The sequence below is a fragment of the Pelophylax lessonae genome, assembly GCF_965119305.1.
Source record: "Pelophylax lessonae genome assembly, chromosome: 9".
NCBI lineage: Eukaryota > Metazoa > Chordata > Amphibia > Anura > Ranidae > Pelophylax > Pelophylax lessonae.
The window spans coordinates 58,174,548-58,246,636 of NC_138776.1; the positions used below are offsets into that span (position 1 = coordinate 58,174,548).

Sequence of the window (72,089 nt, forward strand, 5' to 3'; positions counted from 1 at the left end):
AAAAGCTACTGGCTTTAAAGAGACAGTGGTCTCAAAATTTTTTGCTGGACTGTGAAAAATTTATTGTGGAGTTATTGAAGATGGAGCGATCAAAACGCCTGAAAGATGCAAAGATAGCTGAAATGAGAGACCGGATTCTATGGATGGAGGGGATGCTACCGCCTGAACGAGCCCCATCCATGCCTGAACAGAATCTGCTAAAGAAAAAGGTTGTTGTCCCTAGCAACACTGGTGCAAATGGACCTGCTATGGAGACGCAGTGTTCTCAGATGGAAAGTAAGCCCAAAATGGAGGAGATGCTGAAACAACGGAGCTTTGCAGTTAAACAGCAGACAATGGCAGGCTGGAAACAGAGACACCAGCAGCCAATGGAGGCCATCGGTTTGGAGGAAACCGTGTATGTGTGCAGGGCTGAGATGGATGCCTTGCAACGGAAAATGGAAGAAAAGGAACAAGCCCTGGAGTTGCTTAGAATGGAGCATAGAAACTTGCAGGCTCAGGTGTTACAGTGGGAAGAATCCACTGCTCTTTTTTTTCCGAGTTACAAAAACGTAGAGAGGCTATAATGGAGAAAGATACCATCCTCATGGAAAAGGAAATTGAAATTCAGACTTTGCAGGAGCAAAGTAAGGGTGATATGTAAGGGTTGCGTAATCAGCTGACAAAAAGTCTTCAGTCTTTGGAAGCTACAAAATTAGACCTGCAGGATGTGCAGGAACAGAATGTCGCTCTGAAAACGACATTGTCTCTCAGCTACAAGGAGAAAAATGAGAGAGAGGCTAAATTACTGAGTACTGTGTATGAGCTCACCACTTTGAGCAATGTGGTAGAGGAATTGCGTACGGACTGTGAAAGTTAGAAAGATAAAACCCAACGTGTCCAGCAGCAGTTAAAGGAGAAAGAAGCCTGTGTGGCAGAATTACAGTCTCATTCCCAGAAGCTAGCCAATGAGGTGAAAGCTCTTATGCATGGAAAAGGAGATTCTGAACACAAGAGAAAAAAAGTAGAGGCACAGCTTCTGGAATCGCAAGTCAAGGTGTCAGAAGGTGACCGATTGTGTGCTAAGCTGTCAGAGAAGGCAAACCAACTGCAGATTGAGTTGGACAATGTCACAAATCAGCTTTCTCAAGCAGACAGCAAATCTAGAGAAATTGCCAAAGATTTCTCTATCTTGGAATCGCAGCTGCAAGACACGCAGGAACTCTTACAGGAAGAGAGGTGTCAAAGGCTGAGTTTTAGCACAAAGCTCAAACAAATGGAAGATGAGAAAAATGGCTTCCTGGAACAATTAAAAGAGGAGGAGAAAGCAAAGAAAAACCTATCAGAGCAAGTCGCAACACTGCAAGCTCAGATAGCGGATATGAAAAAACGCATGGAAGAAAGCGTTGGTTCATTAGAGAATGTTGAAAATGTGAAAAAGAAGTTTGATCAGATGCTTGGTGAGGAGAAGATTGTGTCTGCAAAATATGCAGAAGAACGCGACCGTGCAGCGGAGGCGCGTGATAAAGAGAGCAAAGCCCTGTTCTTGGCTCGCTCCTTGGAGGAAGCTCTAGAGTGTAAGGCTGAACTAGAAAGAGTTAACAAACGGCTGCGTACAGAAATGGAAGATTTGGTCAGCTCCAAGGATGATGATGGGAAAAGCGTTCAGGAGCTAGAAAAGTCTAAGCGAGCCTTAGAACAGCAAGTAGAAGAGATGAAGATTCAGTTGGAAGAACTTGAAGAGGAATTACAGGCAACCGAGGATCTGTCCCAAAGAGGGGATAGTGTGCCTGATGCAGTTTATAAAAGGATCTGTGTTTTGGGGTCTGTCCTGAGTGAGCATCAGAAATTTGATGACATGTTGTTTGAAGCACCCCTCTGGATTAGACAGTTCCTTCGGAGACGTCAAGCACTGGAGGGTGTATCATTGGAACTTCAGCAGGCAAAGGAGCTGTGTGAGAGATCATGTGATGATTTCTCAGTTCAGGCTGAAAACCTAGTGGAGAAAACTAAAGCAAGTGATATAAGGCTTGGAGAAAAAAGCAAACACCACCTAGTGGAGAAAATTAAGGCTGTTGGTGAAAACGTGAAGCAAATGAATAAGTGCCTTTCAGGGAATATTTCCAAAATGGAACTGGTGAAAGACAGGTGGCGGAAGTTTGATCGTGATCTTGAGATACATTCCATGTGGAGTTCAGATAAAGAAAAGGAGCTACAAGGGAAAAGTAATGCAATAGTTGAAAGTGCATTGAAGAAACATGTAATAGACTGTGTTGCAGTTCCATGCTTCTTCACTGATGCAGAGAGGAGGTCTGTAATGGATACCACCCAGATCGCAGGGTTCAACTGTCTACGGCTAATTAATGAAGCTACTGCCTTTGACCCATATGATGGTGGAAGGAAAGTTGATAAAGTACAGACATTTCTTGGAACAAGGCCAAGTGAAGCAGAGGTTCTCAAAGTTTTGTGGAAATCATTTATTGATTGCAGAGAGAGGCGGCTCAAGAATGTTTAAAGAAGACTTTAAGACTAGCACAATTGAGTTGCCTATGGATCACGGTCCTCCATGGCGGATAGGACAGACGGTTATGCAGGACAAACTTGAGAAGGAGCGAAATGGCAAAAATGCAGTTGAAGAAGATGTATATGAGATAAGAGACAAACTGTGTGGCATTTATGAGAAATCTGTCAATGAAGATGACAGAAACAGTTTCATCCTGAAGCTTGAAGATACTAAGAGGCTTATCAGTGAGAGTCAAGAGCAGTGCCTGACACATGTGTGCCTGGAAAACTGTGTCCCAACCCTAGGGTTGAAACAAGAGGGGGGGTATGTGACAGGAAGTCAGGTAAATCTGTGGATGTAGTCACAGACAGGAGATACATTTCCACCTGGTTTAGAAAATTCACCAATTACTATAGGGTGTCGGCTGCAGAGGTAGCCAGATCTGTCTAAGGACGTTGAACAGACGTCAGCTATTCAGAATAAGGCAATTAAGGCCTCTATAATTTGTCCAGAGGAAGTCTAAGGATTGCTGCCTCCTGACGCTGTGTGAGTAGAGGAGGACAGTCAGATGGGTGCCCCCTGAAGCTGTGTGAGCATGGGGAAGACCTCCTGGAGCGATGTGCGCTGAGGAGGGTAAAAAGTGTGAAGACTTCTCAAGGTGAGAAAATGAACTATTTCTATGTGAAGAGTGTGAAGAGAAAAAACAATGGATGTTTTCTATGTGAAAGGAAAGTCCAATGAACATGTGCTGTGTGAAGAGAAAAGGGACATTCTTTATGTGAAGAGATAATAAATGGACTATTGATAGTCTGCTGTATGATCAGCCAAGTCTGCCCAACAGTAGGTTGGGGACAGACTTCCTTAGATAAGTTCCTGTGTGTGAGAAGGTAGCCACCCACAGTGGCAAGGATTTATTTTGTGTTTTATTTTATTTTGGATGTTTTTGACGCTTGCAGTCTGGTGAAGAAAATTGCATGAATAAACCAAACTGTTTTTTGCAACCACTTCTCGGCTATCTCCCTGTGTAACGAATCCCCCCAAGGGGTCATCCACGCCCGCCACCGAGCTAATCAACCTCACAATATATATATATATATATATATATATATATATATATATATATATATCTGTATGTACTGTATACTCCTTTCATAATGGTTGGAGATGTATTAGCCAGTACCGTTAATATATTTGTGTACAAAGCATTTCCTGGATCTCCCGTTCACAGATAATGTATTACTGAAGATGAGATAAGATATGGCTCCTCTCCAGACTGCGCTCTACAACGCCCCCCCACCGCACTACGGGGCCCAGCACTGACGCAGTACGACACACCCTCTTTATAGGTACTGACAGCACTTTCTCTATACCAGGTATGGACATTTTTGCATATTTACATTGTTCCTGGTTGGACCAATATAAGTATCTATGTGTCATAGTCATGGGAACTCCAGGTAAGCTGGAAATGACTCCTACTGCTGTGATCAACGCTGGCTGTGCTGAGCGGCTGCCCTGATGGTTACTGAACACAGGAGGTTGCTCACTCAGTGCGGGAGCCATTTGGGGAACATTTTCTCAAATAATGCAGTGTTCCCTGATTGGACGAGGGGGAGAATGTCATATCACTGTCTCTCCACCCCATCCAATCAGAAATTGCTTTGCATTCATTGACAAATACAAAATCTTCTCCAAATGGTGGATGTGTCAAGCAAGCAACTTCCTGGGCACGAGACCCGGAAGCTAGTGGAGATCTCTGTAGTAGTGGTTTCTACTGAAGAGATTTCCAGCTTCTGGAGGAATCCCACACGTATGGAAATTACACTAAGGCTGCCCATACATTAACCCCTTGGCGCCAGCCATATGTGCCCTCTCAGCACCTGATCCTTAGCACTGAGGGGCTGCATATTAGCATGACTTGCTATATACACCTGTGCAGAGAGCACACGCGCTGCATGCTCCTAGTATAGTTACCATTCCCTAATTGAAAGCTCCCAATCCCTTGTTTTTAGACCACGTGACCACCATGAAAGCCAATCACAGCAGTAACATGATCTTAAGCCGCCTCCCGGCTTCAGAAACCTTTTAAAGGGCTGGAAGGGGCCGGCGCTAAGAGGTTATTGATTTTCTTTTCTTCAACCACAGGTTAATGCAGAGCTCCACCCAAAAGGGGAAGCTTCGTTTGTCTGCCTTCTCCCCCTCTCTGCTGCCACATTTGGCACCTTTTGAGGGGGAAGCAACCAGGATTTGAAAAGGAACGGGTCCCACTTCCGGCTCAGTTTGCTACAGTGAAGTGAGCTAAAAGTTTGGCCCCTCCTTCTTCCCCCCCGAAGCTGGCCTATCGAGACAGCGCAGTAGAAAAATCCCTTAGCCAAGATGGCGGCAACAGCACCCGGGAGCTGATTCAAGAATCGGCTCAGGTGAGGACACCGCTGGATGCCTGAACAGGTAGGTTTCCTAATAGTAAAAATCAGCAGTTCCAGTATTTGTAGCTGCTGACTGTTACTTTTTTTTGTTTTTTTTTTGATGGGGAACTCCTTTTTAAAAGGAAAGAAAATGGCTGGATTGCCCCATTAACACAGTCAGTGTGGATGGGGGAATCTCTTCCGTGGAGCTTTTGTATTCTGACAGTGGGAGGTTTCCCAGCTGTCAGAACACAATGATCATTGCGGTCGGCTATAGCCTCCTCAGCACCTGTGTAATGCTCTCTGAGGAGCAATCCTAATGTGGATCACTCATCAGAGAGAAAAGCAAGGGTAAATGAGGCCTCAGTTGTTTTTTAACAGAACAAGCTTCCGTGCAGATGTAGCAATTTGTGGGTTGACACAAGCCATTTACCACTGACAGGGGTGCTTATAATTATCAGCTTTCATTTATTTATATAAAACCTTTATCCCAAATAAAAAAAAAAAAACTGTTGCTATAACTGCTTATAATGTTTGGCTTCAAACAGTGCCATCTTAAGAGCATTATAGGCCCCCGAGTAATGCAGTGCACTGGGGCCCCGCCTACACAATCACCCACGAGAATACAAATGCAAATTATCGATATGGCGATATTTATTGGTACAGCAGTGCCAGGCTAATGACAGCTTCCAAGTTCGGCGGCTGGGTACGGTGAACACACACATGGACGGGAGTCAGACTTGACTGTCCTGTGTGTGCCTGTTACCGCAGAGCCGGACAGGCATTCCTGCAGATGTGGGCTTCCCCTCCACAGCCCAAGTGGCCTGACAGCAGCACAGGGCTGACAGGCGCTTGCCACCTGCTAAGTTCGGCTGCGGGATGCACACAGGACTAATGCTTGGCTGGGGCTGGGTGACTGGGCAGGTAGGGCCCCCCGGGCAAGTGGAGCCCCTGGGCAACTGCTTAGCGCGCCCATTCGGTAAGATGGCCCTGGCTTCAATGTGTTAGTCTATCTAATTCTGCTAGTACATCTAACACTTCACTCCCCCTAGACCAGGGTTTCTCAACCAGGGTTCCGCAGAACCCTAGGGTTCCTGCTGAGGTTGCTAGGGGTTCCTTGAGCAATGGGCAATTTCTGCCTCTCAGATACGGTCCCTATGACACCATTGTTTCTTTTAGCTATCTGTAAGGGAATAATTCTTCCCAATGATGACAAGAGTAAGGAGCATTCTTCCCACTGACTGTCACACTAATGCAAGGGTTCCCCGAGACCAGAAATGTATTTCAAGGGTTTCTCTGTGTTGAAAAGGTTGAGAAAGGCTGCCCTAAACTGACAATGCCGCTGTCCAAAAGTGCTCCCTGTGCTTCTTCATCCAGAGTAGAGGCGCTCTAATACAGGAGGTGTGTTACTGGCCAGATCACCAGGTGAAAACAGAGGGGAAAAAAGCCTAAAATAAAAAAAAACTAATGCAGCCACCACATCTTATGATAGGTAAGCTGAAATATATTACATTCTTGGTTTTTGGTTTAATACCGCTTTAAAGCAGAACTAAAGGGATTCTTACTTACCTTTCCTCCAACTGGCCCCATCCATCGCTGTTGACGGCACCTTCTTCTGTGTGCCCGTCTTTGGCTATCTATATTGGCTGATAGAGGAGGACATCACTACTGTGCATGTGCTGGAGCCAGTCTTCCTGGCACACAGGGATCAGCCCTCCACTGTAAGCTGAGCTGCACATGCACAGCTTAGGTTACATGCTGGTGATTGCCGCAAGCAGGCAGGAAGGTGCATATCATTTCAAAAGAGACATTGCATATATCTTCTGCAATAACTGCCTGCCTGCTTAACTGCTTACCCACCGTATACTGTACATATATGGCGGCAACTGGATCATGTACCTAGTACTCGATCTAGCACTTCCGGGTTGGGGGCGCGCATGTGTGCTGCCGCTATCCTGATGTGATTATTCACAGCAGGAGCCGATCAGCGGGTACCGTAGACTTGATGCCTGCTGGCACCTATCGATTGTTCGTTACACAGGCAGAACTGCAGTCTGCCTATGAAAACAAGGCAGAGTGCCATTTTGTCAGTCAGTGGGGAAGGCACTGATCCTGTGTTACTGCAAAGCAGGAACACGAATCTATGCATTCCCGTAGTAAAAGCACCTCCCACAATTTAGTAAAACACCATCTAGGAACACATTTAACCCTTTGATCGCCCCTGATGTTAACCCTTTCCCAAGTCAGTGTCATTAGTACAGTGATAGTGCATATTTTTAACACTGATCACTGTATTAGTGTCACTGGTCCCCAAAAAGTGTCAAAAGTGTCAGTAAGTGTCCAGATTATCCGCCACAATATCGCAGTCAATGATCGCCGCCATTGCTTTTTAAAAAAAAAATAAACATAAAAGTTCCATAAAAATATCCCATAGTTTGTAGACGCTATAACTTTTGCTTTTTTCAATATACAGTAATCCCCCGCTACATCGCAGTTCAGTTTTTGCGGTCCCGGTAATTCGCGGTTTTTTTTGTAATGTTATTTTACTATATAAATCATTAAAAATGAAAGATTTTTGTGTTTTTCATAGCTCTTGCTCTGTCTCTAAGTATCTTTTATGTGTTTAAATGAGTTTCTATTGTTTTAAAAGTGTGTTTAAAGACCTTAAAATGCTTCTACACGTACAGTGACAGTAAAAAAATCATGCCTACAATGCATTTTAATAGGGTTTTTCTATTTCGCGGAATTTCACTTTTCGCGGCTGGGTCCGGAACGTAACCCCCGCAATGGAGGGGGGTTTACTGTATGCCTATTGGGATTTTTTATTTTTACCAAAACTATGTAGCAGAATACATATTGACCTAAATTGATGAAGAAATTTGATTTTTAAATTTTTTTTATTTGATGTATTTTATAGCAGAAAGTACAAAATATATATATATATTTTTTAAATTGTAGGTCTTTTTTTTTTTTTATATAGCGCAAAAAATAAAAACTGCAGATGTAATCAAATACCACCAAAAGAAAGCTCTATTTGTGGGGAAAAAAGGACACAATGTTTATTTGGGTATATCGTCGCACGACCACTCAATTGTCAGTTAAAGTAAAGCAGTGCCGTATCGCAAAAAAATGGCCCGGTCATGAAGGGGGGTAAATCTCTCGGAGGTCAAATGGTTAAAGAAGACTTCAGTTCTACTTTAATAAAGTGGAACTACATTGCATCTAAGCACCACAAACCAAAAACACTTTTTAATTTTAATATTTTAGCAAACTCCTCACCCAATCACAGTAAAAAACACCCCCAAGCATTTCTAGCTGCAGCCAGATGCAGATGAGTCTTGTTGCATTTACTCCCTGGAATCCATCTGCCCTTATCTTAGGCATGCAAGTGTGCTTAGCTGAGAAAATCCCTCCTCCTGTCCTGAAGACCCCTAGGATTATGGCATCATTTTGGCATAGGCCTGGAAACCAGCAAATAACTGAAGAAATGCATGCGTGTGGAGGAATGGGGCTCATGTATATTCCAGTGACCAGGTCTGGGGGGTTGGGAGGGAGACCAAGATATCTGCAGAGCTGCAAGTTTTTAATAGTGATGTCTTCTCTCTGGCTATGTAGTGCTATAGTGCTGTGTCAAGTACATTGGCAAAGGGCACAACCCAAGTTACGCAGATCATAAAGACTCAATACGCTAAAGAAGATTAATTGGACCTATAAGCACTTTTTGCACCACTCCTTTTCCCTTATACTGTTTTTTTTTAAATTACAAACACAGTCATTTAGAGTCTATTCGGGACATAGTGCTGCGGTGACGTGAATGTGACCTCAGTGCACTATAATGTGCGTTATGCAGGTTAGAGTGATGCAGAATGAACAGCACCCAAACGCACCTTGCTGATGGACATTATGGTGTGTTACAAAAATGCTTACAAGCCAACTTTTACAGCCCATTCACACCAGAATGCGGTACGTGAAAGCACATTTCCTGCATTGCCCTTGCTAGATGTGCACGGGTGCCATTGTTACTGGCACCACACAAATGCAGCACGTTGCAACCACCAAGCCACATGGTGCATGGTTTGGTGTGGTGGGATTTGCAAAAGTACTTTTTGTGCCTTCCTGTGTGTTTAGCAGCTCATTGAATTTATTGGGCTGCCAAAAACCGGAATGCACAGGAACACGCAAAAACAAACTGGCCTTTTGTTGCTGCGATTTTTTCTTATGCAACTGTAGCACCCTCCTAGGTAGGTGCTAGGAAAAAGCATATAGGTGGCCCTGTCTGCATATCAGGGGGGGCCTGATCATTTATTTGGGCTGTCACATGTTTCCAGGTGTGACCTATTGAGCCTGGGGAGTCTCCCCACTGTGTCCAATGAGGGCTCTTATTGGACAGTGGAGGAAACCTAGCCAATAGAACACCAGGGCTTATGGCTATGTCAGTGGACAGAGTTTGCCATAATGCGCCCTGGGATGAGTTATAAGTCTGAGGGAACATGCGACAGAGGGTCTTTGGCGGGAAGCAGAGTCCCAGGAGGAGGGTGATGGCTGTCTCTCCTTCTGTCAGAGCAAGCGAGGGTGTCCTGGGCAATCAGCCTATAGGACGAAGGTTGAGCTGGGCTGCAGAGAGGGATCCAGAGTGCTGTGGACCGAGTGAAGCTGCTGGGCAGAAGTTTTGGGGAAAAACAATGTCGTGAGTACTTGAAACCGCCCAGGGGTCTGGTTAGGAGAGAGGACCACTCCAGAAGGTCAGAGGGATCCGGGAGCCAGCTAACCAGTAGAGGAAGGCTTAGTAAAGGAGGTGCCAGTGTCCAAGCCCTGAAGATAAGTGAGTGAAAGGGGGCGCTGGTGTGGGCACTGAAGTGTTGAGGTGCCAGTGTCCAAGCCCTGAAGATAAGTGAGTGAAAGGGGGCGCTGGTGTGGGCACTGAAGTGTTGAGCAGCTCAGCACTAGTACAAGTAGCTACATCAGCAAGGAGTGCTTAAGGGAGCTCAAAGAGGACTTCTTTATGCAAGGAAGCAGTCCAAAGTCAGTTTGGAGTTAACAGGCAGCATGACAGCGTTAACCAGCGTCAACCGCCGTTGACCGGAATCTAGCCAGTGTCAAGTCAGCGCCACTCTGCATTTTTCATTTGTCCCTAGCAATTTGTGCATAGTTAAGCAAAAGGAGTATCCCACTTATTCCCTTCTCCCATCCAATATTTCTCAATAAATACAAAAACCCTACCTCCCTGCGTGCGGTGTTTAATATCCTCGATACTTTAGCCAAATTCTCTAGCCTTAGGGTTAATTGGGATAAATCTACCTTGCTACCAATGGATCCGGGTGCTATTGCTGCTGCTGATAGTTCCTTGCCGTTAAAAGGGGTTACTGAGTTCTCCTATTTGGGAGTCAGGGTGTCGGCTAGGGTGGCGGATTACCTTGCTCTTAATCTTCTGCCGTTGCTAGATGTCTTTAAGCGCAAGGAGGAAGTGTGGAGAGACCTACCCTTGTCAGTTTTGGGGCGCATTAATCTAGTGAAGATGAAACTTCTCCCTGTCTTTCTGTATTTTCTCAGGAACTCCCCGGTGTGGGTCCCCCGCTCGTTTTTCCGCCGGGTCCATGGCCTGATAGGTTCCTTTATCTGGGGTAACTCCCTTCCTAGGATTGGTCTTCAGGTGTTACAGGAACCCTGGGGTCAAGGGGGTCTTGCCTTGCCTGACCTTTACAAATATTTTCTGGCTGGGCAGGGAGTGGTTGCGCGTCGCTGGCTTCGTGGGGACAATGGGGATTCTGCCACAGTGCTGGAGGCGGCTGTTTTGGGTTCCTATGAGAGTCTTCGTCTTCTTTTACATCGGGGCTCCAAGGCTAACTTTCCACTGACGGGTACGATGCGCTCCACCATCAAAGCCTGGGAACATATGCGGGCTCTGATGGAGCCTGGAGTGACTAGTGTGTCCCCGGCCTCCCCCCCTGTGGTGGAGTCCTAAGTTCCCTCATTTTGCCTCGATTCCTGATCCTGCTATCTGGGAGTCTAGAGGGGTCAAGACGCTGGGGGATGTTACCTCCGGTGGTGAACTTTGCCCCTTTAATGCCCTGAAGGCACTATATCATCTACTGAATCAATATCTATTCCACTATCTTCAGCTCCGTGACCGGTGACCTGTAGTCAATATATATATATATATATATATATATATATATATTTACATTAAAAAGTACAGTAAAACTGCAGGAAAGGGCACTGGGGGCAAACTAATGTGATTTTTTTTTTATTTTGAATTTTATCAGTGTGTTTAGTGTGTTTTTACATTTGAATTTGCCGCCGGTTCCACCCCCCTGCGAACGTCACGCTGCACGAGACGGAAGCCGGGGCACAGAGACGATCGGGAGAAAGATCCGCCGCAAGACACCGCCGAGACACATCGCTGGATCCCGGTGACAAGGTAAGAAACCTCTTTTACAGGATCCAGCGATGCTTCTGGCGGTACCCCGAGTGTGGCTCGGGGTTACCGCTTTTGACTCTGAAATGTAACCCCCGAGCCATGCTCGGGAATACCGCTAAGAGGGTTAAGCGACAAGCTTCACGCAATTTTGAAAAAATCGGTTTGGCGTGCAATAATAGCAGCAGAATTGTTACACGTTTAGGTTGCCATTAAGGGATAATGGCATCCAAATGCGTATTATGTGTTGTCCAACAACCGGCATGCGATTTGGAATTGGGTCGATACTGCCCCGCAATTCCAAATCGCAAAGTGTGAATGAAGCCTGAGAGATTGGATAAAACGTTTGATTTGCAAAGTGCGGTAACCCATAGCAACTATTTGATTTAGTGACACAACACAGGAGAAAGTGAACTTTCTGCGATACACTAAAGTTGTCCCCCCCCCCCCCCACCTCTTCCTCCGCCGCTGCTCTTTCCACTCTACAGATCAATAGACAGTAATGGAGCTGTTAACTCTGGTGTGTCCCTACTGGGAGCTGCACTGTACAGAGTGGATGAGCGGCAAGGGGGGGGGGGGGGGGGCTCTGGCTGATAATCTCCTCTTATACTCAACCATCATTCCTCTCTGGATCCTCTCCGCTGCATCATGTCCCAGAAGTGCCAGCGGAGATGTGACCACCTCTTCTGGACCCTCTTCCCTCACCTCTGCCTGATCACCTGCCTGGTGCTGTACAGCTTTGCTGGGGCCCCCTTATTCCAATGGCTGGAGCGCTCTACTGGAAGCGACCAATCCGAAACGGACGTCCTGCTAGAGAAACTCTGGAATGTCTCACGGGCCGTGAACAAAAATGCCAGTGTCGGTGAGCCCCCTATATATTTATATTTGGATATTTTATACAACTACGGACTTATATGTTCTGACTTCACTTGCAGCATACTTGCTCTGGAAAAGTGACTGGGAAAGTATTGAAACCAGAGACAGCCAAGAACCTGTATTTTTACCATTGGTGGCCCCTGTGTGTCTCTTATATCCCACCTGTGAGATCTCTATCCTATTAGTAACATGGCCAACATTTCCCATATTTACTGGCCAGACCAGTACAATACCAGCTAGGTGGCTGCCATGATCACAGTACAAGTCCTCTTTATCCTCTTTGGGGGAGCCGACGGAGGTGGGGGCCCTTATTAGGTTGGTGTTATAGGTCACACCACCAGGTTGATTTATTTACTAGAACTGGAGAGTGCAAAATCTGGTGCAGCTCTGCATAGAAACCAATCAGCTTCCAGGTTTCATTGTCAAAGCTTAATTTATCAAGCTGAAATTAGAAGCAGATTGGCTAACATGCACAGCTGCACCAGAATATGCACTTTTCAGTTTAGTAAATCAACCCCAAAGTTTCAATAGTATCCATAGCAACGTGTGTCACGGTCTCCCTTTTATGCAGATGAAAGATGCCTGGTAGCTGTCAGTGACAACACCACTTCCTGTACTGATACCATGGTGATAAGGGGTCACCCATAGCAACCAGATTGCACAATACCAGAGTCAGAGGAGAGGAAAATTATTCCTGATTGGTTGTTATGGGATACCGCTCTCTTCATAATATTGTCTGCCTGCCAAAGCACTGCACAGTGCACCGTAACCCGTAGCAACCAGATTACTGAATCCCAGAGTCAGAAAAGGGGGAAGATGATTCCTGATTGGTTGTTATGGGATACTGCCTTCTACATATTATTGTCTGCCTGCCAGAGCACTGCACAGTGCACCGTAACCCGTAGCAACCAGATTTCAGTTTTGTGGGGGGGGGGGGGATTGTAATTTAGACAGACAGATGTCTTCTGGACAGGGAGCCACCAGCCAATGGACATGTGTGGGTAGGATTGAGTGGAGTGATTTGGACGATATTGATTTCATCATCAAATTTTTCATCTTCTCTCCTTACCCCACATAGGATTCGATTTGAAAAATTGACGAATCTTGGGTGAAAGTTACGTTAATCTTGGATGAAAACATTTATTTTCCCTATTTATTTACCTTCTGTGAAAAAAACGTAAATAAGGGCTCATTTACAATTGTGTTCAGGGGAAAGCTGTGTTTTTACCCCCCCCCCCAACTGCTCCCCTTAAAGAAATAGTTCACCCTTACAAAAAAAAACTGCCTATGCAGGTGTAGGCCACTTAGACAGTGGCGGCTGGTGCTCAAAATTTTTTTTTGGGGGGGGGGGGGGGGGGGCGCAAACAGAAAAATGTAATAGGCATTGCTTTGTGACAAAAAACGCTGTAAAAAATTGCGTGACTTTGAGGTCACAAAAGTGTGAAAGGGGCCTTCAGTAATCAAGGTATAGTGTGCCCCCTTCAATGCAGAGTGACCACAGCGTGCCCCCTTTCAATGCAGAGTGACCACAGCGTGCCCCCTTTCAATGCAGAGAGACCACAGCATGCCCCCATCAATGCAGAAAGACCACAGCGTGACCCTTTTCAATGCAGAAAGACCACAGTGTGCCCCCTTTCAATGCAGAGAGACCACAGCGTGCCCCCTTTCAATGCAGAGAGACCACAGCGTGCCCCCTTTCAATGCAGAGAGACCACAGTGTGCCCCCTTTCAATGCAGAGAGACTACAGTGTGCCCCCCTTTCAATGCACAGTGACCCGTGTGCCCTCCTTTCAATGCACAGTGACCAGCATGCCCCCCTTTCAATGCACAGAGACCAGCGTGCCCCCCGTTCAATGCAGAATGACCAGCGTGCCCCCTTTCAATGCACAGTGACCAGCGTGCCCCCTTTCAATGCGCAGTGACCAGCGTGCCCCCTTCAGCCGAATCACCAATTAAAACTGCGTACCTGACAGATGCCCAGGAAGAGGAAGTCCCAGAGTGTCCAGTGCACTGGCTGAAATAACCCACTTTTTTGCAGAAGTGCTACCTCTGCACCATCCCACATTCATCCATCTGAACTAAAACTGTGATAACCTCATGAGCTATGCAAGCTTCCTAGGTTGAACTTTTATTGCACTGACATCAGCCCTTTTTTTCTCAGGTTCGACACTCTGCTTTCCCTAGACTGTCTTAAACTTATCCGGTGGCCTGTTAATGATTGCTCTTGAAGTCAAGGGTAGTCAGAATTGCCAGGACATTTATTCAGTTGATGCTACACAAGCAAGTCTTACCTGATCTCCAGCTTTCTTCGGGAAGTCAGCTAAACCTCTCATATCCAGCGGCAGCTTGCGGCTTCAGTTCCCCGGCGTGGCGGCATCTCCTGGAGTCCTCAGTCCTCCCGGCTCCCGCCTCCTCCCCAGCCAATGGCATGGGGTTTGCCTTTTGGCCAATCAGGAAGCGCGTATCTGACCCGCTTCCTGATTGGCCAGGAGGAGGATCCGTGTGACAATAGCGAATTTTCATTCGCTATTGTCACACAATGGGCGGGCTCGGGGCGCACTGCCTCTGGCTCTAATCAGGTGATGCAAAAAAAAAAAGCCCATTGAACTCCATGCGTCCGGCGCCCCGCATGTAGATTAGGGGGCCGGACGCCTGGATAGGGGGGGGCGGCGCCCCTGCGCCCCAACACACCGGCCGCCACTGCATTTAGATACCTTCTGAAGCCTGACTGAATAATTCTCAGAGATGACATTCCCCTGTCCTGCCTTGTTGCTAGGACGTTGCTAAGGGTCACTCACAGCTATTACCTTTAACCCCCACCATATGACAGGATTGAGCTACCAAACGGTGAGCTCAGTGCTACTGCGTCAGGGGAAGGAAATGGCATGTGAGTGGGTTTGAATCAGAGAAGCAGCTCACTCCAGTGATGATGATGGTGAACATTAACAGAGGGGAATACCCTTAGCAACGCCCTAGCAACAAGACAGGATGGGAAAATGCAAACTCTGGGAACATATACAGCCTACACCTATAACAAGGGTATTATTCAACCTTGGTCAAAGCTACACAGTTTGTTTTGATCTACAGGCACCACTTACCTGCATAGGCAGTTTTTGGTAAAGGTGAACTAACCCTTTATGTTTAAAAGGTAGCAGCCAGGGGTGTACATATGTTGCAGCAGGAAATAAACCGTGTCATGTTTAGAGGACACTGTAACTCATCTAATGCGACCCAAGTGAGAGAATGGGGCTGTGCTGCAACCACCCCAAAACAGAGTGTGATGCTTAGGGGTTAAAAAAAGGCAGAGAGGAGTCAACATACACTATATTACCAAAAGAATTGGGATTAACTTTTTTTTTTTGGTGAGAATGACAGCAAGCATGGTGTAAACCAACATCCCAAAATTTGTCAGCAAACCATAGCACCATAGCACAAAACTAAAAAACTAGTCAAGATACAGGATTAAATAAACAATAGGGATATCTAGAGCAGAGGACAAAGGGGGGGCATACAAACTTTAATGGCATCCCAGTCTTAGTCCGTAGGGTTCAATATTGAGTTGGCTCACCTTTTGCAGCTATAAAAGCTTCTACTTTTCTGGGAAGGCTGTACACAAGGTTTAGGAGTGTGTCTAGGGAATGTTTGACCATTCTTCCACAAGCGCATTTGTGAGGTCAGGCACTGATGTTGGATGAGAAGGCCTGTCTCGCAGTCTCTGCTCTAATTAATCCCAAAGGTGTTCTATCAGGTTGAGGTCAGGACTTTGTGCAGGCCAGCAGGGCCAGATTGGGAATAAAAAACAGGTCCAAGATAGGTGAATAGAGTTTCCTTAACTCCCAGGAAGCATTTAAAACTCATTGTACCATTTTCAAAAACGGTCTCTGTGTTTTTTTAACTGTTTGACCCTTTTTTTGGTTATTAGGTAGGGGTACTATGTACCTTATACTCATTCACATGAGGGGGGGGCAGGATCTCGGGGACCCCTTGTTAAAGGGGGCTTCCAGATTTGGATAAGCCCCTCGCCCGCATGCCCCCACAATCACCGACCATGGTTTTGGGGAAGAGACCCTTGTCCCCATCAACATGGGGACAAGGTTCTTTGGGGTGGCAGGCTGCATGCTCGGATATAGGTCTGGTATGGATTTTGGGGGGGGCCCATGACATTTTTTTTTTACATTTTGGCGTGGGGTTCCTCTTAAAATCCATACCAGACCCACTTTTTTTTTTTTCAAATATTTATTTTACCGGCAATTTTTTTTTTCTATTCAGCTGTACGCGGGAAAGCCTATTGACAGCTGATGACTCATCAGTTGTTAAGGACACAGCGGCCGTATTTTCGGCCCCACTACTTAACAACCAGCTTTTACTGTGCCCTGATTGGGCAAAACTTTACCCAATCAGAGCGCAGAAAGCACTGTGCAGCACTCCTACCGAACACCCTGCAAATTCGGGTGTTCCCCAAATGGGGCGAACAGCCAATATTCAGCCCAAGCATCAGTTTGCCCAACTTTTTTCATCTTTAATGGTAAAATCACATTTGAAATCTCTGTGCAAAAGTTATAGCACAAATGTTATATTATATACAAACTATGGAACATTTTAATTTTTTTTTTTTGTATTTTTTTTTTCTACTAGTAATGGCAGCAGTCAGGTGACCACCTTGCAAACCTGCGTCACTGACGCCTGATGACGAAAGGCCCAGGAAGCACTGAATGCCCAAGTCGAGTGCACCTTGACAGGGAAAGGAGGAACCTGACCTTTGATTGAAAAGGCCTGAGTCACTGTCTGTCTGATCTATCTGGAAATGGTCACAGAAGAAGCGGCCTGTCCTTTTCAAGGCCCATCCGTAAGCACAAATAGTGAGTCTGACTTCCTAAAAGACTCCATAGCTGCTAGGTACAACCGAATAGCCTGAACCACATCCAGGGCATGCAACGCAATTTCCCTAGGATGTTTCGGCCTGGGTCACAGGGAAGGCAACACAATGTCCTCATTCAAATGGAAATCAGACAACTTTTGGAAGGAACGATGGACAGGGGCTGAAAGAAGACCACCAAGGCCGACACCTGGCCCCTGATGGTACTCAAAGCCAATTTCTGCTTAACTCACTCCGTTGAAGGAAGGCCAAGATCCGAGCCACCAAGAAAGAGCGAGGATGAAAAAAAGCGACTCCCACCATGAAATGTAAGCTTTCCACGTACAATGGTAGATCTTACTAGAGGTAGACTTCCTAGCTTTTAACAGAGTTGGAATCACTGAAATCTCAATCCTTCAGTACCTGGCTTTCAACAGCCAAGCCGTCAAAGCCAGTGACTGTAAAGCAGGATGGAAGATTGACCCTTGGGGACAGCAGATCCTCCCTGAAAGGTAGTCTCCAAGGTACGTTGGCGACCAGCCGTACTAGGTCAGCGTACCAAGACCAAAGAGGCCAATCCGGAGCAACTAGAATGACCGAAATTCCTTCTGCCTTGATCCTGCGCAAGAGTCTCGACAGAAGCTGGAGAGGAGGGAAGGCGTAAATTAGATAATACTGGCCCCATGGGGCTACCAGCATGTCTGTGGCGTCTGCCAGATGCTCCCGTGACTGTGCCACAAACCTATGCACCTTTCCGTTGACCTGAGATGCCAACAGATCCACCTTGGGGGTGCCTCACCGGAGACACAACTGATGAAACATTTCTGGATGAAGGGAACACTCCCCTTAGTCCAACACCTGCCGACTTAGATAATCCACCTGCCAGTTTTCCCCCCCTGGAATTTGTACGGCAGAGAGGGCCAGAACGAAGCATTCTGCCCACCGTAGAATGCCGGCTACCTCCAAAGCTGCCAAAATACTTCTTGCGCCCCCCTGGTCATTGACATGAGCCATGGCATGCTGGACAGCAGGAGATGAATTGCAGCATGCAATTTCTGGAGTTTGTCCAGAGGAAGGAATATTCTGGCTAGAGCCAAGTCCAGAGTCAGACCCAGATAGTCCAACTTTGTGGAACGAACCAGAGCAGACTTCTGATAATTCAGAAGCCTGTCAAACTCCCTCCGTACAGTGATTTCCACATTGTCCACCAGCGCAGTAAGGGAATCCGCTTGCAGGTCATCCTCCGCTGACATAACAATGCCAGCACCGGGGCCAACACTTTTGTGAAGGCCCGAGGAGCGGAGGCGAGACCAAAGGGTAACGCCACAAACTGGAAATGCTCCTTTCCCACGGCAAAGCGGAGGAAGCCCTGGTGACAGACACATATTGGAATATGTAAGTATGCATCCTTGATATCGATAGAGCCAAGGAAATCCCCCTGATGCAGGGATGCTACCACCGTGAGAATGGACTCTATTCTAAACTTCTGTACCCGCACAAAGTAGTTCAGTGCCTTGAGAACCCGAATTGGACGCACCATGCTCTCTTTCCTTGGGACCATGAACAGGTTCAAATAGGACCCCTGGAAGCGTTCCGAGGTCGGAACCAAGACAATCGCCCCCTGAAGTAACAGGACTTCACCTCCCCAAAGAGCCTATAGTCGGTCCAGGGACAGATGCATTTTGGGAAGAAAGAATCTTTCCGGAGGGTAAGAACGAAATTCGATCTTGTAGCCGGACTGTATCACTTCGTGGACCCTCTTGTCTTGCACAAGGGAAATCCATGGGTCTGGGAACCAGCAAAGACATCCCCCCACCCCAGGCGCATCTTCATGCTGAAGGAGCCTTGTCCGCGTGTTTGGAGAATCCCGCTCTCGGCTCGCCAGACCAAGGTCACTTGGATCCAGTGGCGGCTGGTGCTCAAAATTTTTGGGGGGGGCGCAAAAAGAAAAATGTAATAGGTATTGCTTCGCGTCAAAAAACGCAGTAAAAAATTGCGTGACTTTGAAGTCATGGTATAGGCATGGCACAGGTGATGGTATAGGCATGGCATAGGTGATGGTACAGGCATGGCACAAGTGATGGTACAGGAGATGGTATAGGCATGGCACAGATATGGTATAGGCATGTCACGGGTCATGGTACAGGAGATGGTATATGCCCCCTTTCAATGCAGTGACCAGCGTACATGCCCCCTTTCAATGCAGAGACCAGTGTACATGCCCCCTTTCAATGCAGAGACCAGTGTACATGCCCCCTTTCAATGCAGAGACCAGCGTACATGCCCCCTTTCAATGCAGAGACCAGTGTACATGCCCCCTTTCAATGCAGAGACCAGCGTACATGCCCCCTTTCAATGCAGAGACCAGTGTACATGCCCCCTTTCAATGCAGAGACCAGTGTACATGCCCCCTTCAATGCAGAGTTCAGCGCGCGTGCCCCCTTCAATGCAATGAACATTGTGCTGTGCCCCCTTCAATGCAATGAACACTGTGCTATGCCCCCTTCAATGCAATAAACACTGTGCTGTGCCCCCCCAATGCAGAGTTCAGCGTGCATGCCCCCTTCAATGCAACTGTGCTGTGCCCCCTTCAATGCAATGAACAATGTGCTGTGCCCCCTTCAATGCAATGAACAATGTGCTGTGCCCCCTTCAATGCAATGAACAATGTGCTGTGCCCCCTTCAATGCAATAAACACTGTGCTGTGCCCCCTTCAATGCAATAAACACTGTGCTGTGCCCCCTTCAATGCAATAAACACTGTGCTGTGCCCCCTTCAATGCAATGAACACTGTGCTGTGCCCCCACAATGCAGAGTTAGCGTGCATGCCCCCTTCAATGCAACTGTGCTGTGCCCCCTTCAATGCAATGAACAATGTGCTGTGCCCCCTTCAATGCAACTGTGCTGTGCCCCCTTCAATGCAATGAACAATGTGCTGTGCCCCCTTCAATGCAATAAACACTGTGATGTGCCCCCTTCAATGCAATGAACACTGTGCTGTGCCCCCACAATGCAGAGTTCAGCGTGTGTGCCCCCTTCAATGCAACTGTGCTGTGCCCCCTTCAATGCAATAAACACTGTGCTGTGCCCCCTTCAATGCAATAAACACTGTGCTGTGCCCCCTTCAATGCAATAAACACTGTTCTGTGCCCCCTTCAATGCAATAAACACTGTTCTGTGCCCCCTTCAATGCAATGAACACTGTGCTGTGCCCCAACAATGCAGAGTTCAGCGTGCATGCCCCCTTCAATGCAATAAACACTGTGCTGTGCCCCCTTCAATGCAATAAACACTGTGCTGTGCCCCCTTCAATGCAATAAACACTGTTCTGTGCCCCCTTCAATGCAATTAACACTGTGATATGCCCCCTTCAATGCAATAAACACTGTGCTGTGCCCCCTTCAATGCAATAAACACTGTGCTGTGCCCCCTTCAATGCAATGAACACTGTGCTGTGCCCCCTTCAATGCAATAAACACTGTGCTGTGCCCCCACAATGCAATAAACACTGTGCTATGCCCCCTTCAATGCAATAAACACTGTGCTGTGCCCCCTTCAATGCAATAAACACTGTGCTGTGCCCCCACAATGCAGAGTTCAGCGTGCATGCCCCCTTCAATGCAACTGTGCTGTGCCCCCTTCAATGCAATAAACACTGTGCTGTGCCCCCTTCAATGCAATAAACACTGTGCTGTGCCCCCTTCAATGCAATGAACACTGTGCTGTGCCCCCACAATGCAATAAACACTGTGCTATGCCCCCTTCAATGCAATAAACACTGTGCTGTGCCCCCTTCAATGCAATAAACACTGTGCTGTGCCCCCACAATGCAGAATTCAGCGTGCATGCCCCCTTCAATGCAACTGTGCTGTGCCCCCTTCAATGCAACTGTGCTGTGCCCCCTTCAATGCAATGAACAATGTGCTGTGCCCCCTTCAATGCAATAAACACTGTGCTGTGCCCCCTTCAATGCAATAAACACTGTTCTGTGCCCCCACAATGCAGAGTTCAGCGTGCGTGCCCCCTTCAATGCAACTGTTCCGTGCCCCCATCAATGCAGAGTTAAGCGTGCGAGCCCCTTTCAATGCAGAGCGCCACAGCATTGTTCCCAATCACTGCAGAGCGCCACAGCATTGTCCCCAATCACTGCAGAGCGCCACAGCATTGTCCCCAATCACTGCAGAGCGCCACAGCATTGTCCCCAATGATTGCAGAGTGCGCCACAGCATTGTACCCCAATCACTGCAGAGTGCCACAGCATTGTCCCCCAATGATTGCAGAGCGCCACAGCATTGTCCCCCAATGGTTGCAGAGCGCCACAGCATTGTCCCCCAATTATTGCAGAGCACCACAACATTGTCCCCCAATTATTGCAGAGCGCCCACAGCATTGTCCCCCAATTATTGCAGAGCGCCACAGCATTGTCTCCCAGTTATTGCAAAGCGCCACAGCATTGTCCCCCAATGATTGCAGAGCGCCACAGCATTGTCCCCCAATTATTGCAGAGCGCCACAGCATTGTACCCCAATGATTGCAGAGCGCCACAGCATTGTCCCCCAATTATTGCAGAGTGCCACAGCATTGTCCCCCAATGATTGCAGAGCGCCACAGCATTGTCCCCCAATGATTGCAGAGCGCCCACAGCATTGTCCCCCAATTATTGCAGAGCGCCACAGCATTGTCCCCCAATGATTGCAGAGTGCCCACAGCATTGTCCCCCAATTATTGCAGAGCGCCACAGCATTGTCCCCCAATGATTGCAGAGTGCCCACAGCACGGTCCCCCAATTATTGCAGAGCGCCACAGCATTGTACCCCAATGATTGCAGAGCACCACAGCATTGTCCCCCAATTATTGCAGAGTGCCACAGCATTGTCTACCAATGATTGCAGAGTGCCAGCATTGTCCCCAATTATTGCAGAGTGCCAGCATTGTCCCCCAATGATTGCAGAGTGCCACAGCTTTGTCCCCCAATGATTGCAGAGTGCCAGCATTGTCCCCCAATGATTGCAGAGTGCCAGCATTGTACCCCAATGATTGCAGAGCGCCAGCATTGTCCCCCAATGATTGCAGAGCGCCACAGCATTGTACCCCAATGATTGCAGAGCGCCACAGCATTGTCCCCCAATGATTGCAGAGTGCCCACAGCATTGTCCCCCATTTATTGCAGAGTGCCACAGCATTGTCCCCCAATTATTGCAGAGCGCCACAGCATTGTCCCCCAATGATTGCAGAGCGCCATAGCATTGTCCCCCAATGATTGCAGAGCGCCACAGCATTGTCCCCCAATTATTGCAGAGCGCCACAACATTGTCCCCCAATTATTGCAGAGCGCCCACAGCATTGTCCCCCAATTATTGCAGAGCGCCACAGCATTGTCCCCCAATGATTGCAGAGTGCCCACAGCATTGTCCCCCAGTTATTGCAAAGCGCCACAGCATTGTCCCCCAATGATTGCAGAGCGCCACAGCATTGTCCCCCAATCATTGCAGAGCGCCACAGCATTGTACCCCAATGATTGCAGAGCGCCACAGCATTGTCCCCCAATTATTGCAGAGTGCCACAGCATTGTCCCCCAATGATTGCAGAGCGCCACAGCATTGTCCCCCAATTATTGCAGAGTGCCCACAGCATTGTCCCCCAATTATTGCAGAGCGCCACAGCATTGTCCCCCAATGATTGCAGAGTGCCCACAGCACGGTCCCCCAATTATTGCAGAGCGCCACAGCATTGTACCCCAATGATTGCAGAGCACCACAGCATTGTCCCCCAATTATTGCAGAGCACCACAGCATTGTCCCCCAATTATTGCAGAGTGCCACAGCATTGTCTACCAATGATTGCAGAGTGCCAGCATTGTCCCCAATTATTGCAGAGTGCCACAGCATTGTCTACCAATGATTGCAGAGTGCCAGCATTGTCCCCAATTATTGCAGAGTGCCAGCATTGTCCCCCAATGATTGCAGAGTGCCACAGCTTTGTCCCCCAATGATTGCAGAGTGCCAGCATTGTCCCCCAATGATTGCAGAGCGCCAGCATTGTACCCCAATGATTGCAGAGCGCCACAGCTCACTTACCGGTGGTGATCGAGTCTTCTCTTCCAGTCCAGATGACCTCCACTCCTCTGGAGATGCTGCGCGGCTGCGGCCTGGTGAGGTGACTGCCTGGTCGGGTCGTCCGTCTCTCTGAAGCCGATTCCGGTGTCCGGTCTGCTCTCCGAGTCTCCGAGGCTCCGCTCTGCTGTGCCCGTCCGTCCACCGCACTGACTCGTGACTGACGTACGCGACGTCAGCGGGGTCACGGGTCAGCATCGGATGTCCTGGATGATGATTGGTCCAGGCTGGAGACTGGACCAATCACAGCCAGGACATTCCGAAAGTAGGGGTTTCCTAGCGCTGTACCCTGCGCCCAGGTTACGCCCCAGAAGGCAGCCAATCGGCGCCTCTTCTGGGTCGTAAACCCCACCCCCCCACAGCCTCCACATAGGCCGGCGAACACAATTTTTTTTTTTTGAAAACTTTATCGATTTTTTGTAATTTTTTTTTTTCTTTTCTTTTTTTAGGGGGGGGGGGCGGCGCCCTGGCGCCCCCTATGCACAGGCCGCCACTGCTTGGATCCCCCCGAAGAGGCCTTGAAGGGCTTTGAACTTTGAGGGGTGAAAAAACATCTTGTGAGCTGAGAAGGACGGGCCAAGTCTTCAACAAGGTTCCTTACCCTTACAAGAATGCGGAAGAAAAGTACTCTCCCCCCTGTGAGATGCCTAATGATATCAGCCAGGGTAGCTCCAAACAGGTGATCTCCTTGAAAAGGAAGATCAGTTAAGGCTTTTTTAGAGGTCTGGTCCACAGACCAACATTTGAGCCACAAAACATGCCTAAGGACCAATCCCGAAACAGACAGTCTAGAAAGCAGGGGAGCCACATCTAAAGAGGCATCACAGATAAACTGCAGCCCCTGGACCAACTGGTCTGCCAGCTCAGCAAAGGTAGGGGGGAGCTGCTCACCCTCCAGGTCAGTTTGGCCCACTCGGTCAGAGTTTGTCTCACTAGAACAATGGTGAACACCGGCCTAAGTGCAGAACCCATAACAGTAAACATACTGCTGGCCACAGCCTCCGTCTTCCTGACGGCCAGATACTTAAAGGCCGGAGACTCCTGGACCGGAATCATGGTTGCCTTATCTAACTCGAAAACTGGGGGATCCACCACCGGTGGAACAGTCCACTTTTTAAGGAGTGACTCTTCAAAAGGGTACCTCATTGCAAATCGCTTAGGGACCACAAAGGAATGCTTCAGACATTCCCACTCTTTTACGACAAATCTGTCAAAATGGGAGGGAAAGAGAAACCTCTTCGCCACCCTAGATGGCTTGTGAGTGCTAAAGGGAACCAGCTGCTTCTTCATTTTTCAAGTCTCACGCACAGACAAAATCAGTGCGTCCACCAGCGCCTTTTCGTGGGCAGCTACAGGTGTGGAGGAATCATCCTCACTAACTGAGAAATCAGGGCATGAAGACCCCTCAGGGTGGGCCACATCCTCAGTGGTCGAATCAGATTCAGGATCTGAGGAGACAGATGAGGCAGGGGAAGGCAGGGGCACTTTTTATTAGCCCACCGCCCAAAAGTCACCTCCACCAGAGACACAAAGGACTTCAGAACCGGTGTCAGTGCATCAATGGATGGTTAGGACCCGGAGGGCCCCGCGGCCTCTGAGAGGGGGGTCAGGTGGGGAAACGTGCTCCAAAAACTCCATGAGGAATAAGGGGACCCTACAAATTGGGCTAGATAACCCACAGGGACCACCAGGCACAGAGGAGGGGAGTGCCTAACGGGAAGGAGGGGAACCCAGGGTCCGACTGTCCCAGGGAGGGGCCCACGTCCACCCCAAAACCTTCCGGGGGGGGGGGGGGGGGACTCACCATACCAGGCAGGCACCACTCCAGACAGAACCTCCTCACCACGGCGACGCAGGCCGAGACCCAGTCATATTCGACCTCGTGAGGTGTTTACCTTGAAGGCCAGCCCCCGTCCGGTGGGGCTATGTCGTGGCCCACCTAGTGCGGAGCTGAGATCTGCATACGCTCGCTGGTCAGACTGGGGTGACCACTGCATCTAGATTATCCAGCACAGCGCCCAGACCGGCAGTTGATTGTAGATCTCGCAGGAAAAAAACCATAAGAAAAAAAAAAATCTATCTAAAAGGAAAAAATTGCCATCACCAGAGATCCCAGCAAGGAACTACTGTAGGTCCTCACTCCTGACAAGGCAGAAAAAAACTGAGAGTGAGTACCTATAGCAGAGAGGGGGAGTATACCTCCTGGGACTGCCCATAGGCGTAGTCAAGTTCTTTTTCTGGCTAGTATTCACTCCTGTAGGGAGAAAGAGAAATATGCACTTTCACTGTACTAATGACCCCAGCAGAGAAGAGATTAACATCAGGAGCGATTAAAGGGTTAAATATGTGCCTTGCTAATGTTTCAGTGTAGTGGGGGTGGTGCTTTTACTTCACAGAAACGCAAGATCCATGCCTTCTGTACTGACATAGTTGTTGTTTAGATAGGCAGACTGGTGCTCTGCCTGTGTACAGAATGATCTGCGGGTGCTGGCGGACATTGATTCTGCGGGGCCTGCTGATCAGCCCGGTGATGCACACTCGCGCCCTATACCCAGAAGTGCAGGATTACGTATATATATATACAGTGGGTACGGAAAGTATTCAGACCCCCTTAAATTTTTCACTCTTTGTTATATTGCAGCCATTTGCTAAAATCATTTAAGTTCATTCTTCTTCCTCATGAATGTACACATAGCACCCCATACTGACAGAAAAACACAGAATTGTTGACATTGTTGCAGATTTATTAAAAAAGAAAAACTGAAATATCACATGGTCCTAAGTATTCAGACCCTTTGCTCAGTATTTAGTAGAAGCCCCCTTTTGATCTAATACAGCCAGGAGTCTTTTTGGGAAAGATGCAACAAGTCTTTCACACCTGGATTTGGGGATCCTCTGCCATTCCTCCTTGCAGATCCTCTCCAGTTCTGTCAGGTTGTATGGTAAACGTTGGTGGACAGCCATTTTTAGGTCTCTCCAGAGATGCTCAATTGGGTTTAAGTCAGGGCTCTGGCTGGGCCATTCAAGAACAGTCACGGAGTTGTTGTGAAGCCACTCCTTCGTTATTTTAGCTGTGTGCTTAGGGTCATTGTCTTGTTGGAAGGTAAACCTTCGGCCCAGTCTGAGGTCCAGAGCACTCTGGAGAAGGTTTTTGTCCAGGATATCCCTGTACTTGGCCGCATTCATCTTTCCCTCGATTGCAACCAGTCGTCCTGTCCCTGCAGCTGAAAAACACCCCCACAGCATGATGCTGCCACCACCATGCTTCACTGTTGGGACTGTATTGGACAGGTGATGAGCAGTGCCTGGTTTTCTCCACACATACCGCTTAGAATTAAGGCCAAAAAGTTCTATTTTGGTCTCATCAGACCAGAGAATCTTATTTCTCACCATCTTGGAGTCCTTCATGTGTTTTTTAGCAAACTCCATGCGGGCTTTCATGTGTCTTACACTGAGGAGAGGCTTCTGTCGGGCCACTCTGCCATAAAGCCCCGACTGGTGAAGGGCTGCAGTGATGGTTGACTTTCTACAACTTTCTCCCATCTCCTGACTGCATCTCTGGAGCTCAGCCACAGTGATCTTTGGGTTCTTCTTTACCTCTCTCACCAAGGCTCTTCTCCCCCGATAGCTCAGTTTGGCCGGACGGCCAGCTCTAGGAAGGGTTCTGGTCGTCCCAAACGTCTTCCATTTGAGGATTATGGAGGCCACTGTGCTCTTAGGAACCTTAAGTGCAACAGAAATCTTTTTGTAACCTTGGCCAGATCTGTGCCTTGCCACAATTCTGTCTCTGAGCTCTTCAGGCAGTTCCTTTGACCTCATGATTCTCATTTGCTCTGACATGCATTGTGATCTGGAAGGTCTTATATAGAAAGGTGTGTGGCTTTCCTAATCAAGTCCAATTAGTATAATCAAACACAGCTGGACTCAAATGAAGGTGTAGAACCATCTCAAGGATGATCAGAAGAAATGGAAAGCACCTGAGTTAAATATATGAGTGTCACAGCAAAGGGTCTGAATACTTAGGACCATGTGATATTTCAGTTTTTCTTTTTTAATAAATCTGCAACAATGTCAACAATTCTGTGTTTTTCTGTCAGTATGGGGTGCTATGTGTACATTCATGAGGAAGAAGAATGAACTTAAATGATTTTAGAAAATGGCTGCAATATAACAAAAAGTGAAAAATTTAAGGGGGTCTGAATACTTTCCGTACCCACTGTATATACATATATATATATATATATATATATATATATATATATATATATGTGCTCCTGCACAGCGCAGCCGCCCTGTAACAGTAAATCTGATATAGGGCAGTGAGCAAGTGGTTAAGATCATTTGGGTTTTCTCATAAGTTTGGTTTAGCTGCGGTTCCTCCCTTCTGTCAGTAGGTGGCACTGTTAACAACCATTGGAAATGGTACTATTTGTACCAAAATAAAAAATATGCAAAATAAGTGTGCAAAATGTCAAAATGAATTAAAGTGTTTGTTCACCAATGCCAGAAGTCTACCAAGCAAAATAGGTGAGTTGGAAGTTCTGGTGCATGAGGAGAACTATGATTTAATTGGTATTGCTGAATCTTGGCTTCATTCTTCACATGACTGGGCATTGGTATTCCTGGCTATGCTCTCCTTCGGAAAGAAAGGGTAAAACGGAGGGGTGGTGGTATCTGTCTCTATGTGAGAAGTGATCTCAAAGTGATTGTGAAAGAGGACCTAGTTGATGGAGAGTGTGATGAGTCTGAAGCAGTATGGGTGGAAATGCACATGGGTGTGCGTAATACAAAGATTATCATTGGAGTTTAATATAGACCTCCCAGTATTAATAAGGAGGCAGAGACTCAGCTCCTGACACAGACAGAAAGGACTGCAAGGGCTGGGACACTGATAATAATGGGGGATTTTAACTACCCAGACATTGCCTGGAGTAATGGCACTGCTGGGACAGTTAAAGGGGAAAAATGTATAAACCTATTACAAGAAAATTTTATGGTACAGATTATTGAGGCCCTGACTAGAAATGATGCTCTGTTACATCTGGGTAGCAGTGACCATAATATCATTTTATTTAATGTTAGCTGTAAGCAAAAAACGCATACAGGAAATATAAAAACACTTAACTACAAGAGAGAAAATTTTCCAACGATGAGGGCTGCTCTCCAGGACTTAGACTGGGAGGGAATATTGGCATTGATGAACACAGAACAGAAATGAGAATTTTTCAAAAAGACTGTATGCAAATTATCATTATTATTACATAGGATTTATATAGCGCCGACAGTTTACGCAGCTCTTTACAACTTGAGGGTAGACAGTACAAATACAATACACTTTAATACAGTAGGAATCAGAGGGCCCTGCTCATTAGAGCTTACAATCGAAGAGGGAGGGTCAAGAGATAAAAGAGGTAATAACTGTGGGGGATGGGCTCATGGAGAAAATAAAAGTATAAAAGTAGTTGTTAGGTGGATGCCAGATAGGTTTCTCTGAAGAGATTTTTTTTTTCAGGGATCGTCTGAAAGTAGACAAAGTAGGAGATAGTCGGGCAGATTGGGGTAGAGCATTCCAGAGGATGGGAGAGGCTCGGGAGAAATCCTGAGGCAAGCATGGGAAGTGGTTACAAGGGAGCTAGAGAGCAGGGGATCCTGGGAGGAATGAAGAGAACGAGTTGGTTGGTATTTTGAGACCAGATTAGTGATGTAGCTGGGCTCCAAGTTATGGATGGCTTTGAAAGTTATGGTTGGTAACTTGAATTTAATTTGTTTGTTGAGTGGCAGCCAGTGGAGGGATTGGCAAAGAGGGGTAGCAGACACGTTTTCTGAGACATCTGGTGTCGTCTGTTTGCCAGGGTTGTAGCGGTCGGGGCCAAATTCTGCGTATAGTGGGGGAGCGAGCTTGTCTAGGGAGGATGACAGTGAGCTGTTATAGACGGAAGTGGCTAGGTTGGGGCATGACAGGGGTGAGATTTTGTCATATAGATGGTCAGTAGCAGAGTAAAGCATAGAAGGGTTGAGGTGGCGAAGGTTTCTACGGGTAACTGTTAGGCGGCTGGAGGGAGATTAGTTGGAAAACAGGGAGAGTGCAAAACTAATAAGGTGGTGAGTAGAGAGTGGGAAAGGTTTGTTGGAGAGGTTGCATGGAGTGCATAGATAAGAGAAGACAAGGTCAAGGGTGTTGCCTGTGGAGTGTGTAGAAGCCTGTATCCATTGCTTCAGGTCAAGAGATGAGGTTAGGCCTGAAAAGTTTAGAAGCAGTAGTAGTATTAGCATTAACAGGGATGTTGAAGTCACCAAGAATAATCGTGGGGATTTCAGAAGAGAGAAAGTAGGGTAGCCAGGCAGAGAAGCCATCAAGGAAGGTTGATACTGGTCCAGGGGGCCGGTAGATGACAGTAATTCTCAAAGAAGCAGGAGAAAATAAACGAATGCAATGCACCTCAAAAGAGGGAGGTGAGTGAAGCACCTGATAGGTGCTGTATGGGGCTAGAAGGATTCCCACTCCACCTCCTTTCTGTCCACCTGGTCTAGGGGAGTGAGTCCAGAGAAGGCTGTCATGGGAGAGGAAAGCAGAAGTAGTATCGGAATTATGAAGCCAGGTTTTCGGTGATGGCAAGTAGGTTAAAGGAATTTGTGATGACGAGGTAGTGGATGGAGGTGAGTTTGTTACAGACAGAGCAAGCGTTCCAGAGGGCACAGGAGAAGGGGAGGCTGGTATTGGGAAGAAGGGGAATGGAGACTAGGTTCTGTGGGTTGCAGCTGCTGGCAGAGGGTGTAGGGTGGTGGGAGCATAGTGCAAAGCCAAAAGGAGGCCCTGGGTTTGGGGATATGTCACCAGAGGCAAGGAGAAGGGTGAGAGAGATAATGTGGGAGTGCGATTTATATGAAGGGACATGCCCCAGAGTCCTGTAAATTTTCTCAGTATGTGGATGTAAAATTAGCAAGAGTTGGTAGGAGCAGTAATAGGGAGAGGACAGAAGACGGGGTGATATATATATATATATATATATATATATATATATATATATATACATATAAGCTGTGGGGTGAAGAAGAGGGGTGAAGGTGAGTGAGTTTGAGAAGAGAGGACACAACTGTCAGCAGGAGTGGTAGGGAGTGCATGTTACAGAGTGTGCAAAGAGCTGAATAGAGAGACAGGGTCACCTGCAGCCTGTTTGGTGCTTGTTGGTGTAGTGTGCTGTGTATATTCGCATTGTGCAAGTGAAGTGCATATCACTTGTAGAAAATATTTGAGAATCACTTAGAGAAAGAAGCCTTAAGGAAAGATGCCCAGCAATGTGCTCCCCCAGCAAATTTACTGAAAAGTATATTCCCATGGGCAATAAGGCTAAAAATAAAACCTATGTGGCTCACGGGCCAAAGTTTAAAAAGCTATAAATAATAAGCAAACAGCTTTTAACAAATAATGTAATTTCAAAGCCTTTGTTTTTTAGGGACTCGTTAAGGACTGGAATAGTACCACTGGATTGGCTAAGGGCCAATGTGGTGCCTATATTTAAAAAGGGATCAAAGTCTTTGCCAAGTAACTATAGACATGTTCGTTTAACTTCTATAGTCGGGAAGATACTGGAGAGTTTAATAAAAGACCACATAGATGAGTTCTTGCTAGAAAAAAATATTTTAAGCAACAGACAGCATGGATTCATGAAAGACAGAAGTTGTCAAACAAACTTGATTCCTTTTTATGAGAAGGTAGGAAAAACCTTGGACAGAAGGGTGGCTGCGGATGTAATATACTTGGATTTTCCAGAAGCGTTTGACACAGTTCCCCACACACAGTGCCATCTTAAGAGCATTATAGGCCCCCAGGTAATGCAGTGCACTGGGGCCCTGCCTACACAATCACCCACGAGAATAAAAATGCAAATTATCCATAAGGCGATATTTATTGGTACAGCAGTGCCAGGCTAATGACAGCTTCCAAGTTCGGCGGCTGGGTCCGGTGAACACACACACATGGATGGGAGCCAGACTTGACTGTCCTGTGTGTGCCTGTTTCTGTGTAGGTGGACAAGCATTCCTGCAGTTGTGGGCTCCCCCTCCACGGCCCAAGTGGCTTGACAGCAGTGCAGGGCTGACAGGCGCTTGTCACCTGCTAAGTTTGGCGGCGGGATGCACACGGGAGTCGGAACTAATGCTTTGCTGGGGCTGGGTTGCTGGGCAGGTTGGGCCCTCGGGTAACTTCCCAGCGTGCCCATGCGGTAAGACAGCCCTGCCCACAGACGACTAATGTGGAAGGTTAGAAAAATAGAAAATTGGATAAAAGATAGAATTCAGAGTAGTGGTTAATGATTCTTACTCGGAATGGTCTAAGGTTATCAGTGGTGTACCCCAAGGTTCAGTGTTGGGACCCTTACTTTTTAATATCTTTTTACATGATATAGGGTCTGGGATTAAAAGTACCATTTCAGTCTTTGAAGTTGACACCAAGCTATGCAGTGGAATAACTTCCTTACGGGATGTCTCCAACTTACAAGCTGACCTCAATGCACTGTTTCATTGGGCAACTTTGTGGCAAATGAGGTTTAATGTTGATAAATGTAAAGTTATGCACTAAGAATATGCATGCATCATACATACTAGGGGGAGTAGAACTGGGGGAATCCATAGTGGAGAAGGATCGGGTGTTCTGGTAGATCCTAAGCTTAATAATAGCATGCAATGCCAAGCTGCGGTTTACAAAGCAAGCAAAGTCCTTTCTTGTATTAACAGAAGCATGGACTCCAGAGAGAGAGAGAGATAATTTGCCCCTGTACAAATCATTAGTAAGACCTCATCTGTAATATGCAATTCAGTTTTGAGCACTAGTTCTCAAAAAGGATATCGGGGAACTGGAGAAAGTGCAGAGAAGGGCAACCAAACTGATAAGAGGCATGGAGGATCTCAGCTATGAGAAAAGATTGGAGGGACTGAATTTATTCTCTCTTAAGAAGAGGAGATTAAGGGGGGATATGATCAACATGTATAAATACATAAGGGGTCCATATACAGGGAGTGCAGAATTATTAGGCAAATGAGTATTTTGACCACATCATCCTCTTTATGCATGTTGTCTTACTCCAAGCTGTATAGGCTCGAAAGCCTACTACCAATTAAGCATATTAGGTGATGTGCATCTCTGTAATGAGAAGGGGTGTGGTCTAATGACATCAACACCCTATATCAGGTGTGCATAATTATTAGGCAACTTCCTTTCCTTGGGCAAAATGGGTCAAAAGAAGGACTTGACAGGCTCAGAAAAGTCAAAAATAGTGAGATATCTTGCAGAGGGATGCAGCACTCTTAAAATTGCAAAGCTTCTGAAGCGTGATCATCGAACAATCAAGCATTTCATTCAAAATAGTCAACAGGGTCGCAAGAAGCGTGTGGAAAAACCAAGGCGCAAAATAACAGCCCATGAACTGAGAAAAGTCAAGCGTGCAGCTGCCAAGATGCCACTTGCCACCAGTTTGGCCATATTTCAGAGCTGCAACATCACTGGAGTGCCCAAAAGCACAAGGTGTGCAATACTCAGAGACATGGCCAAGGTAAGAAAGGCTGAAAGACGACCACCACTGAACAAGACACACAAGCTGAAACGTCAAGACTGGGCCAAGAAATATCTCAAGACTGATTTTTCAAAGGTTTTATGGACTGATGAAATGAGAGTGAGTCTTGATGGGCCAGATGGATGGGCCCGTGGCTGGATTGGTAAAGGGCAGAGAGCTCCAGTCCGACTCAGACGCCAGCAAGGTGGAGGTGGAGTACTGGTTTGGGCTGGTATCATCAAAGATGAGCTTGTGGGGCCTTTTCGGGTTGAGGATGGAGTCAAGCTCAACTCCCAGTCCTACTGCCAGTTTCTGGAAGACACCTTCTTCAAGCAGTGGTACAGGAAGAAGTCTGCATCCTTCAAGAAAAACATGATTTTCATGCAGGACAATGCTCCATCACACGCGTCCAAGTACTCCACAGCGTGGCTGGCAAGAAAGGGTATAAAAGAAGAAAAGCTAATGACATGGCCTCCTTGTTCACCTGATCTGAACCCCATTGAGAACCTGTGGTCCATCATCAAATGTGAGATTTACAAGGAGGGAAAACAGTACACCTCTCTGAACAGTGTCTGGGAGGCTGTGGTTGCTGCTGCACGCAATGTTGATGGTGAACAGATCAAAACACTGACAGAATCCATGGATGGGAGGTTTTTGAGTGTCCTTGCAAAGAAAGGTGGCTATATTGGTCACTGATTTGTTTTTGTTTTGTTTTTGAATGTCAGAAATGTATATTTGTGAATGTTGAGATGTTATATTGGTTTCACTGGTAAAAATAAATAATTGAAATGGGTATACTGTATATTTGATTTTTGTTAAGTTGCCTAATAATTATGCACAGTAATAGTCACCTGCACACACAGATATCCCCCTAAAATAGCTAAAACTAAAAACAAACTAAAAACTACTTCCAAAAATAGTCAGCTTTGATATTAATGAGTTTTTTGGGTTCATTGAGAACATGGTTGTTGTTCAATAATAAAATTAATCCTCAAAAATACTAAGTTATTCACTTTAAGGTCAACACAGAGGACAAGGGGGCACTGTTTACTCCTAGAGGAAAACCAATTTCGTTTCCAAATACGGAAAGGTTTCTTCACCGTAAGAGCTGTGAAAATGTGGAATATACTCCCTCCAGAGGTGGTTCTGCCTAGCTCAGTAGATTGCTTTAAAAAAGGCCTGAATTCTTTCCTAGGTGTACATAATACAAATGGGTACTAATACACCGAACAAAATTATAAACACAACACTTCTGCCACATTTTAGAGTGGCCTTTTATTGTGGCCAGCCTAAGGCACACTTGTGCAATAATCATGCTGTCTAATCAGCATCTTGATATGCCACACCTGTGAGGTGGATGGATTATCTGGGCAAAGGAGAAGTGCTCACTAACACAGATTTAGACAGATTTGTGAACAATATTTGAGAGAAATAGGCATTTTTTGTACATAGAAAAAGTCTTAGATCTTTGAGTTCAGCTCATGAAAAATGGGGCAAAAACAAAAGTGTTGCGTCTATAATTTTGTTCAGTGTATTTATAGGTAAAGTTGATCCAGGGAATATTCGATTGTCTCTCTGGGGATCAGGCAGGAATCATTTTTCTGCTGCAGCAAATTGGATCATGCTTTGCTGGGGTTTTTTCGCCTTCCTCTGGATCAACTGTGGGTATAGGATTGTGTATATGGGATTGTATGGTTGGGTTTTCTTTACTGTTATTTGTTTTTTATTGGTTGAGCCAGATGGACTTGTGTCTTTTTTAAACCTGGCTAACTAGGTAACTAAGTTATCTTTGGCATTAGTATGATGAGCTACAGTGACGCTAGGTTATGAATATGCATACTTTTCTCAGGCAATCAGGAGGAGTTTCATGGCCAATGAGCATGCTCGGAGAGAGTACATATTTGGAGGAAGTCAGGGGATCAGGGTCCTCCTATCCAGACCTTGGTCTGGTGTGGATGTGTGAGGAACAACTGCTGCTCTGGGTAGGTCTAAACCCTAAGGCCTAGCCATGAGCTCAAGTCTCTGCAAGGCAGAGCCTGCTTTTTGGACTGGAGGCATGAAGGAAAGTATGGAGACCTGAGATGACATACCACAGGTTACTCTGCCATGGACAGGGGAAACCATGGAGAGCCTGGGAAAGGGTCAATACAGAATCATCCAGAAAATCCTTTCCTTCTGTTTTGTGAGTTCTTTTTCAGTTGCTATAGGAGACAGTGTAGTATGGTAAGCAACGGGTTAAGTTGCTGTCTGCAAAATGTTACAATTATGTATATGTCTGGGAGCTGGGTGTGGCTGAAGTTAGTTGCATGCTGATGTGCAGTGAATAAAGAAGCAACCTGTACAGCCTGGTCTGTGTTAATACACTACATTTTGGCAACGAGGATGGCTAGCTTTCTGGATTTACCGGCTATCGGACCGTTTGATGTGTCTGGAGACCACACTAGTCTCTCACAGCGCTGGGACAAGTGGAAGAAGGGATTTCAGCTCTATGTTATAGCCACAGGAGTGACTGCACCTGCTCAGAAGAGAGCCATGCTGCTGCATCTAGCTGGACCTCAAGTTCAGGACATTTTTGAAACCCTGGGAGCAACAGGGGAAGATTCAGACTATGAGACAGCCATGAATAGACTGAGTGAGTACTTTGAGCCAAAGAAAAATATTCCCTATGAAAGATATAAGTTTAGACAGGCTGTGCAAGAACTGGGAGAAACCACAGACAGTTATGTGACTAGGCTGAAATATCTGGCAAAGTCTTGTGATTTTGGGACTGTAACTGAGGAGATAATCAGAGATCAGGTCATAGAGAAATGCACATCTGTGCACCTCAGGAGGAGATTATTGAGAGAACCTAGTCTCACACTTACTAGTCTGCAGGAGATTGCAAGAGCCATTGAACTGTCTGAGCTCCAGGCTCTGCATATTGAAACCAAGAACACTGCATCTGTCAATACAGTCTCCAAACCTACCTATAATAATAGGAATAACTGGATTTGAAATGGGGTTATCATCAGATTGAATTGACCCCAGCATCTAGAGTCATCACTACATTTGCAAGCCATAAAGGTCTTTTTAGATACAAGAGGTTGATGTTTGGCGTATCGTCCGCACCGGAGGCCTATCAACATGTGATTCAGCAAGTGCTACATGGTTGTGAAGGCACGCATAACATTTCTGATGATATAATTGTGTGGGGAACAAACACACAGGAGCACGATGAACGTCTCTGTGCAGTGCTAAATCGCTTGAAGGAGAAAGGGTTAACATTAAATGAGAAGAAATGCACATTTCAAATGAATAAAATGACTTTTATGGGCCATGTGCTGTCTGACAGGGGCATTGGTCCGGAGGACTGTAAAATTAAAGCTGTGTCTGATGCCAGAAATCCTGAAAACCCTGCAGAAGTACGCAGTTTTCTTGGGCTAGTGAATTACTGTGCCAAGTTTATTCCAGATATGGCGACTGTCAGTGAACCTTTGAGAGTGTTGACTCGCAAAGCAGTCCCTTGGAAGTGGGGCTTTTTGGAACAAGGTGCATTTGATGAACTTAAGAGACGGCTGACTTGCGCCACAACTTTGGCTTATTTCAATCCTACTGCACACACCCAAGTTATTGTCGATGCTAGCCCTGTGGGGTTAGGCGCCATCTTGGTTCAGAGACAATGCACAGGCAAATACAGGCCTATTCAGTATGCAAGCAGATCCCTCACTGATGTAGAGAGACGTTATTCTCAGACCGAGAAAGAAGCTTTGGCTGTTGTTTGGGGATGTGAAAGGTTTCACACCTATCTCTACGGCCTTGATTTTGAAATCATCACAGACCACAAGCCTCTGGAAGTGATATATTCGCCACGCTCAAAACCATCCGCCAGAATTGAGAGATGGGTTCTCAGATTGTTACCATATCGCTTTACAGTGCGGTACAGACCTGGACCGACTAATGCGGCAGATGCACTTTCCAGATTGCCTCAGTCTTCTGCACCTGTTCATAACCTGGCAGAAGAGTACATTCGTTTTGTGGCTACTAACGCCATGCCTCAGGCATTGACACCGCGGGAGGTTGAAGAATTGTCATCTGTGGATCCGGAAATTGCTCGGTTGAGAAAATGTGTAAGACAAGGGGTTTGGGTGGATTGTGACCCAAGCTATCACAGAATCAAACAAGAGCTGAGTATTACAGGACAACTAGTTCTACGTGGCAATCGTATTGTGATGACTAAAGACTTACGGAAACGTACATTACATTTAGCCCATGAGGGCCATCAATGCATTGTACGCACCAAACAAAGATTACGTGAGAAAGTCTGGTGGCCAGGAATTGACAAGGATGTGGAACGTTTGGTTTCTTCATGTCGAGCATGTCAGTTGGTGGGCAGCAAACCTAAACCAGAACCAGTAACTCACACTGTTCTACCTGAGGGACCATGGGAAGATTTAGCCATTGATCTGTGTGACATTCCATCTGGACACCATCTTTTAGTTGTTGTGGACTATTATTCAAGGTGGAAAGAGGTGGTAGTTCTCACTAAAGCTACATCATCAACTGTAATTGAGGGGTTGAAGAGCATTTTTGCATCTCATGGGTTGCCTAAACGGATTGTGAGTGATAATGGTGCCCAATTTACTTCTCAGGAATTTCAGGATTATCTGAAATCAAATGCTATTGAACATCATCGTACAACTCCATACTGGCCACAGGCTAACGGGGAAGTGGAATGCCAGAATCGAACCTTGCTGAAAGCTTTGCGGATTGCTCATTTAGAGAGAAGAGACTGGAAAAAGGAACTGTGGCGTTTTTCTTTTGGCTTATCGCACAACTCCACATACTGTCACTGGCGTTAGTCCTGCGGAACTTCTTTGTGGTCGCAAATTCAGGACAAATTTGCCAGACATTGGGGGTCCTCCTACGAGTCAGAAACCTTTTCGGCATATTGATGAGGAAAGGAAGATCCGGGCTGAACAGTATGCAAACCACCGCCGCCATTGTCAACCTAGTGGCCTTCAACAGGGTGATAAGGTGTTGCTTCAAAATGATCGGTTTAACAAACTGGCTCCGTCCTTTGAACCTGAGCCTTATGTTGTAAAGGAGAAAAGAGGTACTCAAGTGGTTTTAGAGGATTTAGATGGACACACAAAAGTGCGTAATTCCTCATTTGTGAAGAAATTTATTGAGTCAGAAGGTCAAGTATCGGAAGATGGCGAACAGGCAAAGAGTAGTGATGATACTGCCAGTGATCCAGACTTCAATCCACAACCATCCACATCGAAATGGCCAAGAGAAAAACGAGCAACAAATCCACCGGCCTACCTTAAGGACTATGTGTATAGTCAGGAGTTTATAGTTTAAATTTTTAGTTGTTCATCCATGCATGTTGTTAATCTTATTAATACGTTGTGCATGTTATGTTTTATTCAAAGAGAGGAGGGAACGTAGTATGGTAAGCAACGGGTTAAGTTGCTGTCTGCAAAATGTTACAATTATGTATATGTCTGGGAGCTGGGTGTGGCTGAAGTTAGTTGCATGCTGATGTGCAGTGAATAAAGAAGCAACCTGTACAGCCTGGTCTGTGTTAATACACTACAGACAGTTGTTGCTACAAAAGTACAGATTGCTGGTTTCAGTTTAAAGGCTCTTTTTCTGTACTGCTGTCTACCTTTTTCTATTCTTGTCTAAGGAGTCTGCCAGCCTGCTAGTCTGCTGTTTTATTCGACTTAGGTCGTCTTGTGCTCTACCCCTCTCTCCCTGAATTGCTATCATGAGTAATAAACTCACCTTTGTTCAGTATAAAAGTGACTGGCACCCATCTTTTCTTCAACTGTCTACATTGTACACCCCCCACCATGCCTAGCAACCTGCACCTAAGGAAAAATGTCAGCCCTCCCTGTCTCTAGGGGTCGGCCACGCTTCTGGAGGTCAGGGGGGTGTTACATTGTCATTTTCAATCGCTTTAAATCTGCAGTTTATATTAAAATAATCCCTAGTGATCTTGCCATGAAGCTCCTTGTTCATGCATTTCCGGTTTTAGGGTGACAACACTGTCTCTGTCTCCCGTTTGTGCTTCTTAGTTGTCAACCTGTCACATAGGCATACTGACGGAGACTGCAAGTGGTTATTGCAACACACATTACACGGGCATTGTCTACTGTTTTCACCACCAGGACACCCATAATGAGAAATCCCATGCAGCCATCACGGAATGTAGACAGTAGTTTGTGTCTCTGCCCCTCCCACAATGGTGCGATTTCCCTGCAGTAGTTTGTGTCTCTGCTCCTCCCACAACGGTGGAGCTTTTCCTGCAGTAGATTGTCTTTGCCCCTCCCACAATGGTAAGTTTCCCTTGCATTAGATTGTCTTTGCCCCTCCTAAAAAATGGTTTTGTCCTGCAAATTTGTTCCTGTTTAGTGTAATGAATACATGATAACACATGGGTTATGTTAATTCTTTAAAATTTACCTAAAGCTAAAACCTTGTATAGCTCCTTTAGGTCACATGACATCTTAAGGCTACAAATGAAATCAGTAATGGAAAACTTCCTCACTTCCCAAGTGTTGTAATGGCAGAAGGTCTCCACCCTGGGCTGCCATCCAAATACATTGTTGTGGCAAATGCCCCCTCCCTCTCCCGCACCCCCTTACCAATCCATCCCTACAATTACACTAAGCCGAAATATCAGCTCATAGAGGAGTTGTCCTTGAAAACAATCCCTCCTTTGACTCTGCTGATGTCCCTTTTGTTCTCTCATCCCCAGCATTGTGTCCCCATATTGTCCAATACTATCACATCTCCTCTCTTCTGTTCTCTCTCCAGATGAAGAAAGTTTTAAGAACGACTCTAGACTTCTCATTGCTCCATATGTGAGGAATAGAGGGAATTGGACCTTCCTAAACTCCCTGTTCTTCTGCTGCACCGTCATCACTACTGTTGGTAAGTGATATATCACACACTGCAAGTGCGCTCCAATCATTGTTATGTCAATGGCAAGTAAATATATGAAATTGGAAGAGAAGCGGTAGTGGTAATCTAACCACCCCTCCTAAACTGGCCATACATCTAGCAAGTTTCCCAGGCCTGTGGCCTGATGTGGTTCTGCCATTGTTACCGGTTACCTCTCCAGCCCATGTGAGCTGCTGCACAAATACCGCATGACAAAAAATAGTCTTTGCTAAAAAAATATATATATACACACACATACATATATATATATATATATACTGTATATATAAAATGTTTGGGAGTTCTAAGTAATTTTATAGCAAAAAATACTGATTTTAACTTGTAAACAACATGAGTCAGAAATGGGCTTGGTCCTTAAAGTGGAGTTCCACCCAAAATTTATACTTACCTCCATCTTCTCGCTCCGGGTCATCTGAAAAACAAATGGATAATTGCAATTTTTTTTTTTTTTTTTTTTACTTACCTTGTAGAGAAAATATACTCACCTTACTTCCTTCTTCCTCCCCTCGGCGGCCACGGCGATTCGTCACTTCCTGGCTTTTGCAATGATTCCTGGGAGCTGAACGTCATCGCTCCCAGGAATCATTGCGCCTGCACCGGCCCCGACGTCACTTCCGGGGAGCGTGCGTCATTCACTTCTAAACAGCTTCTGGGCATGCCCAGAAGCTGTGGAGGGATGACGCGCGCGCACCAGAAGTGACGGGCCGGTGCAGTGCATCGTGGGACCGAAGAAGAAGGAAGAGGACGCGGAAGAGGATCGCACTGGCTTCAAGCTGCCCACACCTGAGATGGCAGCGCTGGACATTTTCAAGGTAAGTATTTCTCCCAAAAGGTAAGTGCAACCCGGGACAGATCAGAGGCTAGCCATTGTGGAATGTGCTAGCCCTGACTGTCCCGGGGGTATTTTTATTAAAAAATGTATAACCAGGGTGGAACTCTGCTTTAAGTAGTTAAGAGGTATTTACTGGAACTACAGGTAAGCTTTATTATAGGCTTATCCATAGGTATGAATAAAAAGGCAAACTTTATTTCCTCTTTAATGTGGTGATCCTGACACTTCCCAAACGCCTGGTTTTTGGGGGTCTTTTTTTTTTTTTACAGCCGTGCATGTGCACGTTTCTGAATGCACACTGTCTGTGTTCGGGGACCAACGCAGATGCATAAAACACCTGTGCATCCTACGTGGGCAAAGACAGCCCTTCACACAAATGTACACTTAAGTATGTCCATGTGAATGAGGACCTACAATGGGACTTATGTGCCACAACCAATCGTTTAAGGCTCCTTTCACACTTGTGCGACTTCAAAGTCACACGATTAAACTGCAATTTTGCCACGACCTTGTTGCCGCGATTTGACGCGAGTTTGACTGGGCTTGAATGTCTTTGGACCTCAAAACGCTTTAAAATCATGCCAAAGTAGTGCAGGGGCTACTTTGAAGTCGGTGCAACTTCAAGTCGCACAGATATGAACGGTAATCATTGGAAATAATGGAGAACGACTTGTCATGCGATTTTGCAGTCCGAAAATCGCATTACAAGTCGCACAAGTGTGAAAGGGACCTTAAGGAGTTGTAAAGGAAGAAGGTTTTTCTGTATCTTAATGCATTCTAATGCATGCAGCAGCCCCCCTAACACTTACCTAATCTCCCTCTCTGTCCATGATGTCCACAAGTGTCTCAGTCGATTGAGATTCTCCTTCCTGATTGGCTGAGACACAGCAGTGGCGCCACTGACTACCACGCTGTCAAAGTCAGTTAGCCAGTCAGGAAAGAGAGGGGCAGGACCAAACGGCTGCTCTGTGTCTGAATGGACACACAAAGCTGCAGCTCGGCTCGGGTGCCCTCATAGCAAGCTGCTGCTGTCAATCAAATTCATCTAGCCAATCAGGGGAGAAAGGGGGCAGGGCTGGGTCGGGGCTCAATGTCTAAATAGATACAGGGAGCTGTGACTCGGCTTGGGTGCCCCATAGCAAGCTGCTTGCTTTGGGGGCACTGAACAGGAGGGAGTGGCCAGGAGAGCCGAAGAGGGACCCGAGAAGAGGAGGATCCGGGCTGCTCTGTGCAAATCCACTGCAACAGAGCAGGCAAGTATAACATGTTTACTTATTTTTTAGGAAAAAAAAAACTAGACATTACAATCACTTTAACTTGTGTTTGTAGCGCAGCCCAATTTACTTAAATGGCTGAGTTTAACCACTTCAGCTCCGGAAGGTTTTCCCCCCTTCATGACTAGGCCATTTTTTTGTGATATGGCACTGTGTTACTTTAACTGACAATTGCACAGTCATGTGACACTCTACCCAAATAAAATTTGTCGTTTATTTCCCCACAAATAGATCTTTCAACAAATTTTCTTTCGAAAATCAGAAATTTCTTGCACTATGTGATCTGATGATGCCACCATTGAATTCGGAATTCGACCAATCAAGCCTCCAATTTCACCTCATGTTGCTACAGAAAAAAATTTTTATGGCCAGGAATCTTCTTTTCTTTCTGAGAATTTTCTTTTCTTTCCAGGACTCTTCTTTTCTTGTGCTCATGAGCATTTCTTTTTTTATTATATTTCTCACACAATTCTCCCATCATTGATTAGAAAATCACTTGTTTTTAAAAAAAATGACCAACATGCCCTATCATTTAAACTCAATGGCCACACGAAAATCGGCCGTTGTTGCAGCCCAAACAAAAATTCTTAGATAAGATTCTCAAAAGAAAATTCCCATGTATGGCGGCCATTAGCGCATATTGATGGGTTTGCGCAAAAGTTATAGCGTTTACAAACGATGGGATAGGTTTATAGAATTTTTATTTATTTATTTTTACTAGTAATGGCAGTGATCAGTGACATATAGCGGGACTGCAATATTGCAGCAGACAAATCGGACACAAACTGACACTTTTTTGGAAACAAGTGACACCAATACAGTGATCAATGCTAAAAATATGCACTGTCACTGTACTAATGACACTGGCTGGGAAAGCGTTAACATCAGGGGTGATCAGGGGGTTAACTGTGTGCCTAAAATGTGCTTGGTTACTGTGTGGGAGGTGCTTTTACTATAGGAAGTTAGAGATCCGTGTTCCTGCTTTGCAGAAACACAGGATCAATACCTTCCCTACTGACCGAAAGGCAGTCTGCCTTGTTTACCACTATTCTGCTTGTGTCCCTAACGATCAGCGGGTCCTGGCAGACATTGAGTCTGTCAGTCCCACAGATTGGCTCCTGCTGTGTCCAATCACAGCAGGAGCGGGTCGTTGGTGGCGTGTGCATGCCTCAGACCTGGAAGTGCTGGATTAAGCACTAGGTAGGTGATCCTGCCCAGGAGAGCCGCCTTGCTGCCATATATTTACAGTATACGGTTGGCAAGCGGTTTTACAGATGGTGCTTTCTGTCAAGTTGACATGCTGCATCAAATTTGCCATGTGACTGCATTTAATTTGGCATGTGAACACCCCCCTCCAGCTGTATTGTAGACTTTAAGTGGGTGGTTGGGGGCATGGCTGTTTTTACTGTCCCCCTCTGGCTACTTGTGTGAAAGAGGCCTAAGTTAGGATTTCCATTTACTTTGGAGAGATTTCTTTTCACTTCCTGTTGTGTCTCTGGGACAGGGAGAAAAAAGGAAATCTCCCTAATAGGACACAAAGAAAAAAAGAGTGGTTCTAGCCAATCCCCAATTCATTCAGAAGGTTTGGGGTTTAGATAATCTATAACAGCCTTTTTCAACAAGGGTGTCTTCAGGTTTCTTTTGGGGTGCCTTTGGCAAAATGGCAAAAAAATGTTCAAAAATTGTATACAAACCAGCGGGTGAATGAAGCCTGCCTTTTGGTCACACAAAGCCACAGGTTTTCATTGTGTACCATTACAACCTTTAGCTGCCGGCGTCCTAACAACCAGTCATGTCATTGGTTGATAAGAAAGACAAAGGGTGCCTGCACAGCTTCCTTGTTTACCCCACCCCTACCCCCCTCCATTAGCACTGGGGCACATTAGCAGAATGAGAGAGAGAAGCTGATGGAGAAGAGCCATATTGGAATACTAATCAGTACCAGTGTGCAAAGGTGTATTTGCTTTGGAAGAATAAGTCACCTCTAACATTCCTACGTGTGTGGATGTTTATGTAAAACTATTCGCTTCATTTTTTACATATTGGAATAGGGTACCTCGAAATTGTGCAGAATTGTTAAGGGTTCCTTGACTGAAAAAAGGTTATAAAACACTCTATAACAATAAAAAAGACTGTTTTATTGGGAATTTGACATTTCTGTATCCAGGGCTGGGGCAAGGGGTGGGGAGGAGGGGGCCGCTGCCCTGGGCACTGTGGTAATATGTGAGGTAGGGGGGCACCGCATGGAGATTGAGGGGGTGGAGATTTGTGTTTGGAGGAGGAATTTGGGGGCAGAAGGGGGAATAAGGGGAGGAGGGGCGTTTGCCCTGGGCACTCTGGAGATATGTGAGTTAGGGGGGCACCGCAGATGAGGGGGGAGGTATTTGTTCTAGGAGGGTCAATTTAGGGGGTTTGTGGTAAAAGAGGTGATATACTGTAGTAAAGTGGGACGGGATTTGTGCTAGGAGGGGAATACATATTTTTTTTTGGGGGGGGGGGGGATTTGTGCTAGTAGGAATGATTGGTGGGTGTATGTGCTAGGAGGGGGGATGTTTGTGCTAGGAGGGGGATTTGGAGTAGGGGGGAGAGAATGTGTACTCGGAAGGGAAAATTGAGGGGTTGCAGGGGTGGCGGATTTGTGCTAGGAGGGGTGATTTTTTTTTTTTTTTGGGGTGCATTTGTGTTGGGCGGATATAGGGGATAGGGGCAGAGATTTGTGCTAGGGGGAGTGTTTTTTTTGTGGGGGGTGCAATTGTGTTGTGGGGATTTGGGGGATGGAGGGGGCAGAGATTTGTTTTGGGAAGGGGGGGATTCAGCAGGAGGGCAGATTTGTACTGGGAGAAGGGGAATTTTATGCTTAGGGGTAATGATGCAGATTAGTGCCCTTTTTTTTTTTTTGAAGGGGGGGGATTTTTACTGTTATTTAATGCTCATACATCTTGGGAGGTGCAGTTTAAAATGTTAGCCCTGGGCTATAGGTGACATTGTCCCCGCGCTGACTATGTCTCTAGTTTTACATCCGTCTGCCTTGGTTCTTGGTGTCCATCGTTTTTCTCCTGTTAATTTATTTTCTCTCTTGTCTAGGTTACGGGAACCTGACTCCCATCACCACAGCGGGAAGGATCGTATGTATGGTGTACGCTGCAATCGGCATACCGCTCATGTTAATGGTGCTGACTGACTTAGGAGACATTCTGGCCGGCTTTCTGTCGAAGACTTTTAAATATTTCCAGCGCAAATGCAAAGTGCCCAACAACTTCCGTACCTTCTCCAGCCATTCTAACAAATCCAGCACACAGTCCACCCTGGACAGTCACCTGACTGTCAAGGAGCCCCTTAACCTGACAGATGTGCTAAAGAGCCAGGCCATGGTGAAGAGTCGTTACATGCAATTGCGCAATATTGACATCTTTGAATTGATCATCATCAAGGAGAATCGGAGCGAGCTGCCTTTAAGAAGCCCCTGGAAGAGATGTCACTCTTGCCCCGATCTGGACATTAAGCCGATGTCTAACTCTGCCTTTTTCAACTTTGACAATCTAGGGGAGGAGGTTGACCATCTGGACGTTCCAGTTCCGCTCATTATCTTCATTGTAGTTGCTTACATCATGCTTGGCGCATTCATCCTCCCGGTGTGGGAGGAATGGGACAGACTAGAAGCTTTTTATTTTTGCTTCATCACGCTAACCACAATCGGTTTCGGTGACGTTTTTCCTGATCACCCAAATTATTTCCTGTTGCTGTCTGTGTACACGGTGGTTGGCATGGCCATTATCTGCATGGCATTTAAACTGATGCAGAACCGCTTGGTCTGCGTGTATAAGAAGTGCTTTATCTGCGTCAGGGGAAGAAACACCCAGATGAGCTCAACAAAAGACCAATCTTAAAACAGAGGTTGAACAGAGCATGAACATACCAAAAGAAGGTCGGACAACACAGGCAGCCATGTTTAATAGAGACAGAGACAAAACATATGCGAACATCAAACCTGCCCAAACAATTAAAATCGTTTTTAAAAATCGTTTTTTCAAAATGGCTGCCGAGAAAAAGTCAATGAATTCTCTTTGATTCCAGATTTCTTGTCTGAGAACACTGGCAGCTATCAAAGTTCCTATTTGTTGTCATGTTATAAACACAACAAAAGTCATCAAGCTGGAAATTTGGAATTTTCAGATAGTTTTCCATTGTTCTCTTCTTCAAAACGGGTTTTACAGTTTAACATTTACAGTTTACAGGAAGATTACCCAGCATGCACAGTTGTAAAAGGGATCTTCTATCGCTCACATTTAAAGTGCATCTAAAGCCAAAAGTATTTTTTTTATTTTATCCCGGATAGATTAGAGAATAGTAAAAGGCCATGGTCATTTTTTTTTTCTTTTTTTGCCATGTTTGCCATTGGAGAGATATTCCCTGGCTTCCTGTCCTTCAGAAATCTCTAAAAATTTCCAGTCCAAAGCTGGCCAGAGACAGTTAGGCTTGGTTCACATTGGTGCGACTCTAAAGTCCCGTGATTTGCAGTGCGACTTTCGTGCAACTTGTTACACTCTATGGAACTCAAGTCGCATCAAAGTAGTGCAGGAACCTTTTTAAAAGATGCTGCAACTTTAGTCGCATATATCAGAACGGGTGCCATTGAAATGGGTTTTGACTTGTGTCGCAAGTCGTATGACAAGTCACACTAGTGTGAACGGAGCCTAAGTTTCATTCCATTTACCAGGTGTTTGGAAGAATCCCCCCCTCCCAACGGGACATTGTATTCTTACAGTGGGACCTTGCACTGTCAGCATACATCAATCGGTGGCTGCAGCCGCTGATCAAAACATTTTTTCCAACATTCTCCTTCAACAGAAGTTGACCAAACAATCAACTTCTGTCAAACAGGTAGAAACGCATGCTGATCAAAATTTGGCCAGTCCCTGGTGAACTGGTTGAACTCCTGTTGCAATAACAATGATCTCCAGGAAAAATGGGGTAAATCTCCCGAGCAAAAACAGAGACATTAATAAATACCTGGCAGAGGTTCTAACTGCTCATTATTCCATCCGAAACTGATTTGCAGACTTCCTTGTCAAGTGTTGCACGGTGTTTTATAAGACGCAAGAGACCTGCATTTGCATGGGACATTTGTATTACACAACATTTATGAATTAAACAATTTGCAACCCAAAGTACCATTTCTTCAGATATGTGCAATTATGGACTGAATAAAGCAGATATGTTATGTTAATGTCCTGGCACGTGGAGTATTATTGCAGGTTTTATATTGTCAGGATGGCGATCTCTGAGAGACAGGGGAGGACTGGGCCAGGGGGCAGAGGGGAAATTGCCCTCAGGGTCGCTCTGATGCCCTGTAAAAAGGCTGCAGCGCTTCTGCCACAGACATGCCTAAAGGATTCCTGGTGAAAAGAACTAAAAAGTCATCACTGCTGACCTACTGAGTGAGGGATGAAGACAAGTACAGAGCACACACCTCTCCCCCAGCATGGATGGTGTAAACTGTGTCTAAGCAGAGGCCAGTTCCATGCACCACTGGAGAATCTCCTCCCCCAGGAAGCCCCAACCGAGCTGTCCGCGCTCCCCCCAACTGCTTCCCGTTGGCCAGGCTGGGAACCTGGAATCGGTCGGGGAGTAGAGAGTACCTGGAGCAGAGCTTCAGCTGGGAATGGGGGTTAGGAGGAGACGAGGAAGAGGGAGAGTGGGAGAGGGGCTGAGCTGCTAGTTGCATGCAGACCACCCTAGATAACGCCCACATGTGAAACTGAGCCTCTAAGTGGAAGATGATGGACATCTTCCAGCCAGTAGATGAGGCAGGAAAGACTGGGGAGAAGGCTGGAGTTCAGCTTTACAGCCAACCTGTTTCTGTAACAAACCACTAAAACTTACAGTTGTGTTGTAGAGCAGACATATTGATGTGTGATGCCTGGGAAAGCTTTCCTCTTGTAGCAGGATTTCCAGGCATTGGGCCTGATGTGGGTCTGCCATGGTTACCGGAAACGCCAGCAGCCCCTTTAAGCTGAATACCCAAGTGTGAGATTTGAGTCAAAGACCAGTCCGGCATCTTTGGTTTGTTTTGTTTATTTTATATTGGGATGGGAGAAAGGAATGAGTGGGATATTCCTCTGGCTCAACTAGGTACAAATGGGACACTTTGAAGAAAAATTCCTTTCAGCACTGTCTTGACGCCGGCTGGGGGCCGTCGAACGTTTGCTGGCGCTTGAAAAACACTGATTTGCTGAACTGCACTTGAACTTGACTTCTGACGCTCTGGTTAGCTCAAAAATCCCGAACACTTCTCCCTCCAGTCCTTGCTAACTGAGGTAGCCTCTGTATACTGCTTCTGCTGCTGCAACTGTTAACACTGTACACTGCACACTGCACACTGCATGCTGTACACTTTAACACTTCAGGGCCCAACCGCTGGCGCCCCCTCTATACTTCAGGGTCCTCTCACTAGGCACCCCCTCTACACTTCAGGGTCCTCTCACTAGGCACCCCCTCTACACCTCAGGGTCATCTCACTAGGCACCCCCTCTGTACTTCAGGGTCCTCTCAATAGGCACCCTCTCTACACTTCAGGGTCCACACACTGGCACCCTCTTTGCTCTTCAGGGTCAACACTGGCACCCCCTTTACACTTGCTCCTGCACCGACTAGCTAGCTCCTGGATCCCTATGACCTTCACCGGAGTGGTTCCCTCTCTCTAGGCAGACCCCCAGGGGCAGTTTACAGTACTCACGAACTGGGAATGCTTTCCTGAAACGTGACTTCTCTCAGCTCCGCTGGTCCTCGGCACACCGGATCCTCTCTGCAGCTCATCTCAGCCCTCGGTCCCTATAGGCAAGCCGCCCGGGACACCCAATTCTTCTGACAGGAGGAGAGACAGCAGTACCCTCCCTCCTGGGACTCTGCTTCCCGCCAAAGACGCTGCGTCAGGCGCTCCCCTCAAACTTATACCCACTCCCAGAATGCTGTGCGGCCAAATCTGCCTTTCTGGGTTGCTCCACTGCCCAAAGAGAACCCTCTCATGGAGCACAGTAGGGAGACTCTCCAGTCTCAACAGTTACACCTGGGAGACATGACAGCCCAGCTGAAAATCATGGCCCTGCTGTTAGGCAGCCAAGGCCCACTATGCTTTACCTAGCACCTACCTTGTAGGGTGCTACACTCTGAAAACCAGAACGCATATATTCAATTAGCTTCTGTGGTCCCACCTGCCATGTCTTGATTAGTAAGGCCACCCTAGTAAGGAGCCTTACAAGGGAGTAAGGAGAAGTGTGCTCCTAGGGAGTGATTTCTAACTGTGGGGGGAGTGGATGCACTGGAGGAAAAGAAAGATCTGTGTTTTAGCTAAGCTAACTTCTAGCCCCGGTTGGGCTGAGCTACACATTCTGACTATCGCACATTTGGATGTTTTTTTATGGCAACCATCACCGCACCGGAATTATGTAAGTGCAATACTTTTTATTAAACACTACAGGGAGTGCAGAATTATTAGGCAAATTAGTATTTTTGAGGATTAATTTTATTATTGAACAACAACCATGTTCTCAATGAACCCAAAAAACTAATTAATATCAAAGCTGACTATTTTTGGAAGTAGTTTTTAATTTGTTTTTAGTTTTAGCTATTTTAGGGGGATATCTGTGTGTGCAGGTGACTATTACTGTGCATAATTATTAGGCAACTTAACAAAAATCAAATATACAGTATACCCATTTCAATTATTTATTTTTACCAGTGAAACCAATATAACATCTCAACATTCACAAATATACATTTCTGACATTCAAAAACAAAACAAAAACAAATCAGTGACCAATATAGCCACCTTTCTTTGCAAGGACACTCAAAAGCCTGCCATCCATGGATTCTGTCAGTGTTTTGATCTGTTCACCATCAACATTGCATGCAGCAGCAACCACGGCCTCCCAGACACTGTTCAGAGAGGTGTACTGTTTTCCCTTCTTGTAAATCTCACATTTGATGATGGACCACAGGTTCTCAATGGGGTTCAGATCAGGTGAACAAGGAGGCCATGTCATTAGCTTTTCTTCTTTTATACCCTTTCTTGCCAGCCACGCTGTGGAGTACTTGGACGCGTGTGATGGAGCATTGTCCTGCATGAAAATCATGTTTTTCTTGAAGGATGCAGACTTCTTCCTGTACCACTGCTTGAAGAAGGTGTCTTCCAGAAACTGGCAGTAGGACTGGGAGTTGAGCTTGACTCCATCCTCAACCCGAAAAGGCCCCACAAGCTCATCTTTGATGATACCAGCCCAAACCAGTACTCCACCTCCACCTTGCTGGCGTCTGAGTCGGACTGGAGCTCTCTGCCCTTTACCAATCCAGCCACGGGCCCATCCATCTGGCCCATCAAGACTCACTCTCATTTCATCAGTCCATAAAACCTTTGAAAAATCAGTCTTGAGATATTTCTTGGCCCAGTCTTGACGTTTCAGCTTGTGTGTCTTGTTCAGTGGTGGTCGTCTTTCAGCCTTTCTTACCTTGGCCGTGTCTCTGAGTATTGCACACCTTGTGCTTTTGGGCACTCCAGTGATGTTGCAGCTCTGAAATATGGCCAAACTGGTGGCAAGTGGCATCTTGGCAGCTGCACGCTTGACTTTTCTCAGTTCATGGGCTGTTATTTTGCGCCTTGGTTTTTCCACACGCTTCTTGCGACCCTGTTGACTATTTTGAATGAAATGCTTGATTCTTCGATGATCACGCTTCAGAAGCTTTGCAATTTTAAGAGTGCTGCATCCCTCTGCAAGATATCTCACTATTTTCGACTTTTCTGAGCCTGTCAAGTCCTTCTTTTGACCCATTTTGCCCAAGGAAAGGAAGTTGCCTAATAATTATGCACACCTGATATAGGGTGTTGATGTCATTAGACCACACCCCTTCTCATTACAGAGATGCACATCACCTAATATGCTTAATTGGTAGTAGGCTTTCGAGCCTATACAGCTTGGAGTAAGACAACATGCATAAAGAGGATGATGTGGTCAAAATACTCATTTGCCTAATAATTCTGCACTCCCTGTACTTGTGAGAGGGTTTTACACTATCAGCATTTTTGTATTCATTTACGGGGTGCATTACCACCATGTGGACGACCTGAGGACAAAAGGATTGGAACAGCTCCCCAGTCTCCTATCAGAAATCAGTGCTGGGGGATTCATTATAGCCTGTATGACCTTCCGTAATAGAGGATCCTCGCTCTCTGGTAAGAGCACATCCTTATTTGGTGGCGGTGAACACACACACACACTGTGGAGGGAGTTTTGGATTGAGATATGGAATCTTTTTTCACTGAATATTTTGAAGCTGGAATGTCCAGCCTAAAATCAATACATATGGATATACACTGCACTAACTCGTGACATAAAAGCTGCCAGCACTACAATTGACATACAAAATTGTCCATAAATCACATATAAAAAGTGCAGCGCTAAATAAATCTGTAAAAATAGAAAGGAGTGCATATCACTGTGATAATTAAAATTAAAAACAGTGCATCTATATCACAAAAAGTGAGTCCATAGTTCACATAACATGGTGAAAAAAATACTGGAGAACCAAAAAGTGAAGCTGAAGTGTTCAGATGTCCAAACTCGTCAGTGAGAAAGAACCCAGCACCAACACGAAAGGCAAATGCGCTCACCGGAAAATATTGACCCAGGTACCTTACAGTAAATGGGTCAAACAGGCCAAGTACTCCTCATAGGAAAAAAATGGCTCGATCGTGAGTGATGGGTCCATATACTCCTGGATTATGATAACTTGGTCCCCCGGCAGCACACTGATATAAAAAAAGCCCAAAGTACACGTACATAGTGTAAAACTGCTTCATTAAAATGTATTCCAATGGTAAAAAATATTTTCGGACATCCGCAGGTAACAAGAGTGATTACTGACATGAAAAGACGGACTGGCGCATTTCGTCATAGATTACTTTTTCAAAGGGATTATCAGACTATGACATTTTGGTTTTGTCTATGTACTTTTTTTTCAATTGGTTATCATTTAGCGCAACACCTTTATTTTAATATCACTGGATCTGTCCTGCTGTTTACACCCCCATGTGACGTAGCAAGTCACATGGGGTGTATCATAAAGCTGTTCACAGGTCTTTACTCTGTATTGCAATTCAATGCCGCAGAGAGTACATGATGGAGGCACAGCATCGGCCCAAGCAGATTAACGGCACACAGTACATGCCGTAAATAGCCAAAGATATGCGCATGTGTCGGTGATGTCATTCAATTGCCCCAGTCTCAGTTACAAGGGAACAGAAAAGGTTAGCATGAAGGCAGAAACAGTAACATATACATTTAATAGTAATTATTTTAGATTTCAATATGTTTATTGATTTTATGAGAATGAGAAACACACATGGTGTATACAGGTAACAACCACCATGGGTAATAACATACAATTTGCAATATTTAACATGGTCAACAGAGAAATGTAGGATTATGGCAATCACAACAAAAGGTAACAGGTCAGTGGCTCCTGTCATGGGCCAGAGCCATACCAGCCGGACCAGGCCCCACCCCAACCCCTCCAGCGCCCCCAAGGGAACACACTGCGCTTCGAGGGAGGAAGAGGTCACCCTGTCCCCAGCCCACTAGACAATTATATACATAGGAGGACTGCACATCCAGAATAGGTGGTAAAGAATCACCGACCAGGTAGGTCCATTCAGTAGCCACAACAGGTGGTAGCAGGGGGCAATAACAGCCCAAGGTAACCACATCAACCTAAGTCACTGCGTGGTAAAAAGAGGAAGAGACAGGAAAGAAAGAGAAGCAAAGGAAAAGGGAGAAAGAGAAAAAAAGGGGGAAGGAAAGGATGAGATGGAGTAGAGGAAAACAAAGAGACAGAAAGTTGGTGTCCAGGTCCACAAAAGGAGGGCTCAGGTAACCCAAGTAAGCCACCTGGTCCCCCTATAAGGGGGATGCCCCCCTTCATCTGGAGACCGCCAGGTATCTCACCTAGGGGTCCCAAGTCTTCTCGAAGAGGTGTATTTTATCCTGGAGGATGGCCACCATCCTCTAATTGATCATAATCCAGGTCAGCTTAGCCTTAAGCAACTCGATCGGCACTACTGGAGATCTCCAGGAATGGGCTATAGCTATTTTGGCTGTGGTAAAAACGAATGTCACCAGGCGCTTCGTATGTTTCGAGGCATTCTCGAGGCAATTTAACCAAGTTAATGAGGGTGAGGGAGTATATGAAATTATAAACTCTTGTCCAGAATTGTCTGACCTTAGGATAGGTCCACCATATGTGCAGGACCGGCAGGACCGTGCCCCGTTGGCCACACCCCCCTAAGGCACTGTGGGGAAGCCTCTCGGACTGCTGCAGCCAATCTGACTGGGACCATGTACCACCTCAAGAACACTTTGTAGTTGGCCTCTATCAGTGACGTGTTAACTAAAGATTTCAAATTAAATTGTGCCAATTTATTCCATTCAGCTCTATCGAGTCCCCCCCCCCCCCCCCCCAGGTCCTTCTCCCAACATATCATATAAGATAATTTGAGTTTATCATTGTGTAATATATTATAAATCAAAGAAATATATACTGTCTGCTTATCTATCGTGTTGCAGAGATGCTCCATTGGGGTGGAATTAGTGACATCACATCTGCGTTTCATAGAGTCCACATAATGAAAATAGTAATTATTTTAAAGTGGAGTTCCACCCAAAAGGTGAACATCCGCTTTAAGGCCTCCTGACCCCCTGACATGCCACATTTGGCATTTCATTTTTTTTGAGGGGGGGGGGGGGAGCAGATGCCTAGTTTTGACAGGTACCCACTCCCACTTCCGCTCGGGCCGCCTAGGCGGTTTGGGTGGAAGTTCTCCTCTCTCCCTCCCTCCCTGCAATCTTCTGGGACACGTCAGAGGTCCCAGAAGATTGCCCATCCACTCAGGAGGAGCAGCGTAACTCACGCATGCGCAGTGCACACCCGGCTGTGAAGCCACAAGCTGTCACAGCCAGGTGCCCACACTAGTGATACTGGCGCCGTGGGGAGAAGAGGGAGAGAACCAAGGCTGCCGCCGGCCGCATCGCTGGACCGTGTGGCAGGTAAGTGTGTGTTTATTAAAAGTCAGCAGCTACACTTTTTGTAGCTGCTGACTTTTAGTATACGCAAAAACGGCTAGAACTCTGCTTTAAGACAGCAAATTTTAAATTCTGAGTTTACCTCCACTTTAAGGAAGGAGGAGAAACATATGATAACATTGGAAATGTATCATCAGCACTAGGGACCACCACACACATGAGATCAGAAGGCAGCTTTTAATGGGCACCCATTATCATACAGACCTTCTTTGCAAGATGTGGTGGGAATTCATATTAAACTTACATTTTATTTTTTATTTTTGAAGCTTAGCCATATTTGATATGATAAATTTAATAAAGGTAATCCTGCAAATTTTCTAAAAGGTGTATAATTATTTTGTTCATAATCTTTTTCTCTAACTTTACTTTTTTTTTAGTTTATATTTGGAGGTCACCTGAAGATTTACATGCTAATGTTCCATTCAAAGCAAGAAAAACGTGACAAAGATCTGACCCTTCCATTTTTCTGCTACATAAAAATATTATACAATTCAATTCGTTTGGTATGTGTATGGCCAGTCTAGCAAGGACTAGAGGAGCCATTCTCAACCTTCTCAACACAGAGGAACTCATGAAATAACTTTCCGGTCTCAGGGAACTCCTACTAGCAATTACTATATCTTCAACTCATGATAAATTATTGTGATGGTCAGTGGGAAGAGTGATCCTTACACTTGTGGTCGCTGGGAAAATTGACCCCATACAGATAGCTAAAGTGATCAATGCTGCTTGAGCAATGAGCAATATGTTTATCTGAGAGGCAGAAATTGCTCATTGCTCAAGCAGCACCTAGCAACCTCTGGAAGAACCCTGTACTAGAGGGTAAGAGGAAGAGTCAGTTCCTGGGACTACATTTACCTATGCAGTGTCTAGGCTACAATTTTAAAACTAAACACTGTGGGGATGATATACTAAAACTGGAGAATGCTGTGGATGGTAGCCAATCAGCTTGTTCAATTAAGCTTTGACAATAAAACCTGTAAGCTGATTGGTTTCTGTGCAGAGCTGCGCCAAATTTTGCACTCTCCAGTTTTAGTAAATCAACCCTAAAGTATCTACTTTTCTCCAATCGCCTTTTTTCTTCCCATTTATCACTGACCTTCATGCTTTGCCTGCAAATCCCTTTCAACCCATCTTCTTACCTGCCGATTAAAGCTGCACTCCAGATATGATCTGTATTACATACAGTATATACAGATTGGCGCAATGTAAGTATGCATATCCCATAGAGACAAAACACCCCCAATGCTCAAAAGATATGTGCATCTACACTGCTCAAAAAAATTTAAGAAATGCTTTGAAAACACATTATATCTCATTGGGGAAAAATCTCATGCTGGATATCTATACTGATATGGACTGGGTAATGTGTTAGGAAGGAAAGGATGCCACATCGTTTGATGGAAATGAAAATGATCAACCCACAGAGAGCTGAATTCAAAGACACCCCGAAAATCAAAGTGAAAAGATGATGCAGCAGGCTGGTCCATTTTCCTGAAATTTTATTGCAGCAACTCAAAATGGTACTCAGTAGTTTGCATGGCCCCTCGTACTTGTATGCATGCCTGACAACCTTGGGGCATCCTCCTAATGAGACAATGGATGGTGTCCTGGGGTATTTCCTCTACAGACATGTGGTGAGGTCAGTGACTGGTGAGGCACTGGCTAGTATCAAAGCCAGATACGCACAAGTTACGTATTTGATTCTCATTATGTAGGCGACTGCAGTTGTACTAGTTCTACTAGTTATGCTCATTTAACAAAAATGTTTACAAACACTGTCCCTTTAAGATGTTTTTCAGTTACCCTTTTTGTTGATGTTGGAAACAATATTACTAGCAAAGATGACAAAAATTGTAGAAAAACGAAATTATTTTCTGAAGCCAGAAATATAACAGCAATATTCAGTAGAAAACCAGTAAACAAGAGGGTTCAGGGTTATTTACTAAAATGTGAAATGCTGGAGAATACAAAACATACAGTGAAACAGTGCAGCTAATATATATATATATATATGTGTATATATATGTATATATAATGTTTGGGGGTTCTGAGTAATTTTCTAGCAAAATAATTATGATTTTTACATGTATAGCACTGCCCCCCTTGAGGGCTGCTGGATTTCTCACCTTTTCAGGTCCCTCTGGGTTACCGGTAGCAACAGAATGCAGAATCTTAACACTTTACGTTCTGGCTCAGTCAATAAACAGTCTAGGGGTTGTTGTTTTTATTTTATATGGGGATGGGAGAAGGGAAGAGTGGGGTACTCCAGAACTTGAACTATTTACAATGCTGAGGACTTCTATCTGAAGGTGCGGCAAGGCCGCAGTTTCACCTTGCCACTACGTGAATCTGATTTAAAGTCTCTGAATAAACACATGCTTAGCAATTATCCTCAGGGTACTCGCCTAGCACCCCCTTTCTCTTTACCAGCTGACACCCGTCCTCTGACTACTCTACTCCGGAGTGGCCCCCTTTCTGGTCAGGCACTTAGACATGATCCCCTGTACTCATGATACTGTCTTCCAGGTTCTCCAGTGTCGCAACCCCTCTAGTTAGCTCTCCGGGACCTCTGTGTTTAGCTCCTTCCTTTTGGCTCACCAGGCCGAATGCCTGTGACCATACACCAACTGCTGCAGAAGAGGAGGCAGCCGCCACCCTTCTTCCAGGACTCTGCTCACCAGCCAAAGACCCCGAGCACATGTGCTCCTGGCTTTTATACCCCACCCCAGAATGCACCAAGACAATCCGTCAGTGCCAATCTCAAAGGCTGTATCAAAGCCTGTGTACCCATTGGCCAGGTTTCCTCCAGTGTCCAATGTGCCTCCCCATTGGACCAGTGGGGACACTCCCCAGACCAAATGAATCACACACTGGGCACTTTGTTTTATTAAGTCCAAAGTCAGCGCAGCCCTCTACAAGGAAATTCTAGAGCACTTCATGCTTCCCTCTGCTGACCAGCTTTATGGAGATGCCAATTTTATTTTCCAGCAGGACTTGGAACCTGCCCACATTGCCAAAAGTACCAATACCTGGTTTAATGATCATGGTATCACTGTACTTGTTTGGCCAGTAAACTGGCCTGGCCTAAACCCCATAGAGAATCTGTGGGGTATTGTCAAGAGGAAGATGAAAGACAAAAGACTCAACAATACAGATGAGCAGAAGGCCGCTACCAAAGCAGCCTGGGCTTCAATACCACCTCAACAGTGCCACAGGCTCATTGCCTCCATGCCATACCTCATTGATGCAGTAATTCATGCATGTAGCACTCTCCTACATAGGTGCTAGGCAGGTAAAATATAGTTTGCTCTGCCTGCTTATCAGGGGAGCCTGATTGTTAGTTTTGCCTGTTGCATGTGTCCTTGTGTGATTCAGCAAGTCTGATGGAGTTTCCCCACTGTGTCAAATAGGGAGGCCTGATGGACAGTGGAGGAAACCCAATCAGTGACACACAGACTTTTGTAGCTATCCTAGTGGGTTGGCACAAACAGTGGTGCATCCTGGGATAGGCTATAAAAGCCAAGGGCACATGCAATTGTGAAAGATGGTCACAGGCAGTCGGCCTGGTAAACCTGAAGGTGTTGCTGAACTCAGAGGTCCAGTGGATGGTGACAAGTGGAGTTTGGAGGCAACAGTGACTCGTGAGTACAGAGGAACTTGCCCAGGGGTCTGCAAGGAAGGGGACCACTGCAGAAGCTAGGGTCTGCGGACGGGTGTCAGAACACCGATATTGAGAAAAAAGAGGGTGCCAGTTTCAGACCCCTGAAGAGAAAATTTACAAAGGAGAATTTAAAGTATCTTCACTTAGTAGCAAAGTGAGGCAGCGGCCTTGCCCCATTCTACAGTAAGTTGGCCCTCAGACTGTGAATAGTTAATAGTTGGAGTATCCCACTCATCCCTTCTCCTATCCATGTTCTCAAATAAACCACAAAAAACCAACATCCCCTGGATTGATTATTGACTGAGCCAAGAACTTTTAAGGGCTCTTTCCCACAGTCCGCCTCCGTAGGCGGATCCGCGTTGCTCAGCGGGGATCGATCCGCGATCCCCGCTGAGCCGGCGGATGACAGCTCCGTCTCCGCTTGCAGTGCGGAGAGGGAGGTGTCACAGCCCCCGCTGCTCTCTATGGGGAATCCGCTCTCATCCGATCCCATCCGATCCGATCCCCAGGACGGATGGAAAATAGGGTTTCCATCCGTCCGGATTTCACGGACAGGATCGGATGCGGATGGCAGCGGGTGTCAGCGGACATGTCACCGCTGACATCCGCTGCTCCATAGGGCTGAATGGGGCATCCGATCAGATCCGCCTAAAAAACTGACAGGCGGATCTGATCGGACCGCCCGTGTGAAAGAGCCCTAACGTTGTTATCTGCTGTCTGTTGCTAAGGAGGGTAACCCAGGGAAATCCAGAAAGTGTAATTCTCAGCAGTCCTCTAGGGGACAGTGCTACATGCAAAAGGAGCCCAGACCAAGTATTGCGTGCATACTATACTGTACATGGACATACTTTTCAGTAAGCCAACATTTCTGTATTAAAAATCCTTTTTTTTTTTTTTTTATTGATCTTATGTAATATTCTAATTTTCTGAGATACTAAATTTTGGGTTATCACTAGCTGTAAGCCATAATCATTCAAATTAAAGAAAGAAATGCTTGAAATATATCACTCTGTGTGTAATGCATCTATATAAAATATATGGGTTTCACTTCTCAAATTGAATTACTGAAATAAATTACCTTTTTTTTGATAGTCTAATTTTTCTGAGATGCACCTGTATTTGTATGTGAGCTGGCCCCATAACAGCCCACCAAATCTCTGTGTTGGTGTGAATGGTGAAAGATATCAGATCATTTTTGTCTGGATGACAGCTGGACATTTAGTCTGCAGAATCAGTATCAGGGTTATGAAATAATTGATAATCCAAGACTGGATAATTTTAATGTGAGACTAGGATTCCCAAAACTCTAACACAAGATATAAGATTTTTTCTTTAAATCAGTGGAACTAAACCCTCCAAGATGGCAGGAAGGGGGCAGGAAGGGCCCCCTTCCTGCCATCTTGGGGCCTCCCCACAGGGGTGGAATGCCAGGGCCCGGTTGCAAATGTGACCTTTGCGATCCTGGAAATTAACCCACTGGTGTCAGTAGTTTTTATTTTTTGGTATTTTAATTGTATTATTTTTTATCATTTCATTTTATTTTTTTACAATGTCACTGACTATGACTCTGTCCATTCAGAAAAGGAAGGAGCTGGTAAATTACATATTTACTGACCCCTTCCTGGTTCTCTATTGTGAAACATCTCCCCTGCAGAAGTCGGCAGGAGAGGGAAGGGAGCACAGTGGGGGGGGGGGGGCAGTGGTGCATCCTGGGATAGGCTATAAAAGCCAAGGGCACATGTTGTAGGATGTCTTTGGGTGGGAAGCCAAGTTTCTCCTTCTGCAGTTGTGAAAGATGGTCACAGGCAGTCGGCCTGGTGAACGTGAAGGTGTTGCTGAACGCAGAGGTCCAGTGGATGCTGACAAGTGGAGTTTGGAGGCAATGGTGACTCTGGAAAAACAGTGCCCGTGAGTACAGAGGAACTAGCCCAGGGGTCTGCCAGGAAGGGGACCACTCCAGAAGCTAGGGTCTGCGGACGGGTGTCAGCACACCTGTATTAAAAAGGGGGTGCCAGTTTCAGAACCCTGAAGAGAATATTTACAAAGGAACATTTAAAGTATCTTCACTTAGTGGCAAAGTGAGGCAGCGGCCTTGCCGCGTTCTACAGTAAGCTGTCTCTCAGACTGTGAATAGTTAATAGTTGGAGTATCCCACTCATCCCTTCTCCTATCCATGTTCTCAAATAAACCACAAAAAACCAACATCCCCTGGATTGATTATTGACTGAGCCAAGACCTTTTAATGCTGTTATCTGCTGTCTGTTGCTAAGGAGGGTAACCCAGGGGAATCCAGAAAGTGTAATTCTCAGCAGTCCTCTAGGGGACAGTGCTACATGCAAAAGGAGCCCAGACCAAGTATTGCATGCATAATATACTGTACATGGACATACTTTTCAGTAAGCCAACATTTCTGTATTAAAAATCCTTTTTTTTTTTTTTTTTTTTTTTTTTTATTGATCTTATGTAATATTCTAATTTTCTGAGATACTAAATTTTGGGTTATCACTAGGTATAAGCCATAATCATTCAAATTAAAGAAAGAAATGCTTGAAATATATCACTCTGTGTGTAATGCATCTATATAAAATATATGGGTTTCACTTCTCAAATTGAATTACTGAAATAAATGACCTTTTTGTTGATAGTCTAATTTTTCTGAGATGCACCTGTATTTGTATGTGAGCTGGCCCCATAACAGCCCACCAAATCTCTGTGTTGGTGTGAATGGTGAAAGATATCAGATCATTTTTGTCTGGATGACAGCTGAACATTTAGTCTGCAGAATCAGTATCAGGGTTATGAAATAATTGATAATCCCAAGACTGGATCATTTTAATGTGAGACTAGGATTCCCAAAACTCTAACACAAGATATAAGATTTTATTTTATTTTTTTAAATAAGTGGAACTAAACCCTCCTCTCCTTTCCAGCCAAGGAAGCTGCAATCTTTGTCTCGGTTTGATCTGCAGCTGCCATGGTGATGTGCGTGTGATCAGTTATGATTCCAGCCATTTGTTGGTTTGACTGTTTGGTGGAGACCACAAACAAATGTGACAGTAAAGGCCCGTACACACGTACCGATCGTCGGCATACAAACGTCGGCGGACGAAAGATCTGCCGATTGTACGCGTGTTAGTATGGTGCCTCCGACAGATGTCTGCGCACAATCCGCGGACAAAAGTCTTTCGTGCAAACATGAAAATTTTTGTCTGCGGACACCAGAACGGACGATTGTTCGCCTGTCAGTACAGAATTCGGCCGACAGACCGCAGATTTGCAAGACTGGGCATGCTCAGAAAATTAAAAACACAGGGAAAGTTAACCATTACATGACATCACTTCTGCAGTCAGCTGAAGTCTGCAGACAAAATTCTTGTGCTGTCCTTGTGCTGTCTTTGCACTTTTCAACAGACACCGACATCCCGGGGAGAAAAGACGAACATTTGTATGCCGACGATCGGTACGTGTGTACGGGGCTTTAGAATTCTCTGCATGCCTTGCATGTAGCTGTTTTTTTTTTTAATTGTTAAATTAATACATTTAGTTCTGCTTTAATATACCCTGTAATAACAGTGTATATCTCTCACATTAATGGGAAAATTAGACCAGTACTATCCAATGAAAACTAGAACTATACTGAAAAAGGCAACAACAAATAACAGCCAATCAGCTTGCCAAAAAATTGCAACAACAACAACAGCCAATCAGATTGCCTCTCTTGGGTCATGTGACTGCTGAGGGTATATAAACTGCTGCAGTTGCAGACAGCTGACCAGTAGGAATTGTCTTTTGAAGGGAGCGGTATTGTAAATACTGTGCTGCCTACTTTTCTTACTTGGATTTGTGATAAATCGCATTAATTGTTATTTTTTGCAATTACCAACCAGTGCCAAACCGCGCTGCTAATAAAGGTAAAAATTTGATCTACTTTTATTTATTTTTTAAACATATTTTGCCTTTTATATAATGGATGTTAAAAGGGAACCTGTGCTCAGACTATTCACAGGGATTTTCATATTTTGAAAACACAGTAAAAGCAATCTCCCATTCACCTCTGCAGTTATAGGTGTTATAGATAAATTATTCACAGAAATCTTCACAATTCACACCACAGACAATGAAATGTCAGCTCCTGACCCCTTTACAATGCTGGAATAGCCAAATAGCTTAGGAAAGGTGGCAGGAGATGCTAATGGAGGTGGTTATTAATATTATTTTGGGAGGAGGGGGGACAGGTGACACCTAAAAATTCAGTCTGTAGCATCAGCAGGCTTTAATAGTCATTGATAAACCAGGACAGGTTCACTTTAATGTCACAAAGACTTAACAGGTGTATACAGTATGTATCTACTTTGCAGCCTTTTGACGGTTATTTTCAAATGTCATCTGACTGAGCTAAAAATAACGGTTATTTTAGTAAAGAAAAAAGGGGAGGGGAGACTAGGCTGACATAAAAAACATTAGTCTATAAAGGGCCATTGACCACCATACTGTGAGATTATTTTAGGGGGGCCATCAATAATGGGGGGGGGGGTAGGGGTGGGATTCAAATTCCACTGATCACCATTAATTATGGGATTATTTTGGGGGGGGGGGGGGTAAGTACAGCTGACCCCCAATTAATTGTGGCATTGTTTTGGGAGGTTTAAAGTATTTTGGTTTTATCCATGATATCTAGCCATGCACAATGCAATTTAATCCTCCAGTAAACTTTCTTCCACTAATAATGAATTGACACTTGGCTTCAGTTGGGTGATTTTTAGAAGGCTCAGCACAGCTTTATTTATCCTAACCTCTCAACACTGACAGGCTTCTTCATTTCCAATAAATTGTGGCAATAAATGAGATCACCTTGGGGTGTCCACCTTCCAAAAAGGGCTCCATTTTGGGGGTGTTGGTACTGCCCTGCCACTACTCCGCTGCCATGTTACTTAGAAAGTGGACGTTTGGTGGTAAAAATCTCACATTGCCACCAGGGTGAACCAAGCCTTAGAGTGTAACAGAAAGTTGATAGTGAACATAGAGTATATATATATATATATATATATATATATATATATATATATATATATATATATATATATATATATATATATATATATATATATATACAGGGCTTTTTTTCTCAGAGAATAGGTGCAGGAACTCCTCCCTTCTGAGTCACCACTTAACTCTGTCCCCTACCCACCCCCGAGCACCATTCCTTGGTTTTACCTCCTACCCACCTCCCAGTACCACCCCTTTTAGAGAATTACCGATAACAAGAAAGACAATATAATAGATCTAGAAACAATGGACACCCCAGCGACAATAGATCCCCCCTGCAACAATGGACTTCCAACATCCAGCATCAATAGACTCTCCAGCAGCATTAGGCCCCTCCCTCAACAGTAGATCCCTCACAGCAATGATTGATTCCCTGCAACATGATACCCCACCAGCAACAACAAACTTCCCCAGCAACAATAGACCCTCTGCGCAAATAGATTCCCTCCAGCAGCAAATAGATCCCCTCCAGCAACAAATAGATCCCCTCCAGCAACACTAGATTCCCCAGTAGCCAGCATCAATAGACCCTCCAGCAGTCAGCAACAAAGACCCCTCCCTCAACAATAAATCCCTCCCAGCAACAACTGACCCACCAGCAGCAAAAGACCCACCCCAGCAACAATAAATCCCTATGAGCAACAGAAGACCTCCCCAGCAAAAATAGACCCCATCCTCTGCAGCAATAGATTCCCTATTAGCCAGCATCACAGCATCCAGCACACCCCAGCACCCCTTGCCATTACATACATTCAGTTCTGGAGGTGCCAAAACTACGTTCCCCCGCGTTCCCGCTGAAAAAAAGCCCTGTATATATATATATATATATATGAAAACATAGAGCGTAGCCCATCCCCTGACAAAGGGTCCTCATCCCTGAATGGTAATCAGGATTGAAAAAATATATTCCAAATCAATGGTCCCAAAATCCACTGACTATAGGAAAAAGAGTTGGGACTATAATGGACTGTTTGTCAATAGTATATAGGTAAGCAGAAAAAAGGCAAAGTATAAAATTAACAATGTTTATTCATAAGATATAAAAAGTCGACACATAAGACATAGAAAGGAATAAATACAGCGTAATTTACATATCATGGTGGTAGTAGTCAGATGGGTGATTGATTTGTTCTATGCATTTCGCGGGAATACTCCAGCTTCATCAGGAACTATAGCATTTGAGATTCACCCCTTTTACAGAGCCATGACTACATTCAAACCTTAACCACTCTACTACCGCTCACAGTAATACTACTGCGGCAGAGTGGCTCGTTCCCGTCCAGTCACGTAGTATTAACGTGACTGGACTCCTCCCCTTCTGGGCGGCGCTTGCGCGCCGCCGGAGGCTCGCTCCCGCTGTTTTCATTCACAGCGGGAGTCGGGCCAGGGGAGGAGCAGCGGCGATCGCCGCTGCTCTTACCCGATCGTCGGGGATCGAGTCTGGAGATCCGCCTGCTTGTGTAAACACAGCGGGCGGATCTCCATAGTGACAGGGAGTGACAGATCGGACTGTTCAGCATAGCTGGACATCCGATCTGTCCATGAATCACATAGTCACCTCCCCCCCTACACGTCAGTAAGCACCAGGCATACATTAACCCCTCCCTCTCCAATAAAATTAACCCCTTCCCTGCCAGTGTCATTTTTACAGTAACAGTGCATATATATAGCACTGATTACTGCAGTAATGTCACTGGTACCCCCAAAAGTGTCAAAAATGTCAGTCAGGGGTCCGGTCTGTCCGCCGCAATGTCGCAGTCCCGCAAAAAAAAATCGCAGATCGCCGCCATTACGCGTTAAAAAAAAAACACCAAAAATGACAGAAATCTTTCCCTTTGTTAGTAAACGCAATAACTTTTGCGCAAACCAATCAAAATACGCTTATTGCGATTTTTTTTACCAAACATATGTAGCATAAAACAAATTGGCCAAAAACTTTTAAAAAAATTGGTTTTTACATCTTTTTTGGGGGGAATTTCATATAAAAAAATGTGAAAAATATTGTTATTTTTTCAAAATAAACGCTCTTTTTTTGTTTATAGCGCAAAAAGTAAAAATCGCACAGGTGATCAAATACCACCAAAAGAAAGCTCTGTTTGTGGGAAAAAAAGGACGTAAATTTCGTTTGGGTACGGCGTCGCACGACCGCGCAATTGTCAGTTGAAGTCGCACAGCGCCGAATCGCAAAAAGTGGCCTGGACGGAAGACAGCAAAATCCTCCGGTTGTAAAGTGGTTAAAGATATTCGTAAAAAGAAAAGACATGTCAATATATGATATAGTGGTAAGGAAGACCCATCATCATAAAACATGCCTTGCAATATAACCATGTGTATGTATCATATTCAGAAACATATAGAAGGTAGTAGATATTCACTGCTTACCAAACTTAACGAGTGTTATGATAAATACATAGTTGATTTGGACCTCAGATTGCGTCTCCCGTCAGCCTGCCTCATGACTCCAAGCCAAACAGTCCCAGAAGGGCCCTAGGGTCCTGAAGGGAGATGGCTACATGGTATAGATTGGACCAGCCTTACATAGGTGCCACCAAAGCGGACAGTAGGTGGAGCTATGGGTCTGCAAAAAATATGTTGTATGACTTTAGAATAATATCACCCAAAAATGTATAGGGAAAAGGTCGCATCATACATCAGAACTGGTCTAGCCAAAAGATTGTATAGGGCCTATGCTCTAGAATTCTGGGGTATAATCCTTAATATAAATAGTATGCTCACGCCACCATATGGAAAAAAACCCACCAATAAGTGGTGGGATGTCGCAGGGACAAGCATGGGGTGCCTCAAAGCCCTCCAAAAATTAATATTAAGTCTGAGCTATATCATGGGCACGAGACCAGATTCTCAAGATGTAGAGCCAAATAAGTTCTCCCAAAGTATATAGTGTAGACACAGAGATAAAATGATACTTTAAAGGAAAGGCCCCCAAACCAATGCCAAAAAGAAGACAGGAAGGGTAACTGGGGTTCTAGAGCAGCCCTACGGACTTAAGTTAGTCCCCATCAAACGAAAAGTGTGAACCCTACCTTTTAACCAGCAAAGCCGCGAGTCGGGAGAGCCGCCATACACAGCCTCCCGTACCCGCGGCTTAAGACTGGTCCCGCCGGAAATGACGCGCGTCCGCTAACGTCACTACCGGCGCGGGCGCCATTTTGCCGGATGCTCGCCGCTAGAGGTCACTCTAGAACCCCGGTTACCCTTCCTGTCTTCTTTTTGGCATCGGTTTGGGGGCCTTTCCTTTAAAGTATCATTTTATCTCTGTGTCTACACTATATCCTTTGGGAGCCCCTATTTGGCTCTACATCTTGAGAATCTGGTCTCGTGCCCATGATATAGCTCAGACTTAATATTAATTTTTGGAGGGCTTTGAGGCACCCCATGCTTGTCCCTGCGACATCCCACCACTTATTGGTGGGGTTTTTTCCATATGGTGGCGTGAGCATACTATTTATATTAAGGATTATACCCCAGAATTCTAGAGCATAGGCCCTATACAATCTTTTGGCTAGACCAGTTCTGATGTATGATGCGACCTTTTCCCTATACATTTTTGGGTGATATTATTCTAAAGTCATACAACATATTTTTTGCAGACCCATAACTCCACCTACTGTCCGCTTTGGTGGCACCTATGTAAGGCTGGTCCAATCTATACCATGTAGCCATCTCCCTTCAGGACCCTAGGGCCCTTCTGGGACTGTTTGGCTTGGAGTCATGAGGCAGGCTGACGGGAGACGCAATCTGAGGTCCAAATCAACTATGTATTTATCATAACACTCGTTAAGTTTGGTAAGCAGTGAATATATACTACCTTCTATATGTTTCTGAATATGATACATACACATGGTTATATTGCAAGGCATGTTTTATGATGATGGGTCTTCCTTACCACTATATCATATATTGACATGTCTTTTCTTTTTACGAATATCTTTAAGGTTTGAATGTAGTCATGGCTCTGTAAAAGGGGTGAATCTCAAATGCTATAGTTCCTGATGAAGCTGGAGTATTCCCGCGAAATGCATAGAACAAAGCAATCACCCATCTGACTACTACCACCATGATATGTGAATTACGCTGTATTTATTCCTTTCTATTTATTCTGTCTTATGTGTCGACTTTTTATATCTTATGAATAAACATTGTTAATTTTATACTTTGCCTTTTTTCTGCTTACCTATATACTATTGACAAACAGTCCGTTATAGTCCCAACTCCTTTTCCTATAGTCAGTGGATTTTGGGACCATTGATTTGGAATATATTTTTTCAATCCTGATATATATATATATATATATATATATATATATATATATATATACACTGTATATATATATATATATGAAGCTATAGTGTGTGGTATAGAAAATTTAACAAGGTACCGACATCCCGATTGAATATCAAGGTGTAAGTAGGGGAAGAAACCCTACCAGAAAAGAGGTAGGCAATGGCTCAAGGTGTCTGAGCCAACAGCCAGAAAAAGTAGGAAAGAGAGGGGAGAAAAGGGACAGAGAACAAAAAGAGGGGATGAGAAAGACACATAACACAGAATAGGAAAAAGAGGAGAAGAAGAGAGGGAGAAGGAAGAAAAAGGGGGGAAAAAGAGGGGGGGGGGGAGGGAATGAGGGAAGTGGAAAAGGAAGGAGAGGGGAGATAAATAGAAATAGAAAAGAGAAAAAGGTAGATAAAAGTAAGAAAGGGGAGAAGGAACAAAAAAAGGAAAATAGAAACAAGTAGGATGAACACACTAAGGAAAGAGGAAGTCTAGGCAAGAAAAATTGTTTTGGAGGGCTGGTGGGATTTTAAGAGGTACCATAGAACATAAGATAACAACAATTATAAAACAAAAATTATTTATTTGTACATTTTAAAAACAAGTATGGAAAAAACGGAATTTTTGTAAAATCTTACCGTAAAATTCCTTTCTCTGAGTCCTCCGACAGTTGCCGCCCCCTCCAAGTCCTCACCAATGGGTATTGACCTTTGCTCCGTAGGAGTAGCTAGGCAACAAGAATTGTTAATACAAAAGCTTTTAGCATAGACACACCCCTAGGGGCTGTCCCCTCAGTCAATACCTCCCCGCACCAGCATTCCCAACTCAGTTTTGGTAGCATAGCAGTAAGAGTACATAAAAACTCCCAAAAGAGGCGCGGGGGGCGGCGACTTTCGGAGGACTCAGAGAAAGGAATTTTACGGTAAGATTTTACAAAAATTCAGTTTTCTCATACGTCCTCCGACAGTCGCCGCCCCCTCCAAGTCCTCACCAATGGGACGTCCCAAAGCAGTGTAGACATGAGGGGTGGGAGACGCAACCGAAGAAAAAGGCAACGCAGTACCCACATCAGAGAAAGGAACCTTACCACAGTAAGAGAACCAACTGGGTAACATGAAAAACGTGCTCAACAGGAGCAACAACCCAGGAAAACAAGTAACCCAGGGGTAAAACACCCCAATAACCAAGGGCCCACAAAAAAACAAGGGTCCCTAAGAAACTGCCGCACTGAGAACTTTACGGCCAAAGGAGACATCAGCCGATGCCTGAACATCCACCTTATAGAATTTTGAGAAGGTGTGAACGAACGACCAAGTCGCCGCCTTACACACCTGGGCCACAGAAGCCTGATGACGGTAAGCCCAAGACATACTCAAAGATCTGGTAGAGTGCGCCTTCACAGGGAAAGGAGGAACCTTCCCCTTCAAGGCATAGGTTTGCTCAATGATCTGTCTGATCCATTTGGCGATGGTCGCAGCCGACGCCGCCATGCCCTTCCGAGGTCCCTCAGAAAGGACAAAGAGGGAATCCGACTTGCGAAAGGATTTAGTGGACGACAGGTAAACCCTGATCGCCCGGACAACATCCAAGGAATGTAAGGCAACCTCCTTCGGATGCTTAGGCTTCGCGCAGAGCGAAGGCAAGACAATGTCTTCATTAAGGTGAAAATCCAAGATCCTTTTCGGAAGAAAGGATGGGTCAGGTCGCAGGACCACCTTATCCTTGTGAATCACCAGGTAGGGAGAGCTGCAGGACAAAGCTGCCAGCTCCGACACCCTGCGAGCCGAAGTGATCGCCACCAAAAAGGCAACCTTCTTGGACAACCGAGACAACGAGATCTCCCTGATCTTTTCAAAAGGAGCCTGTTGTAACACGGACAGAACCAAGTTCAAGTCCCACGGAGGCAAAGGTTCCCTCCTAGGAGGGGCCAAATGTCGCACCCCCTGAACAAAGGTGCTAACCAATGAATTAGACGCCACAGGGCGTTGAAAGAGAACGGCCAGCGCAGAAATCTGACCCTTAATCGTGGCCAACGCCAAACGCTGGTCCACTCCAGTTTGGAGGAAAGCCAACACTCTTGACACAGAGTATGAGCGAGGGGAATACCCCCTGGACTCACACCAGGCAAAATACGCTTTCCAAGTACGGTAGTAAATTTTTCCCGAAGAGGCTTTCCTAGCCTTAATCAAAGTGGGAATGACCTCAGGGGAGAGACCCCTATCCTTCAGGACCTGGCTTTCAACAGCCAGGCCGTTAAAGCCAGCGACTGTAAAGCAGGACGGAATATCGGTCCTTGAGACAGAAGGTCTTCTCGAAGCGGCAGACGCCACGGAGCGTCGACTGCCAGATTTACGAGGTCTGCGTACCAAGACCGGCGAGGCCAGTCCGGTGCCACCAGAATCACCGTGTGCGGTTCCGAGGCCAACCTGCGAAGGAGCCTGGACAGCAGCTGAATTAGTGGAAAGGCATACATCAGACGATACTGATGCCAGGGCGCCACTAACGCGTCTGAGGCGTCTGCCCGAGGATCGCGCGTCCTTGCCACGAACCTTTCCACCTTGTTGTTCAGACGAGACGCGAACAGGTCCACATCTGGGGAACCCCACTTCTCGCACAACATCTGGAAGACATCCGGGTGAAGGGACCGTTCTCCCTGGTCCAGGGTCTGGCGACTCAGATAGTCCGCCTGCCAGTTCTCCACCCCCGGAATGTGGACTGCCGTTATCGCCGGGACGTGCGTCTCGGCCCAAGACAGAATGTCGGCTACTTCCCGAGCCGCTCGGACACTCCTGGTGCCCCCTTGATGGTTGACGTAGGCCACCGCGGTGGCATTGTCCGTCTGAACCCGAACTGGACGGCCCCGAAGCCGGTCCGTCCACCGTAGAAGGCAAAGCTTTATCGCCCTCAATTCCAGAATGTTGATCGGAAGGGAGGACTCCTCCTCCGACCAAGTTCCCTGGGCGGACAAAACGCCCAGAACACCACCCCAGCCCGACAGGCTGGCATCCGTGGTGATCACCGTCCACAATAACGGACGAAAAGACGTGCCCCCCGACACCGCCGGGGACTGGAGCCACCACAGAAGATCCCTTCTGGTGCAGTGGCTCAACGAAATCCGCAGATCCAGGGATTGCGTCCGCCCGTCCCACTCGGCAAGAATCTCCGCTTGGAGACCCCGCGTGTGAAACTGGGCAAAGGGGATCGCCTCGAAGGCCGAGACCATCAACCCTAGACATCTCATGCATGTCCGGAGAGACGAGTGCCGGTTGTCCCTGAGGGACCTGACCTCGTCCTGAAGAGTCCGAAGCTTGTCTTCCGGCAGGAAAACCTTCGCTTGGACAGAGTCCAGAATCATTCCCAAGTAGGGAAGACGAACCGAAGGACGCAGAGTCGACTTCGGAATGTTTATAGTCCAACCGAACTCCTGCAGAGTCCGCATCGTGGTGGACAGGTAGGTCACCAGGCTCTGACTGGCGTGTGACCGTATCAGGATATCGTCCAGATACCCCAAGACAGCAATGCCCTGTGCTCGCAACAGGGCCAGAACCGGCGCCAGCACCTTGGTAAAAACCTGCGGAGCCGAAGCGAGACCGAAAGGCAACGCCACGAATTGGTGATGATCCTCCGCAATGGCGAATCGAAGGTACCTCTGGTGACCCTCGAAAATGGGGATGTGCAGGTACGCATCCTTCAGATCGATGGAGGCCATGAATTCCCCCGGACTCAGGGCAGCCACCACTGAGCGCAGGGATTCCATGCGGAACTTGCGAACCCGCACAAAGCGGTTCAGAGCTTTCAAGTCCAGAATCGGACGCACCTTGCCCTCCTTTCTGGGCACAGTGAACAGATTGGAGTAAAACCCCCGAAATCTGTCCCGATGAGGCACCGGAACCACCACCCCCTGGGCCCGCAGGTCCCGCACCGCCAGGTGCAGATCCTGCAAGCGCTCCGGAGACAGCTGAAGATTCGAGGGAAAAAATCTGCCCGCCGGCCGAGAGAGAAATTCGATCTTGTAACCAGATCGAACGATTTCCTGAACCCAACTGTCCCGAATGCGGATCAGCCAAGGTTGTAGGAAACCGCGCAGACGTCCCCCCACCCCAGAAACGGGTGAGGGCGCCCCTTCAGGCAGAAGTGGTATGGGAAGTTGACCCAGACTGGCCAGACTTCTGCTTCCCTGCCCATGGCTTCTTCTGGGAGCCTTGGCCTTTGAAGGGCTTGCCCTTGGATTGTGACCGAAAGGCACGAAAGGACCCCTGAGAGGGCCTAGACGAGGAATTCCGTTTACCACGGAAAGACTTATGCTTGTGAGACTGGGGCAGGAGAGTACTCTTGCCCCCCGTAACCCCTTTTATAAGAGTATCCAAAGCCTCGCCAAAAAGGCGAGATCCCGCGCAGGGAAAATCCGCCAGCGTCTTGCGAGAAGATTGGTCGACTGACCAATTCTTCAGCCAAATCAGACGACGGTTCAGTATCGCCACGCTGGACAGGCGCGCAGCCAAGGGAGCTAAATTCAAGTCCGCATCGCACAGGTACATGACACCCTGATGGATCTGGTCCACCATAGCCAACGTAGCAGGCGAAGCCGCATCAGCCACCAAGGTGCGCCTTAGCATCTTAGTCCAATCCGCAACAGCCTGCGCCGCCATAATGGAAGCAAAAATAGGCTTCAGCATAGAACCAGCAACCATATAGGCATGACGGGCAAGAGACTCCATTCTCCTGTCCATAGGGTCCCGGAAAACCGGGGTATCCTCAGAAGGCCCCGCAGTAGCCTTGTTCAAAATGGCCACCGCGTGATCCACCTGAGGAGCCACACACCAACGCTCCTCGGTGGAGGGCGCAAACGGATAAAGCAGTTTAAACTTATTTGGCTTCTTTAAATTGCGCCACTGTTCATTAACCGTATGGTGAAATTCAGCAGGACAGGGAAAAATCTGCGCTGATTTGCGAGTCCTCTGCGTTCCAAAGGAGGACACCCTAGCAGGAAGAGTAGGCTCATCCTCCAGGTGCAAGGTATCTTTTATGGAAGCAATCAGCTCATTCATGAGTGCAAGCTCTTCAGGCGAGCCAGGGGGAAAAACATCAACCCCCTCCACCTCTGCCTCCCCCTCGGACCCCAGAAGGTCCAAAGATGAGCGGGACCCCGAGAAGGGTACGCCAGCCACAGCAGCCACATCTCCCTCTGAATCAGAGGAAACGGACACCC

General features: G+C 46.0%; 1 protein-coding gene across 1 annotated transcript; it reads left to right on the forward strand.

Moving 5' to 3' along the window:
* Positions 1 to 11,947: 11,947 nt before the first annotated feature.
* On the forward strand, positions 11,948 to 45,764 carry KCNK18 (potassium two pore domain channel subfamily K member 18; the record flags this gene model as incomplete). Its single annotated transcript, XM_082269215.1, has 3 exons — positions 11,948 to 12,161; positions 39,497 to 39,613; positions 44,834 to 45,764. 3 exons carry the CDS (start codon positions 11,948 to 11,950, stop codon positions 45,634 to 45,636), a joined length of 1,134 nt encoding a protein of 377 aa, XP_082125341.1. The 3' UTR covers positions 45,637 to 45,764.
* Positions 45,765 to 72,089: the final 26,325 nt, after the last annotated feature.